Source organism: Epinephelus fuscoguttatus, linkage group LG23 (assembly GCF_011397635.1).
Source record: "Epinephelus fuscoguttatus linkage group LG23, E.fuscoguttatus.final_Chr_v1".
In the NCBI taxonomy this organism is placed as follows: Eukaryota; Metazoa; Chordata; class Actinopteri; order Perciformes; family Serranidae; genus Epinephelus; species Epinephelus fuscoguttatus.
In genome coordinates this window covers 6,732,885-6,804,973 of record NC_064774.1, presented here as the reverse complement: position 1 = coordinate 6,804,973, position 72,089 = coordinate 6,732,885, and the positions used below count along the sequence as shown (strand labels likewise).

Below are 72,089 nucleotides of genomic sequence, written 5' to 3'. Positions count from 1 at the left end.
GTGGTGTAGTTTGTTTACGGCCCGGTTGTGACGTTAAGTCATGTGACCGTAGTGTAGTTTGTTTATGGCCCGGTTGTGACGTTAAGTCATGTGACCGTGGTGTAGTTTGTTTATGGCCCGGTTGTGGCGCTGACGTTAAGTCAAGTGACCGTGGTGTAGTTTGTTTACGGCCTGGTTGTGACGTTAAGTCATGTGACCGTAGTGTAGTTTGTTTACGGCCTGGTTGTGACGTTAAGTCATGTGACCGTGGTGTAGTTTGTTTACAGCCTGGTTGTGACGTTAAGTCATGTGACCATGGTGTAGTTTGTTTACGGCCTGGTTGTGGCGTTAAGTCGTGTGACTGTGGTGTAGTTTGTTTACAGCCTGGTTGTGGCGGTGACGTTAATTCATGTGACCGTGGTGTAGTTTGTTTACAGCCTGGTTATGACGGTGACGTTAAGTCATGTGACCGTGGTGTAGTTTGTTTACGGCCTGGTTGTGAAGTTAAGTCATGTGACCGTGGTGTAGTTTGTTTACGGCCTGGTTGTGGCGGTGACGTTAAGTCATGTGACCATGGTGTAGTTTGTTTATGGCCTGGTTATGACGGTGACATTAAGTCATGTGACCGTGGTGTAGTTTGTTTACAGCCTGGTTATGACGGTGATGTTAAGTCATGTGACCGTGGTGTAGTTTGTTTACGGCCTGATTGTGGCGGTGATGTTAAGTCATGTGACCGTGGTGTAGTTTGTTTACGGCCTGGTTGTGAAGTTAAGTCATGTGACCGTGGTGTAGTCTGTTTACGGCCTGGTTGTGGCGGTGACATTAAGTCATGTGACCGTGGTGTAGTTTGTTTATGGCCCGGTTGTGGCGGTAACGTTAAGTCATGTGACCGTGGTGTAGTTTGTTTACCGCCTGGTTGTGGCGGTGACGTTAAGTCATGTGACCGTGGTGTAGTTTGTTTACGGCCTGGTTGTGGCGGTGACGTTAAGTCATGTGACCGTGGTGTAGTTTGTTTACCGCCTGGTTGTGGCGGTGACGTTAAGTCATGTGACCGTGGTGTAGTTTGTTTACCGCCTGGTTGTGGCGGTGACATTAAGTCATGTGAGCATGGTGCAGTTTGTTTATGGCCCGGTTATGACGGTGACATTAAGTCATGTGACCGTGGTGTAGTTTGTTTACAGCCTGGTTATGACGGTGATGTTAAGTCATGTGACCGTGGTGTAGTTTGTTTACAGCCTGGTTATGACGGTGAAGTTAAGTCATGTGACCGTGGTGTAGTTTGTTTACAGCCTGGTTATGACGGTGATGTTAAGTCATGTGACCGTGGTGTAGTTTATTTACGGCCTGGTTGTGACGTTAAGTCATGTGACCGTGGTGTAGTTTATTTACGGCCTGGTTGTGACGTTAAGTCATGTGACCGTGGTGTAGTCTGTTTACAGCCTGGTTATGACGGTGACATTAAGTCAAGTGACCATGGTGTGTTTGTTTACGGCCTGGTTGTGGCGGTGAAGTTAAGTCATGTGACTGTGGTGTAGTTTGTTTACAGCCTGGTTATGACGGTGACGTTAAGTCATGTGACCGTGGTGTAGTTTGTTTACAGCCTGGTTGTGGTGGTGACGTTAAGTCATGTGACCATGGTGTAGTTTGTTTACAGCCTGGTTGTGACGTTAAGTCATGTGACCGTGGTGTAGTTTGTTTACAGCCTGGTTGTGGCGGTGACGTTAAGTCATGTGACCATGGTGTAGTTTGTTTACGGCCTGGTGACGTTAAGTCACCTGATCGAGTCGATCGATCAGAGACGTGGATGTTTTAATGTGACGACGACACACTGATGTTTTCATCCTGTGTTACCTGCTGACATGACGTCTGTGATGTTCACAGGAAGTTCATCACACACTTCCTGACTGATTCATTCACTGTACAGTGTGTCAGAACCTCAAGCTTCATTTATACATGTTAAAACTTTATTAACACACACAGAGAGAACATCAGCAGCTGTATCAGTCACAGCATTAATGAGGTGTGTGTGTGTGTGTGTGTGTGTGTGTGTGTGTGTGTGTGTGTGTGTGTTGTATGAGTCATGGGTCATGTGATCAGACTCAGCAGCAGCGTCTCTGTTCAGCACTTTGTTGTTTAGTCTCTTCTTCTCTGTTTACCATCAGACGCCTGAACGCAGCAGCGTCTCTGGAAAGTCCCAACTCTTTACTTTCACTTCCTGTTCAGTCAGCAGCCAATCAGAGGCTGAGCTGCTGATGAGTCATCAGTTACCAGGAAGAGATGATTGGAGTTGACCAGCAGCAGGAACAGAGGAGGTCAGTCCATGAGGTGACCTTTGACCCCTGCAGACCTCCATCACCACAGTGTGAGAACGTTCTCAGTCACAGTCTGAGTCACCTGACCACGTCTCACCCCTCCTGGTTTATCAGCCCATGTTTAGTATCCCAGAATGCATTTCAAACCAACCTGCAGTGACGGTGAGGTCAGACTCAAACTGTCCTCATTTCCATCCTGAGAGCAGAGTGATGTCATCGTCCTGAGAGCGGAGTGATGTCATCATCCTGAGAGCAGAGTGATGTCATCGTCCTGAGAGCGGAGTGATGTCATCGTCCTGAGAGCGGAGTGATGTCATTGTCCTGAGAGCAGAGTGATGTCATCGTGTCCCTTTGATGTGTCTCGTCATGTGAAGGTCAGGTGGTGGTTTCAGAGACGTGGATGGTTCAATGTGACGACATGTTTCCTGCTGATCAACATGATAACAGATCTCATTCAGCACAAAGAGGAGAGCATCATCAGTGCCTCAGAAGGTCATTGACATTAATGTGCTCTAAACTTTTAGTCATTAGTGAAGTTAACACAACTGGTCGATAGTCCTTTATAGAAGTTTGGTGATCTTGGGCAGCGGCACCATGAGCAGGTCTTCCATGCTTCTGGGACATGATGAGTATCTGCAGACTCCTGACACAGACTTGTCAGTACAGGGCTGAGCTGCTCCCCACTCTCCTTGAGCACAGGACCCTGTATCCCATCAAACCCAGACGCCTTGTGTGGATTTATTCTTTGGAGGGTTCTACGCACTTGGTTCTCCTGTATAATGAGCGACTGGCTAATTGCTCTCTTAACGAATTCTGTTCATTAGAAAAATCAACAGTATTGAATCTGGTAAAAAAGGTTTTTAGTTTGTTTGCAAGGGACAAATCATCACTGGTATTAATGACCCCTACCATCGTGTACATGCCTCTCCAGGCTTGCCTCAGGTTTGTGTCCCTCATTTTTCTTTCTATCTTCAGTTTGTAACTGTGTCAAACTGTCAGTATGTCTTGTTTCCATGTTTGAGTCATGGGTCATGTGATCAGACTCAGCAGCAGCGTCTCTGTTCAGCACTTTGTTGTTTAGTCTCTTCTTCTCTGTTTACCATCAGACGCCTGAACGCAGCAGCGTCTCTGGAAAGTCCCAACTCTTTACTTTCACTTCCTGTTCAGTCAGCAGCCAATCAGAGGCTGAGCTGCTGATGAGTCATCAGTTACCAGGAGGAGAAGTTTGGAGTTGACCAGCAGAGACAGACAGAGAGACAGAAGGAGCTGAGACGCCTCCTACAGGTTCATCCTGGTACCTTCAGTGTGTCTCACCTGTTCAGGTGTGTGAGGCAGTCTGGAGGGAAATCACCAGAAACACAGCCATAAAAAATAACTCTGTAAACGTGGTTCAAACACACGATGATGATGATGATGATGATGATGAGGCAGAAACATCAGCACATGTTTTAATCTCCTCAGAGTTTTTCTACAAACATGAAATCAAAACAGTCAGTGTGTTTAAAGTGGTTTTAAATCAAAGTCAGTTCAAACTCTTCATGAAAACATTTTTAATCTTCCTAAAATGATCCTTGAGATTTATTCAGAGTGTCTGAAACATGTTGGAGTCAAACTGTGACCAAACTGTGGCTTCATATTGATCTGGAATCATATCGATCCTGTTTATTGATCTCCTCTGTAATCAATAACATATAATATCATGTATAGGTGACGTCATCAAACCAACACATTTTAACATGGTTCATCAGTTTATTCACAGTCAGCTCGGCCAATCAAAAACCAGCTGCTGGTTGTGTCATCTGTTGCTAGGCAGCAGGATGTTGATGTTGAAGAGCAGCAGAGAGTGATGGAGCTGCAGCGCCCCCTGCTGGATCTTCATCATCATCATCATCATCATCATCGGAGCAGAGACAGTTTGTCGGGCCGTCAGAAAAGTGTCTCTGGCTCTGAAAAGACTTGGAGCTGTTTTTAAATCAGAGCGGATCATTTCCACAGAGCTGCAGGTGTGTCAGTGTTCATGAATCTACCTGGACACGTGATGAGGTCATTGATCAAGACGTCTCATATGTTCAAAGATGGAACTGGCTCATTGATGGGACTCAACATCCCATAATAGCTCCATCAGCCTGGTGTCCACGTCGTCATGACGTCAGGATCAGTTCCAGTGTGTTTAATATGTGTGTGTTTGATGTTGAGTTTGTGCCCAGTGTGTTTGGGCTCCATCACATTACAGCTGAATACATTATATTCAAATATATGAACACTGTTAAGATACAAACATGTTTCTGTATGTTAGACACATGACCTCATCACATGACATCACATCACATGTGAACACGCTCCATCACACCTCACTCTGATCAGCTGATGGAGCACTTTGATTTTTCATGTCTTCAAATCTCTGATTCAGTTTGGGATGAAATCAGTGGCTCTGCTTTTAACTCCACTTCCTGTCTCTGAGGATCATGTTATCTGCACTCTGCTGATGATGTTTGTTGGTGCTCACTGTGACCCAGCTGCCCTCAGGCTGAACAGACTCAGAGCTGACTGAACTGACTCTGAGGGTTAGGGGTCAGCTCAGAGATCTGGATCAGGATCAGTTTGTTGAGCCTGCTCTCTGAAACAGGGACCTGGACCTGAGCAACTGGAGATTCAGCCACGAGTCAGTCAGTCCCTCAGCAACACTCTGTAGTTAACCCTTGAATAGCCATGTGGTGAGTTCACTGACCTCGTGAAAAGAAAGGGCTTCTCGTGATGGTGTTTAATGGGTGATATTAAATGTTAAACATTTCTTAAAAACACATTTAAAAATATTGTTTATTAAAAGCTTTACATGATTTAAAACTCCTGCAGTGGGAGAAAAAACATTTGTCTGCACAATTTAAAAACATAGTTTATTTAATTTGATATGAATTTAAATTCATATGGTAAATACATATTATAAACAAGTATGACCTAAAATGTTGAAATATGTACAATTATAAATGTTAAAATAACTGTTATACATGTTAAAATAACTGTTATAAATGTTAAAATAACTGTTATAAATGTTGGACAGTTGATGCAGCTAAAAGTCACTTTATTTGCATTGAGATCCTGATTAATGTTCGTACAGCTGATACAACTTATTCTACTTCCTTTGTTCGATGACATCATAGCTGACTGTCTGTGCAACAACTTCCTCTGATAACGTCGTATGTATTGTCTGAAGTTCATTGAGCCTTCCTTCAGTGTGTGATGGAGCGATGGGTTCATCATGTTCTGTTCTCATTGTGAATAAACCTGCTGTTTAGTTCTGCACCAGACTGAATGAATCACCAACCGCTGTGTCAACAACTCCAACATCCTCCTTCACAGTCAGTAAGGTACAGAAGCGCATTGCAGTCACTGGATAAAAAAAAAAGAAATTAGACACGTTATCTTGTAATTACAAGATAATGATCTTGTAATGATGAGATCAGGAAAGGTGCCACATTAGCCACTGCTTCGCTCAGAACCACATACTGCACATCCACGAAGGGGGGTCAGAACTACTGTAACCAGCTGCCACTCGGGTGGTGCCATCATATCTTTATTATAATGTGTATATATTGTAAATTACGACGAGTATTACACTAAGCAAGGACAACAGTGCGCACCGTTTATATTTTGATCTATTTCATACTTCAGATTTATATTGTTTGATGTTAATTGGTGACAGAAAGGAATGAATTTCATTCTGCAGGGAAACGTGTCCTTACTGTGCATATTGAATCTTGAACCTACCCAGATAGCACACATACATCTGTCCAACGTTGGCCTGATGTATCAAGTTTAGATCGTTAAGACGTAGCAGGGAGAGCGTTTGCTCATTGCCAAGACGTCGCTGAGACGTTGGCCTATAATCGAAAATGACCACAACATTCAAACGATCAATAAAAGAAGCTGCGCTCAGTGGGCGCTCCTTCATTAATATTCATTAATATTCATATGCTTCGTTAACTACGACCTTTATTCATTTAGGTCGGACCTTTCAAACTACAAATATTTCACCATTCAATGTGAGAAATCAATGCTAACATTCTGTTAGCATATTTCGTGTGTAAGTGTGCACAATGAAGAGACAAAGGTCAATTTGACAAACTTTATTTTCAAATTTCCACAAACAATATCTGACGGCCAGTCCGCTTCTCCTGGCAGCCTGCAAGAGACAGAAAAGATGATGAGCACATGACTTGAAGAAACAAATCCCAACTTCACCACTGTATTTTGTTTTAGCATTTCAGCTGTCTTTTAGCCAGATTGAAGGCTTTGGGTCCTGTCATGTATTGGGTTACGTAGGTCACATGGTTAGAAAAACAGGAAGTTTGGAATCACGGCAGCCCGGAGGCGTGCAATGCGGACTTGTGATGTTACTGTCAGTTTGGACAATAAAGCAAATAAAAGGAGAAGCTTCATGTCATGATTAGATTCGGAATGCCCTGTCTAATTGAGTATTAAGACGGGCACACAACAGGTCCGTCACTCTGCTTCATTTAGTGTGGAAACTGAGGTCAGGCTGGGGGGCCACGGGACCACGGGTGGCAGCTCCGGGCACTTCCACTTTAACCCAAAACGAGTGCTCACGATAACCAGATGAGCAGATAACGTCAACTAGGGAAAATAAAATGAAAACACCACAGTTGTAGCCTGTTAGCTAACATGAGCTAAACCGCTAAACTAGCTAACAGCTAACGAAAGATAACGTTAGCTGGTGGGGACCTGTGCTAAGCTATATACACCCAGTCGTGCCTCGCCACTCACCAGGAACCTCTTTTAACGCTCACAGAAGAAACAACAAAGCTATTTTCTGCCAGTTTCTTCCAGTTAGCCTACCTGAAACCAACTGTGATGAGATGCTGTGTGCTGCCAGCTCAGTTTCAAACAAACACCGCAGAGATGAAATCCCGCCTCTGCGGCGACTTCCGTATGTGGGCAGACATTCTGTGGCACTGGTCCGACCCAAAGCCGACGTAACAGAAACGTTTGATGAGCTGGGACAAAAGAGTGTTAAATTTAAAGATATCCGCCCATGTGGCCGACGCTTGTCAGACGTTATAAATTCAGGGCCGATGTGTCGTCCTCAGGCCGATGTCGGGCAGATGTATGTGTGCTATCTGGGTATGTTTTATGAAGACCCTGTGTGCGCTCAGAGCTGTGGCACAAGTTATGCACCAAAACCTGGTGGAAGAAAAATAATAATAAGACGAAAAATAAATAGGCTGTGTGTGACTTATGGCTGATGAGGTGGTGGGTGATCGATGTGCCTGACATCGATTGATTTAGTTTCAGCACCGCGGTAGTGGCCAGCTCCTGTTAAGAGTTTCTTCAGGTGTCTAATTATTTTTTTTTATCCAGTGAATGCAATGCGCCTCTGTAGTAAGGTAATTATTAATCACAGTTCTGACAGTTCAGGGTGTTTTATGAGACTGGTTTCATTAACTGGTGATGATGTCTCCCTTTTCAGGAGCCGTGCCACTCGAGGTCATCTCATGAAAATTAAGTCACGTTGTTTAATGTATTTAACAATTATTATTAATGATTATCTCCATCATACTGTCACACACACAGAATCATCCATGTGGACATCAGTTGTGTGACATTAAAACACGAGTAGAATTTATGTTATGCTCCTGTAACCTGACAGCGTGAATGAGTGAAGGTGCTGCAGAGGACAGACGACACGCTGCAGCACTCAGTGAGGCTGAACCTGTCTGCACACACAGCTGTGGGTCCAACATCTGTTCAATCAATTTTATTTATAAAGCCCAATATCACAAATCACAATTTGCCTCACAGGGCTTTACAGCATACGACATCCCTCTGTCCTTATGACCCTCACAGCTGATCAGGAAAAACTCCCCCAAAAAACCCTTTAACGGGGAAAAAACGGTAGAAACCTCAGGAAGAGCAACTGAGGAGGGATCTACCAGAAACATCAGGAGAGAGAGGAAACCCACGCTGACACAGGGAGAACATGTCAGAGCAGGTGTTGCAGCACTGACAGTCATGAAGCAGGTTGAAGCAGCAGCTGCTTTTTATTCCATCTGACAAGCAGCTACAGGTCCAGGATCAGTTACTGGGGACCAGAATCCGTCCTGGATTAAAGAGACGAGGACAGGGTCAACAACAAAGACAGACACCACGTCATTAAAACTGGTCCAAACTGGTGTGAACTGGTTTTAGACTGTGTGTAGTGTTCTGACCTCGGGCCTTCCTCTTGTAGTAGATGAATCCAGCCAGAGATAAGACCAGACCCAGGATCAGTCCTGAGGCTCCGATGGCAATCTTGTTTCTCTCAGACTCAGGCATGGACGGGTCTGAGGACAGACAGGTGAGCAGACAGACAGGTGAGCAGACAGACAGGTGAACAGACAGACAGGTAGACAGACAGACAGGTGAGCAGACAGACAGGTGAACAGACAGACAGGTAGACAGACAGACAGGTGAGCAGACAGACAGGTGAACAGACAGACAGGTGAGCAGACAGACAGGCGAACAGGTAGAGAGACAGACAGGTGAGCAGACAGGTGAACAGGTAGACAGGTGGAGAGACAGGCAGGTGAGCAGACAGACAGGTGAACAGACAGACAGGTGAGCAGGTAGAGAGACAGACAGGTGAGCAGACAGACAGGTGAACAGACAGACAGGTAGACAGACAGACAGGTGAGCAGACAGACAGGTGAACAGTCAGACAGGTGAGCAGGTATTTACCCCAGTCAGTAACCAGAGGTTCTCTCAGGCTGGCGTGTTCCACCACACAGGAGATCTTCTCTCCAGACCTGCTGACACAAAACACATCAGTGATTCTGTTACACTCTCTGAGAAAAACTGGACCAGAACCAGACTGAACCAGAATGACCTGGACCTGTAGCTACCTTGATGTGGACCTGGACCTGTAGCTGCCTTGATGTGGACCTGGACCTGTATCTACCTTGATGTGGACCTGGACCTGTAGCTACCTTGATGTGGACCTGGACCTGTATCTACCTTGATGTGGACCTGGACCTGTAGCTATCTTGATGTGGACCTGGACCTGTAGCTATCTTGATGTGGACCTGGACCTGTATCTACCTTGATGTGGACCTGGACCTGTAGCTACCTTGATGTGGACCTGGACCTGTATCTACCTTGATGTGGACCTGGACCTGTAGCTATCTTGATGTGGACCTGTAGCAGCCTTGATGTGGACCTGGACCTGTAGCTACCTTGATGTGGACCTGGACCTGTAGCTACCTTGATGTGGACCTGGACCTGTATCTACCTTGATGTGGACCTGGACCTGTAGCTACCTTGATGTGGACCTGGACCTGTAGCTACCTTGATGTGGAACTGTAGCTACCTTGATGTGGACCTGGACCTGTAGCTACCTTGATGTGGACCTGGACCTGTAGCTGCCTTGATGTGGACCTGGACCTGTATCTACCTTAATGTGGACCTGGACCTGTAGCTGCCTTGATGTGGACCTGGACCTGTATCTACCTTGATGTGGACCTGGACCTGTAGCTACCTTGATGTGGACCTGGACCTGTAGCTACCTTGATGTGGACCTGGACCTGTAGCTACCTTGATGTGGAACTGTAGCTACCTTGATGTGGACCTGGACCTGTAGCTACCTTGATGTGGACCTGGACCTGTAGCTACCTTGATGTGGACCTGGACCTGTATCTGCCTTGATGTGGACCTGGACCTGTATCTACCTTGATGTGGACCTGGACCTGTAGCTGCCTTGATGTGGACCTGGACCTGTAGCTGCCTTGATGTGGACCTGGACCTGTATCTACCTTGATGTGGACCTGGACCTGTATCTACCTTGATGTGGACCTGGACCTGTAGCTACCTTGATGTGGACCTGGACCTGTAGCTGCCTTGATGTGGACCTGGACCTGTAGCTACCTTGATGTGGACCTGGACCTGTATCTACCTTGATGTGGACCTGGACCTGTAGCTACCTTGATGTGGACCTGGACCTGTAGTTACCTTGATGTGGACCTGGACCTGTAGCTACCTTGATGTGGACCTGGACCTGTATCTACCTTGATGTGGACCTGGACCTGTAGCTGCCTTGATGTGGACCTGGACCTGTATCTACCTTGATGTGGACCTGGACCTGTAGCTATCTTGATGTGGACCTGGACCTGTAGCTATCTTGATGTGGACCTGGACCTGTAGCTGCCTTGATGTGGACCTGGACCTGTATCTACCTTGATGTGGACCTGGACCTGTAGCTGCCTTGATGTGGACCTGGACCTGTATCTACCTTGATGTGGACCTGGACCTGTATCTACCTTAATGTGGACCTGGACCTGTAGCTACCTTGATGTGGACCTGGACCTGTAGCTGCCTTGATGTGGACCTGGACCTGTAGTTACCTTGATGTGGACCTGGACCTGTAGCTGCCTTGATGTGGACCTGGACCTGTAGCTACCTTGATGTGGACCTGGACCTGTAGCTGCCTTGATGTGGACCTGGACCTGTAGCTACCTTGATGTGGACCTGTAGCTGCCTTGATGTGGACCTGGACCTGTAGCTGCCTTGATGTGGACCTGGACCTGTAGCTACCTTGATGTGGACCTGGACCTGTAGCTGCCTTGATGTGGACCTGGACCTGTAGCTACCTTGATGTGGACCTGGACCTGTAGCTGCCTTGATGTGGACCTGGACCTGTATCTACCTTAATGTGGACCTGGACCTGTAGCTACCTTGATGTGGACCTGGACCTGTAGCTGCCTTGATGTGGACCTGGACCTGTAGTTACCTTGATGTGGACCTGGACCTGTAGCTGCCTTGATGTGGACCTGGACCTGTAGCTACCTTGATGTGGACCTGGACCTGTAGCTGCCTTGATGTGGACCTGGACCTGTAGCTACCTTGATGTGGACCTGGACCTGTAGCTGCCTTGATGTGGACCTGGACCTGTAGCTGCCTTGATGTGGACCTGGACCTGTAGCTACCTTGATGTGGACCTGGACCTGTAGCTACCTTGATGTGGACCTGGACCTGTAGCTACCTTGATGTGGACCTGGACCTGTAGCTGCCTTGATGTGGACCTGGACCTGTAGCTACCTTGATGTGGACCTGGACCTGTAGCTACCTTGATGTGGACCTGGACCTGTAGCTACCTTGATGTGGACCTGGACCTGTAGCTACCTTGATGTGGACCTGGACCTGTAGCTGCCTTGATGTGGACCTGGACCTGTAGCTACCTTGATGTGGACCTGGACCTGTAGCTACCTTGATGTGGACCTGGACCTGTAGCTACCTTGATGTGGACCTGGACCTGTAGTTACCTTGATGTGGACCTGGACCTGTAGCTACCTTGATGTGGACCTGGACCTGTAGCTACCTTGATGTGGACCTGGACCTGTAGTTACCTTGATGTGGACCTGGACCTGTAGCTACCTTGATGTGGACCTGGACCTGTAGCTACCTTGATGTGGACCTGGACCTGTAGTTACCTTGATGTGGACCTGGACCTGTAGCTACCTTGATGTGGACCTGGACCTGTATCTACCTTAATGTGGACCTGGACCTGTAGCTACCCTGATGTGGACCTGGACCTGTAGCTACCTTGATGTGGATCTGGACCTGGAGCTACCTTGATGTGGACCTGGACCTGGAGCTACCTTGATGTGGATCTGGACCTGTAGCTACCTTGATGTGGACCTGGACCTGGAGCTACCTTGATGTGGACCTGGACCTGTATCTACCTTGATGTGGACCTGGACCTGTAGTTACCTTGATGTGGACCTGGACCTGTATCTACCTTGATGTGGACCTGGACCTGTATCTACCTTGATGTGGACCTGGACCTGTATCTACCTTGATGTGGACCTGGACCTGTAGCTACCTTGATGTGGACCTGGACCTGTAGCTGCCTTGATGTGGACCTGGACCTGGAGCTACCTTGATGTGGACCTGGACCTGTAGCTGCCTTGATGTGGACCTGGACCTGTATCTACCTTGATGTGGACCTGGACCTGTATCTACCTTGATGTGGACCTGGACCTGTAGCTGCCTTGATGTGGACCTGGACCTGTAACTACCTTGATGTGGACCTGGACCTGTATCTACCTTGATGTGGACCTGGACCTGGAGCTACCTTGATGTGGACCTGGACCTGTAGCTACCTTGATGTGGACCTGGACCTGGAGCTACCTTGATGTGGACCTGGACCTGTAGCTGCCTTGATGTGGACCTGGACCTGTATCTACCTTGATGTGGACCTGGACCTGTAGCTACCTTGATGTGGACCTGGACCTGGAGCTACCTTGATGTGGACCTGGACCTGTAGCTGCCTTGATGTGGACCTGGACCTGTATCTACCTTAATGTGGACCTGGACCTGTAGCTGCCTTGATGTGGACCTGGACCTGTAGCTGCCTTGATGTGGACCTGGACCTGTAGCTGCCTTGATGTGGACCTGGACCTGGACCTGGACCTGTAGCCTGTCATACAGTTCAGAGTCAGTTCACTGTTGTAGAACAAAGTGTCTCAGAAGGAGACAGGAAGTCATGTGCACAGGAACAGGAAGTCCTCAGCTGAAGTTATCTGTGTGTCAGTGTGACGTTCAGTCAGTCAGCGTCAGGACATGATGGAGGTCAGAGCTCTCTGCATCACACTGTGTGAGTCATACATCTCTCTTTATTCATCTCCTTCAGCAGATGAGTTGATCAACACATTGCTGTTGTTGTTGTTGTTGTTGTGTTTGGATCTCTGATTGTTTACCTGTTGAATTAAAGATCTGAACTTCCTACTTGATCAATCAGCATTTTAAAGGTCTCTCAGCTGCACACACTGTTTGTGTTCATGAACTAACTCAACAGGAACCAAACGAACGAGCAGTTTTAATTTAACGCTCATTTAGACGAGCTGTGAACAAACAGCAGGAGGTAAAGAACCTCGGTGTTGTCTCTGACTGCGACGTGTGTTTGAACCCCACAAATGTTACTCTGTGTGCGACGAAGACACAGGACGACTCGTTGATGGTTTTATCTCGCGCCGACTGGACCACGTGAACGCCTTGTTGTCAGACCTCTCACAGAGACCTTTGAACAAACGGCAGCAGCACGTCGACTCACAAGACCAAACGCACGAGTCCGGCTTTAGAGGCTCATTTTAGGACTCATTAAATCTCCTCACGGACCGGCTCCTGACCTGTTGGTTTCAAACCTGCGTCATATTTTAATGTGTGTGTGTGTGTGTGTGTGTGTGTGTGATTGATTCTTGTTTTATGATACGAGGCACTTTGAGTCGCGCTGACTGTACAAACTGTGTGATACAAACACAACTATCATTGGGTCTTGAACACGCGGTGCGAAGATGCGTCTGTGCCTTTTGGGAGGTTTAACGTACTGGAAAACTCATGAAACTTTGCAGACGTCTCAGAGCTGCTCAAAAGTTTGACACTTTAGAGGTCTCATGCTCGAGTGCTAAAAGTGGCTCAGTGGCGCCCCCTACAGATTAAAAAAAAAAAAACAGCCCCAAAGCTACTTTCACCTACGTGTATGAAACTTGGTGGTCACATGAAACATCCCAGGACGTACAAAAAAGCCTCTTGGAGCCATGCTCTAAACCCAACAGGAAGTCGGCCATTTTGAATTTACTGTGCAATTTTGGTGCATTTTTACCAGTTTCCAGAGGGCGTAAATTAACGAACTCCTCTGAGAGATTTCATCCGATCGTCTTCAAACCTCGGTCTGTCCCACATCAACACCTTGAAGAAGAAAACTTATTACAACCTTGAGTTTTCATCAAACCTGTGACCGTGGCAAAGATGTGCCGCCACAAAACAGGAAGTAGTTTATAACTCCAGCATTCATGGTCCAAACATCACAGGGTTGATGCCAGTCCCGCCCTGAACACATCTACATGACAATATTTAGTAATGAGCACAGCGCCACCTGCTGGAAATAACACATGTCATGTTAGGATACGACATGAACCCCAAAGTTGTGCGTGGGTGCGAGGGCCCGTTCATCGCTGCTGCAGCTTTAATTATTATGATCATCATGTTGTAGTGATTAATATGAATCCTACGTGCAGTATAAACCATGTGTTGACACAGCTCTGTCCTCTCTCGTCTCTGCAGTGATGAACGTGTTGATGCTGCAGCCAAGTCGTCCTCAGACAGCTGGTACGTAGCAGATAGTCCAGTCCGAACCCTAAAACACGGACCCTGACATGAACGCCAGCTCATCCAACGTCTGACGCCTGAACACGTTTGATCCATTAAAAGTGTGAGCTTTGGAAAGTCAAAGATTAAGTGCTCTTACTGTTGTGACGAGGTCACAGTGAGCATGTGTTGGCTTCTTGCTACTTCCTCTGCAACGTACAGGTCACGTGACTTTGTCTTTGTTGTTCTGGGACACGCTTTGCTTCCTTCTGTGATCCAGGCTCATTCATTGTGTCTCAGGTGCAGCTCTTCGTCTCGTTCCAACCAGACTGCAGCTCTTTGAATACCAGTCTGTGCGTTTTACCTGTGAGGGGCTGAACGTGTCGGCCGGATTCAGAGTGAGGAACACAGAGGAGTTCATTTCAAAATGTTCAAACGACACAGAGACGCCGACCGTGACCTGCACCATCGACTTTGCGTTCGTATCGGACAGTGGAGAGTACTGGTGTGAGGGCGGAGGGAGGAGGAGCAACTCTGTGAGCATCAGCGTCACTGGTCGGCTGACTGTGTGTCTGACTGTACGACATGTGTCACTGTAAGCACAGCACAGTGTTTCTCAACCACTGTTGGTTCCTCTGCTGACGTTCAGCCGGCTCAGTGATCCTGGAGAGTCCTGTTAGTCCTGTGACGGAGGGAGATGATGTCACTCTGCGCTGCAGGAACAAGACGACCTCCTCAAGCACAGCTGATTTCTTTAAAGATGGCCGCCTCATCAGGAGCAGCTCCACAGGAGAGATGACCATCAGCAGTGTGTCCAAGTCTGATGAAGGACTCTACAGGTGTCACATCTCTGGAGCTGGAGAGTCACCTGAGAGCCGGCTGGCTGTCACAGGTGAGTCCAGGTGTCAGGTGTGTAGTGACACAGCATGATGAGTCACTTCATTCAGACACTGACAGAACGTTGTTTCAGTCCCAGAGGTGACGTTTGACTCAGTGACACGAAGAGAGGACTCGAACACACCGTGTGCACCAGGTGACATACAGACACGCTCCTCCTCTGCCCTCTGTACGCTCCTCCTCTGCCCTCTGCGTGCTCCTCCTCTGCCCTCTGTGCGCTCCTCCTCTGCTCTCTTTACGCTCCTCCTCTGCCCTCTGTGTGCTCCTCCTCTGCCCTCTGTACGCTCCTCCTCTGCCCTCTGTATGCTCCTCCTCTGCTCTCTGTGTGCTCCTCCTCTGCCCTCTGTGCGCTCCTCCTCTGCTCTCTGTGTGCTCCTCTGACTCAGAGATGAAATGTTCCCTGCACCACTACGTGCTGCTGTGGGTGGCTGTCGCTGTGGTCCTGTTCCTGCAGCTGCTGGTGATGGGACTCCTCCACTGGGAGAAACAGCTGGGTACCAAAATCCTCCTTTAAACAAACTAAGGTTTGATGGTTCTGGTTCTGCAGGTCGTATCAGCTGTTCCTGACATGAGCTGTGTGAGGAACACGCCAAGAGGACAAAATAAATCTTGGGTCTGTGTCGACTCTCTGCCTCGCTCACATTACTCTATATGATCATGCTGCTGTCACGTTATGTTTCAGTCTCACTGGAAGCAGCGCTGCGTGACCCGAACAGGGAGCTGTTTGACAAGAAGAAGAATAAAGGTGAGACGTCACGTTGACCACATGTGTTTGAGAGCGTGTTTTACAGCTTCACATCAGCCGACCGCGTCACACGTGGTGTTTGGTTTTAGACGCTGCACACGCTGCTGATAATTTGAGCCTCGGCCTCGACACAAAACCACAGACAGAAAAAGGCGAGTCAGTGTGAAGTCCTGCACAGGAAGTGAGGAGGAAGCTTCAGCACGCTACAGTGTGATGTCACTTTAACTGACTGTGTGTCTGTTTACAGGTGAGGATGACTCTGTGCCTCAGTCTTTCCATTCCACCTTCATCATCGACGACACTTTGTGAACTCGCCAAAAAGGTTCATATGTTATTTTCATCATTCAATCATTAACTTAAACAAATGTTTTTTATTTCTATCACACAGGTGCAGCGATGATTGCTGGGTAATATATGTGTGGATGTTGTCCAGTCTCTGTCTCATCATGTGATGAGACCATGCGTGCACAGTAGCGTGCACCACTGCACACAACGAAACTGAAGGAGACATTTTTATCCCTGAACTTTAACCATGCTGAACATGGTCGCAGCCTGACCACAGAGGGTCACAAATTAAATATGTTCATATGTGACACGTGTGGTGCGTTCAGGCAACAAAGAGAGGACGACCCACACGAGAGACGAGGTCAGCAGGTACGGTGACGAGAAGGGCTGCCCACAACGTCGAGACAAAGAAGGCTTGAAAGCAAAGTCATGAAGTTCACTGACTCTAAACTCGACCATTTACTGAACATTAGCTAGCTGTGTAGCTCCTTTACACGCTAACTACGTTACCCAGAAACCCTTGTGTGTGAGAGTCCCAGTAACACACAGTGCTCACGGTCACAGCGACCTCTAGCGACTAATGTCTCTAGGCTGGTGTTTGCACTGAAGGGTCCTCGTCTACAGAGATCACTGTGATGCACCGCCATGTCTCTACAGTAGCCCAGAAGGGACAAACCAAACACCGGTTCTACATAGGGACATTTTTGCAGCAGCCACTGTAGTAAGACCAAGTGCAATGAGTTTGATTTAGAAACACTGCGTACGCACAAAACGAGGCCTGAAAGAGGCGCTCGCCACTTCACACGACAACAGTTGTGATGTATAAAAACAGACCTGAAGGGAGAAACTCTGACCCACGCTGACAGACATTTTGGAGACGGCATTGTTTCATAAATGAGGCCCCAGGTGTGTTTGTGTCGAGAGGAAGAGACCTCTGAGGGTGATTCAGCTCCTCAACAACGAACACTGAAGGAATTCTCACCAGGAGAAGGTTCAGCTGGTTGTAATCTGTACTTCACCACTAGATGTCACCAAAGTCTGACACACTCCACCTTTCAAATGTTGTCATGTGCATAAACATCTTTAACCTGTGTGTTTCCTGTGTGTCTTTCAGACCACTGAAGAAGAAGGAGCAGGAGGGACTGCTGACACCGTCATACATGTCCAGGGAACTTTAAAGACTTTAACATGAAATAACTTCAGTATGCAACATGTGTTTAGTTCAGCATTATACAGAGTGCTTTATTCTAATGTTCAATAACACATGTCCACATCAAAAGGGTTCATTACTGTTATTATTCTTCCATCTTATGCTGTGGCTCAAAGTCCTGTGAGCTGGAACAAGCAAGAAACATGAAACTTGTATGTGTAAATGCTTCCCAAGAAATATGGCCCAAAGTGGCCACATGGTGGCGCTAACATAAGTGGCCCCATCTTCTTCTTTTTTTAACGTCCACACCGATCACAGCATAAGTGTGACTGGCCTGAAATGTGGCACACACAGGCAGCTCAGTGTGCTCCACAGTAAACCCTCTTGTACCATTAGTCTGTCTAGATCTGCCACCAGTTTGATATTAAAACAAAGAGTTAAATGAACAGAACGTTTGAGTTAATCAACACAGAAACTGGTTTTCACCCTCTGAGGATGAAAATACAACTTTTTATTATGAATGAGCAAAAACTGATTAAAAGAAGTGAATAAAAACAGCAGCACATGTTTCAGTCCTTCACTTTCACCAGAGCATTTCTTTTTGTGCACAGATGTCCCAAATAAACTGACTTTTGTTGCACTGATCTCAGCCTGTGGACTTTTTGTGTGTCTGTCCAGCCTGGTTACACTGGTGCTGCATCTGCTGTCCTGTCTTTACTCTCTAAGCCCACAGGACGGCACCTTTGGGTTAAAGTTTCTGAGCTTTCAGCCCTTTGTTGAACCGAGAACGCCATCTAGTGGGCTCATAAAATAAAGGACACAGTTCATGAGGCTTCATCTGGCCATCACTCATCATGTCTTAACACATCAATGGATGAAAATCTGTTACAGTGGTGCAGTGGTTAGCACTGTCACCTCACAGCAAGAGGTTTCCTGGTCCGAACTCGAGTGTTGGGGAGCCCATCTATGTGGAGTTTAATTGTTCTCCTCGTGTCAGCGTGGGTTTCCTCCAGGTGCTCTGACATGTTCTCCCTGTGTCAGCGTGGGTTTCCTCCAGGTGCTCCGACATGTTCTCCCCGTGTCAGCGTGGGTTTCCTCCAGGTGCTCCGACATGTTCTCCCTGTGTCAGTGTGGGTTTCCTCCAGGTGCTCCGACATGTTCTCCCCGTGTCAGCGTGGGTTTCCTCCAGGTGCTCCCACATGTTCTCCCCGTGTCAGCGTGGGTTTCCTCCAGGTGCTCCGACATGTTCTCCCCGTGTCAGCGTGGGTTTCCTCCAGGTGCTCTGACATGTTCTCCCTGTGTCAGCGTGGGTTTCCTCCAGGTGCTCTGACATGTTCTCCCTGTGTCAGCGTGGGTTTCCTCCAGGTGCTCTGACATGTTCTCCCTGTGTCAGCGTGGGTTTCCTCCAGGTGCTCTGACATGTTCTCCCTGTGTCAGCGTGGGTTTCCTCCAGGTGCTCTGACATGTTCTCCCTGTGTCAGCGTGGGTTTCCTCCAGGTGCTCCAACATGTTCTCCCTGTGTCAGCGTGGGTTTCCTCCAGGTGCTCTGACATGTTCTCCCTGTGTCAGCGTGGGTTTCCTCCAGGTGCTCCCACATGTTCTCCCTGTGTCAGTGTGGGTTTCCTCCAGGTGCTCTGACATGTTCTCCCCGTGTCAGCGTGGGTTTCCTCCAGGTGCTCCAACATGTTCTCCCTGTGTCAGCGTGGGTTTCCTCCAGGTGCTCTGACATGTTCTCCCTGTGTCAGCGTGGGTTTCCTCCAGGTGCTCCAACATGTTCTCCCCGTGTCAGCGTGGGTTTCCTCCAGGTGCTCTGACATGTTCTCCCCGTGTCAGCGTGGGTTTCCTCCAGGTGCTCCCACATGTTCTCCCTGTGTCAGCGTGGGTTTCCTCCAGGTGCTCTGACATGTTCTCCTCGTGTCAGCGTGGGTTTCCTCCAGGTGCTCTGACATGTTCTCCCTGTGTCAGCGTGGTCACAGGGGCTTTACAATACAATAAGCAAAAACATCATTTAAGCTCAGTGTCAATGGAGGAGCACCAAGATCTGACCTTAAGACTCAAATGCTCTTCCACAGAGACATACCTACAACAGCAGCCATGTTGTTTCTCCACCAACCAGCTGTGGAAAAGGAAAAGTTGCCATTGACCACATCATGAGTGCAGCAACTGCCCCAACCAGCCACAGATACAAACACATGCACACACACATGAACACACATCAAACACCAGGAAGAAGCCAGTGGACCAACAGAGACACAGAGCCAGTAGAATCAGTCGTTAGCTTGACTGACACTGAGGGGACGTAGAGACAGTCAGAATGAGACAGTTAAAGGAAGTGAAGGGACGTCTGAGGACGTCATGTCCGCTCTGTTTGAGGGCAGGTCTGTCTTTCACAGTTAGCCTACGTTGTTTGTTGATCGCTGACATCACTGTTTTGTCTAAATTATAATCTGCTGATCAAAACTGATGAGAAATGATGTCATGAGGAAACTCAGGTCCTTACAGACACAAATGAAAGTGTAGTTACGTTTCATTTGAATTTTATTCCAAAAAGCTTCACCCATCAAGCTAGCTAACGTAGCTAACGTAGCTAGCTCCTCCCCTGGGCTCACACTTACCTTTGCTGTGCTCCTTCCTTGTTGCTCAGTGATGGAAATACGGAAATCCACGCGCAATCACAATGAACGACAGTTTTGAACACAAGGTTTGAAATTTGACTCCCACACACACTCAGCACACACTCCTGTGTGACATACCTCAGGCGGGGTTCGAACCCGCAGGTTGGCAGCTCTCTGCGTTGGCGGTCGGCGTCCTTCACCACTGGACCATCTCCAGTGCTGATCAACACAAGGAACCAGAGAGAGATGAAGATCAGACTGAAGCTGCACAAACTTCATCTTCATCAACCTGCAGAGAAACAAAGTTTACAGACTGAAACATGTCCTGGTGTTCTTTAACACTGTTGTACAGGTTCTTTAGGTGGTTCTAGTGTTCCTTTAGGATGTTCCAGTGTCACTGAGGAGGTCACATGGGTCCTTTGGGAGGTTGTAGAGGTTCTTTAGGTGGTTCTAGTGTTCCTTTAGGATGTTTCAGTGTCACTGAGGAGGTCACAGAGGTCCTTTGGGAGGTTGTACAGGTTCTTCAGGTGGTTCTAGTGTTCCTTTAGGATGTTCCAGTGTCACTGAGGAGGTCACAGAGGTCCTTTGGGAGGTTGTAGAGGTTCTTGTGGTGGTTCTAGTGTTCCTTTAGGATGTTCCAGTGTCACTGAGGAGGTCACAGAGGTCCTTTGGGAGGTTGTAGAGGTTCTTCGGGTGGTTCTAGTGTTCCTTTAGGATGTTCCAGTGTGACTGAGGAGGTCACAAAGGTCCTTTGGGAGGTTGTACAGGTTCTTGTGGTGGTTCTAGTGTTCCTTTAGGATGTTCCAGTGTCACTGAGGAGGTCACAAAGGTCCTTTGGGAGGTTGTAGAGGTTCTTTAGGTGGTTCTAGTGTTCCTTTAGGATGTTTCAGTGTCACTGAGGAGGTCACAAAGGTCCTTTGGGAGGTTGTAGAGGTTCTTTAGGTGGTTCTAGTGTTCCTTTAGAATGTTTCAGTGTCACTGAGGAGGTCACAGAGGTCCTTTGGGAGGTTGTAGAGGTTCTTTAGGTGGTTCTAGTGTTCCTTTAGGATGTTTCAGTGTCACTGAGGAGGTCACAAAGGTCCTTTGGGAGGTTGTAGAGGTTCTTTAGGTGGTTCTAGTGTTCCTTTAGGATGTTTCAGTGTCACTGAGGAGGTCACAAAGGTCCTTTGGGAGGTTGTAGAGGTTCTTTAGGTGGTTCTAGTGTTCCTTTAGGATGTTCCAGTGTCACTGAGGAGGTCACAAAGGTCCTTTGGGAGGTTGTAAAGGTTCTTGTGGTGGTTCTAGTGTTCCTTTAGGATGTTCCAGTGTCACTGAGGAGGTCACAAAGGTCCTTTGGGAGGTTGTAGAGGTTCTTTAGGTGGTTCTAGTGTTCCTTTAGGATGTTTCAGTGTCACTGAGGAGGTCACAAAGGTCCTTTGGGAGGTTGTAGAGGTTCTTGTGGTGGTTCTAGTGTTCCTTTAGGATGTTCCAGTGTCAGTGAGGAGGTCACAAAGGTCCTTTGGGAGGTTGTAGAGGTTCTTGTGGTGGTTCTAGTGTTCCTTTAGGATGTTCCAGTGTGACTGAGGAGGTCACAAAGGTCCTTTGGGAGGTCTCATGTGGTCCACACAGCTCAGCTGGTAGAGATGTAGCTTCACTGTCTGAAGGTTGTGGGTTCAAATCCCACTCATGCTCTGTGTATGTTCCGTGTGTCGACCCTCAGGAGAACGTGTCATCAAGATATATCTTATTGTGAAAGGTCTGGTTCTTAAAGACACTCAGAGCTGATCTCAGATCAGACTGATTCATGTCTGTTTCAACACATTCTCAGTTGAGGTGAGAAGTGTCTCTTGGCTTCAGCTGAGTCCATCAGCCTGTGGAGCTGCAGAGCCCCCAGCACTGGGGGAGGGGCCCCTCACTAAAGCAAATGCATCACAGGACATTTTAACACATGAAGACAGGGTCAGGGTTCAGACTGTTACGAGCTGAAGACGCTGGACTAGCGAGCGAGGGTAGCCATGTCTACCTAAACAAAACTGGAATCAGACACCAAGGAAGTGACTGAGTGTGCAGCATGAAGCATTGTCTGTCCGAACATGGTGCAGGCCAGCATTACAGCACCCTGGGTATCTGTCATTTTACACTGCTGAGGCAGCAACAGCTCAAATGAATCCTGAGAATCCTCTGATCCCAGCAGCATCAAACCTATCACTGTGAACTCATTGCATTAACTGTGGAAGCAATCAGGAGCACTCCTCCCTTCGTACATTTACAGCTACACATTGTGTCCCAGCTGCTGTTACTGTCCTGGTCACATGAAAGGGTCACTAATGTGCACTCCAGTGTCTTCAGGCATGTTGAGTTGGTTCCAGCTATGAACACAGTGTGTCTTCATGTGATGGTGAGGACAAGGTTTTGTAGTCAGCTGACAGCTCAGACTTCAGTCCCCCAGCCTTTAATATCATGGTCTGTGTCTCCATCTGGTGGCTGAATCCTGTCAAAGCTGCTCTGCTTCACTTCAGCAGCTTCAGACTTGGCAGTGGCAGTACTCACGTGTTATCATATGGTTTGTCAGAGGTTTGGGGCTGCACATGCATCACTGACTCTAAGACTTACACAACACATTTAAAACCACTGCAGTCCATCAGGTGAGCCAGTTTCAGGGTCCTGGTGTTGTGCACGCTGACTCACTGCCATGGCAACAACTCATTGTATTGTATGAAAAAAAACTGTTACAGAAGTCAAAGCATATTGTGTGAAGACAAATATTAGTAGAGTATGTGGGGATAATCATAGTATAGGTTTGAATGCCTTTCTTTAAAGGTGTGAATGAAAATGTTCAAGGAGCAGGCCTCAGCTGTCTCCAGCTCATTAGCTCAGGGAGACAGAAGCTGGGTTTGAGAGTTAAAGCATGAGAGTTCAAATCTCAGGTGACCTGTCAGTCTGTTTTGGAAGCTGACACCTGAAGGAAAACTATAAAAGCTGGAGGGAACACAAGCAGAGAATCACTCACCTGGTAGCTCAGGCTGTTAAAGGCCTGCTGACAGATTCAGAGGTCAGAAGTTTGATCCTTGTTCAGGGCAGGTGAGTTTTTTTCATGATTTTGGACGACATGCTATACTATGACGTTTTTTCGTGATTTTGGACGACATGCTATACTATGACTTTTTTTTGTGATTTTGGACGACATGCTATACTATGACTTTTTTTTGTGATTTTGGACGACATGCTATACTATGACTTTTTTTTTGTGATTTTGGACGACATGCTATACTATGACGTTTTTTATGATTTTGGACGACATGCTATACTATGACTTCTTTTGTGATTTTGGACGACATGCTATACTTTGACGTTTTTTTATGATTTTGGACGACATGCTATACTATGACGTTTTTTTGTGATTTTGGACGACATGCTATACTATGACGGTTTTTGTGATTTTGGACGACATGCTATACTATGACGTTTTTTGTGATTTTGGACGACATGCTATACTATGATGTTTTTGCGTGATTTTGGACGACATGCTGTACTATGACATTTTTAATGATTTTGGACGACATGCTATACTATGACGTTTTTAATGATTTTGGACGACATACTATACTATGACGTTTTTTGTGATTTTGGACGACATGCTATACTATGACGTTTTTAATGATTTTGGACGACATACTATACTATGACGTTTTTTGTGATTTTGGACGACATGCTATACTATGATGTTTTTGACCAGTTTGTGACGACATGCTATACTATGACTTTTTTGTGATTTTGGGCGACATGCTTTACTATTACTTTTTTAATGATTTTGGACGACATGCTATACTATGACGTTTTTTATGATTTTGGATGACATGCTATACTATGACGTTTTTTGTGATTTTGGACGACATGCTATACTATGACGTTTTTTATGATTTTGGACGACATGCTATACTATGACGTTTTTTTTTGTTGTGGACGACATGCTATACTATGACGGTTTTTGTGATTTTGGACGACATGCTATACTATGACGTTTCTTTCATGATTTTGGACGACATGCTATACTATGACGTTTTTTGTGATTTTGGACGACATGCTATACTATGACGTTTTTTATGATTTTGGACGACATGCTATACTATGACTTTTTTTGTGATTATGGACGACATGCTATACTATGACGTTTTTTTATGATTTTGGATGACATGCTATACTATGACTTTTTTTGTGATTTTGGACGACATGCTATACTATGACGTTTTTTGTGATTTTGGACGACATGCTATACTATGACGTTTTTTGTGATTTTCGACGACATGCTATACTATGACTTTTTTTGTGATTTTGGACGACATGCTATACTATTACGTTTTTTTGTGATTTTGGACGACATGCTATACTATGACATTTTTTTTGTGATTTTGGACGACATGCTATACTTTGACTTTTTTTTGTGATTTTGGACGACATGCTATACTATGACTTTTTTTTGTGATTTTGGATGACATGCTATACTATGACGTTTTTTTGTGATTTTGGACGACATGCTATACTATGACGTTTTTTTGTGATTTTGGACGACATGCTATACTATGACTTTTTTTGTGATTTTGGACGACATGCTATACTATGACTTTTTTTTGTGATTTTGGACGACATGCTATACTTTGACTTTTTTTTCATGGTTTTGGAAGACATGCTATACTTTGACTTTTTGTGATTTTGGCATGCTATACTTTGACTTTTTTCATTTTGGGCGACATGCTATACTATGACGTTTTTTGTGATTTTGGACGACATGCTATACTATGACGTTTTTTATGATTTTGGACGACATGCTATACTATGACTTCTTTTGTGATTTTGGACGACATGCTATACTATGACTTCTTTTGTGATTTTGGACGACATGCTATACTTTGACGTTTTTTTATGATTTTGGACGACATGCTATACTATGACGTTTTTTTGTGATTTTGGACGACATGCTATACTCTGACTTTTCTTTCAGTATTTTGGACGACATGCTATACTATGAAGGTTTTTGTGATTTTGGACGACATGCTATACTATGACGTTTCTTTCATGATTTTGGACGACATGCTATACTATGACGTTTTTTGTGATTTTGGACGACATGCTATACTATGACATTTTTTTTGTGATTTTGGACGACATGCTATACTTTGACTTTTTTTTGTGATTTTGGACGACATGCTATACTATGACGTTTTTTTCATGGTTTTGGACGACATACTATACTATGACTTTTTTTTGTGATTTTGGACGACATGCTATACTATGACGTTTTTTCATGATTTTGGACGACATGCTATACTATGACTTTTTTTTGTGATTTTGGACGACATGCTATACTATGACGTTTTTTTGTGATTTTGGACGACATGCTATACTATGACTTTTTTTTTGTGATTTTGGACGACATGCTATACTATGACATTTTTTTTGTGATTTTGGACGACATGCTATACTTTGACTTTTTTTTGTGATTTTGGACGACATGCTATACTATGACTTTTTTTTGTGATTTTGGACGACATGCTATACTATGACGTTTTTTTGTGATTTTGGACGACATGCTATACTATGACTTTTTTTGTGATTTTGGACGACATGCTATACTATGACTTTTTTTTGTGATTTTGGACGACATGCTATACTTTGACGTTTTTTTATGATTTTGGACGACATGCTATACTTTGACTTTTTTTTGTGATTTTGGACGACATGCTATACTATGACTTTTTTTTGTGATTTTGGACGACATGCTATACTATGACGTTTTTTGTGATTTTGGACGACATGCTATACTATGACTTCTTTTGTGATTTTGGACGACATGCTATACTTTGACGTTTTTTTATGATTTTGGACGACATGCTATACTATGACGTTTTTTTCATGATTTTGGACGACATGCTATACTATGACGTTTTTTTCATGATTTTGGACGACATGCTATACTATGAATTTTTTTTTCATGATTTCAGACGACAAGCTATACTATGACGTTTTTTCATGATTTTGGACGACATGCTATACTATGAATTTTTTTTTCATGATTTTGGACGACATGCTATACTATGACTTTTTTTGTGATTTTGGACGACATGCTATACTATGACTTTTTTTGTGATTTTGGACGACATGCTATACTATGACGTTTTTTCATGATTTTGGACGACATGCTATACTATGACTTTTTTTGTGATTTTGGACGACATGCTATACTATGACATTTTTAATGATTTTGGACGACATGCTATACTATGACGTTTTTTGTGATTTTGGACGACATGCTATACTATGACTTTTTTTCATAATTTTGGACGACATGCTATACTATGACTTTTTTCATGATTTTGGACGACATGCTATACTATGACGTTTTTCATGATTTTGGACGACATGCTATACTATGATGTTTCTACTTGATTTTGGACGACATGCTATACTATGACTTTTTTCATGATTTTGGACGACATGCTATACTATGACTTTTTTTCTTGATTTTGGACGACATGCTATACTTTGACTTTTTTTTGTGATTTTGGACGACATGCTATACTATGACTTTTTTTTGTGATTTTGGACGACATGCTATACTATGACGTTTTTTTGTGATTATGGACGACATGCTATACTATGACTTTTTTTTGTGATTTTGGACGACATGCTATACTATGACGTTTTTTTGTGATTATGGATGACATGCTATACTGTGATTTTTTTTCATGATTTTTGATGACATGCTATACTATGACGTTTTTTCATGATTTTGGACGACATGCTATACTATGACGTTTTTTTGTGATTATGGATGACATGCTATACTGTGATTTTTTTTCATGATTTTTGATGACATGCTATACTATGACGTTTTTTCATGATTTTGGACGACATGCTATACTATGACTTTTTTGTGATTTTGGACGACATGCTATACTATGACGTTTTTTCATGATTTTGGACGACATGCTATACTATGACTTTTTTTATGATTTTGGACGACATGCTATACTATGACTTTTTTTGTGATTTTGGACGACATGCTATACTGTGACTTTTTTTGTGATTTTGGACGACATGCTATACTGTGACTTTTTTTGTGATTTTGGACGACATGCTATACTATGACGTTTTTTTATGATTTTGGATGACATGCTATACTATGACTTTTTTTGTGATTTTGGACGACATGCTATACTATGACGTTTTTTGTGATTTTGGATGACATGCTATACTATGACGTTTTTTGTGATTTTGGACGACATGCTATACTATGACGTTTTTTGTGATTTTGGACCACATGCTATACTATGACGTTTTTTGTGATTTTGGACCACATGCTATACTATGACTTCTTTTGTGATTTTGGACGACATGCTATATACTATGACGTTTTTTCGTGATTTTTGACGACATGCTATACTATGACGTTTTTTCGTGATTTTGGACGACATGCTATACTATGACTTTTTTGTGATTTTGGATGACATGCTATACTATGACTTTTTTTCATGATTTTGGACGACATGCTATACTATGATTTTTTTCATGGTTTTGGGACACATACTATACTATGACTTTATTTATGATTTTGGATGACATGCTATACTATGACTTTTTTTCATGATTTTGGACGACATGCTATACTCTTAAATTTTTATGGTTTTGGGCGACATGCTATAATATGATTTTTTTTCATGGTTTTGGACGACATGCTATACTATGACGTTTTTTCATGATTTTGGACGACATGCTATACTATGACTTTTTTCATGATTTTGGACGACATGCTATACTATGACTTTTTTTCATGGTTTTGGACGACATGCTATACTATGACGTTTTTTATGATTTTGGATGACATGCTATACTATGACTTTTTTTGTGATTTTGGACGACATGCTATACTATGACGTTTTTTGTGATTTTGGATGACATGCTATACTATGACGTTTTTTGTGATTTTGGACGACATGCTATACTATGACGTTTTTTGTGATTTTGGACCACATGCTATACTATGACTTCTTTTGTGATTTTGGACGACATGCTATATACTATGACGTTTTTTCGTGATTTTTGACGACATGCTATACTATGACGTTTTTTCGTGATTTTTGACGACATGCTATACTATGACGTTTTTTCATGATTTTGGACGACATGCTATACTATGACCTTTTTTTGTGATTATGGACGACATGCTATACTTTGACTTTTTTTTGTGATTTTGGACGACATACTATACTATGACGTTTTTTCATTATTTTTGACGATATACTATACTATGACGTTTTTATGATATTTGGACGACATGCTATACTATGACGTTTTTTATGATATTTGGACGACATACTATACTATGACGTTTTTTCAAGATTTTTGACGATATACTATACTATGACGTTTTTATGATATTTGGATGACATGCTATACTATGACGTTTTTTTATGATTTTGGACGACATGCTATACTATGACTTTTTTTTGTGATTTTGGACAACATGCTATACTATGACTTTTTTTTGTGATTTTGGACGACATGCTATACTTTGACTTTTTTTTGTGATTTTGGACGACATGCTATACTATGACTTTTTTTTTGTGATTTTGGACGACATGCTATACTATGACGTTTTTTCGTGATTTTGGACGACATGCTATACTATGACATTTTTTCATGATTTTGGACAACATGCTATACTATGACTTTTTTTCATAATTTTGGACGACATGCTATACTATGACGTTTTTTCATGATTTTGGACAACATGCTATACTATGACTACTTTGTCATGAATTTTGACGACATGCGATACTATGACTTTTTTTTATGATTTTGGACGACATGCTATACTATGACTTTTTTTATGATTTTGGACGACATGCTATACTATGACTTTTTTTATGATTTTGGACGACATGCTATACTATGACTTTTTTTATGATTTTGGACGACATGCTATACTATGACTTTTTTATGATTTTGGACGATATGCTATACTATGACTTTTTTTCATAATTTTGAACGACATGCTATACTATGACTTTTTTTTCCAATTATTTTGGACGACATACTATACTACGACGTTTTTCCATGATTTTAGACGACATGCTGTACTATGACTACTTTGTGATGAATTTTGACGACATGCGATACTATGACGCTTTTTCATGATGTTGGGCGACATGCTATACTGTGACTTTTTTTTATGATTTTGGACGACATGCTGTACTATGACTTTTTTTATGATTTTGGACGACATGCTATACTATGACTTTTTTTCATAATTTTGGACGACATGCTATACTATAACTTTTTCATGATTTTGGACCACATGCTACAGTATGACTTTTTTTTTTATGATTTTGGACGACATGCTATACTATGACTTTTTTCATGATTTTGGACGACATGCTATACTATGACTTTTTTTGTGATTTTGGACGACATGCTATACTATGACGTTTTTTATGATTTTGGATGACATGCTATACTATGACTTTTTTTGTGATTTTGGACGACATGCTATACTATGACTGATTTTGGACGACATGCTATACTATGACGTTTTTCTAAGATTTTGGACGACATGCTATACTATGACGTTTTTCATGATTTTCGACATGCTATACTATGACTTTTTTTTTGATTTTGGACGACATACTATACTATGACTTTTTTCAATGATTTTGGACGACATGCTATACTATGACTTTTTTTCATGATTTTGAACGACATACTATACTATGACTTTTTTATATGATTTTGGACAACAAGCTATACTATGACTTTTTTTCATGATTTTGGACGACATGCTATACTATGACTTTTTTTCACGATTTTGGACGACATACTATACATTGACTTGTTTTGATAATTTTGGACGACATGCTATACTATGACGTTTTTTCATGATGTTGGACGACATGCTATACTATGACGTTTTTTCATGATGTTGGACGACATGCTATACTGTGATTTTTTTTCATGATTTTGGACGACATGCTATACTATGACGTTTTTTCGGGATTTTGGACGACATGCTATACTATGACGTTTTTTTGTGATTATGGATGACATGCTATACTATGACGTTTTTTTATGATTTTGGACGACATGCTATACTGTGATTTTTTTTCATGATTTTTGATGACATGCTATACTATGACGTTTTTTCGTGATTTTGGATGACATGCTATACTATGACGTTTTTTTATGATTTTGGACGACATGCTATACTATGACTTTTTTTTGTGATTTTGGACAACATGCTATACTCTGACCTTTTTTTGATGGTTTTGGGCGACATGCTATACTATGACTTTTTTTACATGATTTTGGACGACATGCTATACTATGACTTTTTTTCATGATTTTGGACGACATGCTATACTATGACGTTTTTTCGTGATTTTGGACGACATGCTATACTTTGACTTTTTTTCATGATTTTGGACGACATGCTATACTATGACGTTTTTTTGTGATTATGGACGACATGCTATACTATGACGTTTTTTATGATTTTGGACAACATGCTATACTATGACGTTTTTTCATGATTTTGGACGACATGCTACACTATGACTTTTTTTTATGATTTTGGACGACATGCTATACTATGACGTTTTTTTATGATTTTGGACGACATGCTATACTATGACTTTGTTTTATGATTTTGGACGACATGCTATACTATGACGTTTTTTGTGATTTTGTACGACATGCTATACTATGACGTTTTTTATGATTTTGGACGACATGCTATACTATGACTTTTTTTTTATGATTTTGGACGACATGCTATACCATGACGTTTTTTATGATTTTGGACGACATGCTATACTATGACGTTTTTTATGATTTTGGACGACATGCTATACTATGACTTTTTTGTGATTTTGGACGACATGCTATACTATGACTTTTTTTGTGATTTTGGACGACATGCTATACTGTGACTTTTTTTGTGATTTTGGACGACATGCTATACTATGACTTTTTTCATGATTTTGGGCGACATGCTATATGACTTTTTTTATGATTTTGGACGACATGCTATACTATGACTTTTTTCATGATTTTGGACGACATGCTATACTATGACTTTTTTTCATGTTTTTGGACGATATACTATACTACGACGTTTTCTCGTGATTTTGGACGACATGCTATACTATGACTTTTTTTCCTGATTTTGGGCGACATGCTATACTATGCCTTTTTTTTCATGATGTTGGACGACATGCTATACTATGACTTTTTTGATGATTGTGGACGACATGCTACACCATGACTTTTTTTCATGATTTTGGACGACATGCTATACTATGACGTTTTTTGTGATTTTCGACGACATGCTATACTATGACTTTTTTTGTGATTTTGGACCACATGCTATACTATGACTTCTTTTGTGATTTTGGACGACATGCTATATACTATGACGTTTTTTCGTGATTTTTGACGACATGCTATACTATGACGTTTTTTCGTGATTTTTGACGACATGCTATACTATGACGTTTTTTCATGATTTTGGACGACATGCTATACTATGACCTTTTTTTGTGATTTTGGACGACATGCTATACTTTGACTTTTTTTTGTGATTTTGGACGACATGCTATACTATGACGTTATTTCGTGATTTTGGACGACATGCTATACTATGACGTTTTTTCGTGATTATGGATGACATGCTATACTGTGATTTTTTTTCATGATTTTGGACGACATGCTATACTATGACGTTTTTTTATGATTTTGGACGACATGGTATACTGTGATTTTTTTTCATGATTTTTGATGACATGCTATACTATGACTTTTTTTGTGATTTTGGACGACATGCTATACTATGACGTTTTTTGTGATTTTGGACGACATGCTATACTATGACGTTTTTTATGATTTTGGACGACATGCTATACTATGACTTCTTTTGTGATTTTGGACGACATGCTATACTTTGACGTTTTTTTATGATTTTGGACGACATGCTATACTTTGACGTTTTTTTATGATTTTGGACGACATGCTATACTATGACGTTTTTTTGTGATTTTGGACGACATGCTATACTATGACGTTTCTTTCATGATTTTGGACGACATGCTATACTATGACGGTTTTTGTGATTTTGGACGACATGCTATACTATGACGTTTCTTTCATGATTTTGGACGACATGCTATACTATGACGGTTTTTGTGATTTTGGACGACATGCTATACTATGACGGTTTTTGTGATTTTGGACAACATGCTATACTATGACGTTTTTTTGTGATTTTGGACGACATGCTATACTATGACGTTTCTTTCATGATTTTGGACGACATGCTATACTATGACGTTTTTTGTGATTTTGGACGACATGCTATACTATGACGTTTTTTGTGATTTTGGACGACATGCTATACTATGACTTCTTTTGTGATTTTGGACGACATGCTATACTTTGACTTTTTTTATGATTTTGGACGACATGCTATACTTTGACGTTTTTTTATGATTTTGGACGACATGCTATACTATGACGTTTTTTTGTGATTTTGGACGACATGCTATACTATGACCTTTTTTTGTGATTTTGGACGACATGCTATACTATGACGTTTCTTTCATGATTTTGGACGACATGCTATACTATGACGGTTTTTGTGATTTTGGACGACATGCTATACTATGACGGTTTTTGTGATTTTGGACAACATGCTATACTATAACTTTTTTTTGTGATTTTGGACGACACGCTATACTATGACTTTCTTTCATGATTTTGGACGACATGCTATACTATGACTTTTTTTCGTGATTTTTGACGACATGCTATACTATGACTTTCTTTCGTGATTTTGGACGACACGCTATACTATGACTTTTTTTCGTGATTTTGGACGACACGCTATACTTTGGACGTTTTTATGATTTTGGACGACATGCTATACTTTGACGTTTTTTTATGATTTTGGACGACATGCTATACTATGACGTTTTTTTGTGATTTTGGACGACATGCTATACTATGACGTTTCTTTCATGATTTTGGACGACATGCTATACTATGACGTTTTTTGTGATTTTGGACGACATGCTATACTATGACGTTTCTTTCATGATTTTGGACGACATGCTATACTATGACGGTTTTTGTGATTTTGGACGACATGCTATACTATGACGGTTTTTGTGATTTTGGACGACATGCTATACTATGACGTTTTTTTGTGATTTTGGACGACATGCTATACTATGACGTTTCTTTCATGATTTTGGACGACATGCTATACTATGACGTTTTTTGTGATTTTGGACGACATGCTATACTATGACGTTTTTTCATGATTTTGGACGACATGCTATACTATGACGTTTTTTATGATTTTGGACCACATGCTATACTATGACGTTTTTTGTGATTTTGGACCACATGCTATACTATGACTTCTTTTGTGATTTTGGACGACATGCTATACTTTGACGTTTTTTTATGATTTTGGACGACATGCTATACTATGACGTTTTTTTGTGATTTTGGACGACATGCTATACTATGACGTTTCTTTCATGATTTTGGACGACATGCTATACTATGACTTTTTTTTGTGATTTTGGACGACATGCTATACTATGACGTTTTTTTGTGATTTTGGACGACATGCTATACTATGACGTTTCTTTCATGATTTTGGACGACATGCTATACTATGACGTTTTTTATGATTTTGGACGACATGCTATACTATGACTTTTTTTGTGATTATGGACGACATGCTATACTATGACGTTTTTTTATGATTTTGGATGACATGCTATACTATGACTTTTTTTTTGTGATTTTGGACGACATGCTATACTATGACATTTTTATGATGTATTTATGATGTCACTGGTCCATAAGCCACATAGGCCTGCTCCTTGAACATTTTCATTCACACCTTTAAAGAAAGGCATTCAAACCTATACTATGATTATCCCCACATACTCTACTAATATTTGTCTTCACACAATATGCTTTGACTTCTGTAACAGTTTTTTTTCATACAATACAATGAGTTGTTGCCATGGCAGTGAGTCAGCGTGCACAACACCAGGACCCTGAAACTGGCTCACCTGATGGACTGCAGTGGTTTTAAATGTGTTGTGTAAGTCTTAGAGTCAGTGATGCATGTGCAGCCCCAAACCTCTGACAAACCATATGATAACATGTGAGTACTGCCACTGCCAAGCCTGAAGCTGCTGAAGTGAAGCAGAGCAGCTTTGACAGGATTCAGCCACCAGATGGAGACACAGACCATGATATTAAAGGCTGGGGGACTGAAGTCTGAGCTGTCAGCTGACTACAAAACCTTGTCCTCACCATCACATGAAGACACACTGTGTTCATAGCTGGAACCAACTCAACATGCCTGAAGACACTGGAGTGCACATTACTGACCCTTTCATGTGACCAGGACAGTAACAGCAGCTGGGACACAATGTGTAGCTGTAAATGTACGAAGGGAGGAGTGCTCCTGATTGCTTCCACAGTTAATGCAATGAGTTCACAGTGATAGGTTTGATGCTGCTGGGATCAGAGGATTCTCAGGATTCATTTGAGCTGTTGCTGCTTCAGCAGTGTAAAATGACAGATACCCAGGGTGCTGTAATGCTGGCCTGCACCATGTTCGGACAGACAATGCTTCATGCTGCACACTCAGTCACTTCCTTGGTGTCTGATTCCAGTTTTGTTTAGGTAGACATGGCTACCCTCGCTCGCTAGTCCAGCGTCTTCAGCTCGTAACAGTCTGAACCCTGACCCTGTCTTCATGTGTTAAAATGTCCTGTGATGCATTTGCTTTAGTGAGGCCCCTCCCCAGTGCTGGGGGCTCTGCAGCTCCACAGGCTGATGGACTCAGCTGAAGCCAAGAGACACTTCTCACCTCAACTGAGAATGTGTTGAAACAGACATGAATCAGTCTGATCTGAGATCAGCTCTGAGTGTCTTTAAGAACCAGACCTTTCACAATAAGATATATCTTGATGACACGTTCTCCTGAGGGTCGACACACGGAACATACACAGAGCAAGAGTGGGATTTGAACCCACAACCTTCAGACAGTGAAGCTACATCTCTACCAGCTGAGCTATGTGGACCACATGAGACCTCCCAAAGGACCTTTGTGACCTCCTCACTGACACTGGAACGTCCTAAAGGAACACTAGAACCACCACAAGAACCTCTACAACCTCCCAAAGGACCTTTGTGACCTCCTCAGTCACACTGAAACATCCTAAAGGAACACTAGAACCACCTAAAGAACCTCTACAACCTCCCAAAGGACCTTTGTGACCTCCTCAGTCACACTGAAACATCCTAAAGGAACACTAGAACCACCACAAGAACCTCTACAACCTCCCAAAGGACCTTTGTGACCTCCTCAGTCACACTGAAACATCCTAAAGGAACACTAGAACCACCACAAGAACCTCTACAACCTCCCAAAGGACCTTTGTGACCTCCTCAGTCACACTGAAACATCCTAAAGGAACACTAGAACCACCTAAAGAACCTCTACAACCTCCCAAAGGACCTTTGTGACCTCCTCAGTGACACTGGAACATCCTAAAGGAACACTAGAACCACCACAAGAACCTCTACAACCTCCCAAAGGACCTTTGTGACCTCCTCAGTCACACCGGAACATCCTAAAGGAACACTAGAACCACCTGAAGAACCTCTACAACCTCCCAAAGGACCCATGTAACCTCCTCAGTGACACTGGAACATTCTAAAGGAACACTAGAACCACCTGAAGAACCTCTACAACCTCCCAAAGGACCTCTGTGACCTCCTCAGTGACACTGGAACATTCTAAAGGAACACTAGAACCACCTAAAGAACCTCTACAACCTCCCAAAGGACCTTTGTGACCTCCTCAGTCACACTGAAACATCCTAAAGGAACACTAGAATCACCTGAAGAACCTCTACAACCTCCCAAAGGACCTTTGTGACCTCCTCAGTGACACTGGAACATTCTAAAGGAACACTAGAACCACCTAAAGAACCTCTACAACCTCCCAAAGGACCTTTGTGACCTCCTCAGTGACACGGAAACATCCTAAAGGAACACTAGAACCACCTGAAGAACCTCTACAACCTCCCAAAGGACCTCTGTGACCTCCTCAGTCACATCAAAACATCCTAAAGGAACACTAGAACCACCACAAGAACCTCTACAACCTCCCAAAGGACCTTTGTGACCTCCTCAGTCACACCGGAACATCCTAAAGGAACACTAGAACCACCTGAAGAACCTCTACAACCTCCCAAAGGACCTCTGTGACCTCCTCAGTGACACTGAAACATCCTAAAGGAACACTAGAACCACCTGAAGAACCTCTACAACCTCCCAAAGGACCTTTGTAACCTCCTCAGTCACATCAAAACATCCTAAAGGAACACTAGAACCACCACAAGAACCTCTACAACCTCCCAAAGGACCTTTGTGACCTCCTCAGTCACACCGGAACATCCTAAAGGAACACTAGAACCACCTGAAGAACCTCTACAACCTCCCAAAGGACCTCTGTGACCTCCTCAGTCAGACTGGAACATCCTAAAGGAACACTAGAACCACCTAAAGAACCTCTACAACCTCCCAAAGGACATCTGTAACCTCCTCATTGACACTGGAACATCCTAAAGGAACACTAGAACCACCACAAGAACCTCTACAACCTCCCAAAGGACCTCTGTGACCTCCTCAGTGACACCGAAACATCCTAAAGGAACACTAGAACCACCACAAGAACCTCTACAACCTCCCAAAGGACCTTTGTGACCTCCTCAGTCACACCGGAACATCCTAAAGGAACACTAGAACCACCTGAAGAACCTCTACAACCTCCCAAAGGACCTCTGTGACCTCCTCAGTGACACTGAAACATCCTAAAGGAACACTAGAACCACCTGAAGAACCTCTACAACCTCCCAAAGGACCTTTGTGACCTCCTCAGTCACATCAAAACATCCTAAAGGAACACTAGAACCACCACAAGAACCTCTACAACCTCCCAAAGGACCTCTGTGACCTCCTCAGTCACACCGGAACATCCTAAAGGAACACTAGAACCACCTGAAGAACCTCTACAACCTCCCAAAGGACCTCTGTGACCTCCTCAGTCAGACTGGAACATCCTAAAGGAACACTAGAACCACCTAAAGAACCTCTACAACCTCCCAAAGGACATCTGTAACCTCCTCATTGACACTGGAACATCCTAAAGGAACACTAGAACCACCACAAGAACCTCTACAACCTCCCAAAGGACCTCTGTGACCTCCTCAGTGACACCGAAACATCCTAAAGGAACACTAGAACCACCAAAGAACCTCTACAACCTCCCAAAGGACCCATGTAACCTCCTCAGTGACACTGGAACATTCTAAAGGAACACTAGAACCACCTGAAGAACCTCTACAACCTCCCAAAGGACCTCTGTGACCTCCTCAGTGACACTGGAACATCCTAAAGGAACACTAGAACCACCTGAAGAACCTCTACAACCTCCCAAAGGACCTTTGTGACCTCCTCAGTGACACTGGAACATTCTAAAGGAACACTAGAACCACCTAAAGAACCTCTACAACCTCCCAAAGGACCTCTGTGACCTCCTCAGTCAGACTGGAACATCCTAAAGGAACACTAGAACCACCTAAAGAACCTCTACAACCTCCCAAAGGACATCTGTAACCTCCTCATTGACACTGGAACATCCTAAAGGAACACTAGAACCACCACAAGAACCTCTACAACCTCCCAAAGGACCTCTGTGACCTCCTCAGTGACACCGAAACATCCTAAAGGAACACTAGAACCACCAAAGAACCTCTACAACCTCCCAAAGGACCCATGTAACCTCCTCAGTGACACTGGAACATTCTAAAGGAACACTAGAACCACCTGAAGAACCTCTACAACCTCCCAAAGGACCTCTGTGACCTCCTCAGTGACACTGGAACATCCTAAAGGAACACTAGAACCACCTGAAGAACCTCTACAACCTCCCAAAGGACCTTTGTGACCTCCTCAGTGACACTGGAACATTCTAAAGGAACACTAGAACCACCTAAAGAACTTCTACAACCTCCCAAAGGACCTTTGTGACCTCCTCAGTGACACCGAAACATCCTAAAGGAACACTAGAACCCCCTGAAGAACCTCTACAACCTCCCAAAGGACCTTTGTGACCTCCTCAGTCACATCAAAACATCCTAAAGGAACACTAGAACCACCACAAGAACCTTCCAAAGGACCTCTGTGACCTCCTCAGTCACACCGAAACATCCTAAAAGAACACTAGAACCACCTGAAGAACCTCTACAACCTCCCAAAGGACCTTTGTGACCTCCTCAGTCACACCGGAACATCCTAAAGGAACACTAGAACCACCTGAAGAACCTCTACAACCTCCCAAAGGACCTCTGTGACCTCCTCAGTGACACTGAAACATCCTTAAGGAACACTAGAACCACCTGAAGAACTTCTACAACCTCCCAAAGGACCTCTGTGACCTCCTCAGTCACACCGAAACATCCTAAAGGAACACTAGAACCACCTGAAGAACCTCTACAACCTCCCAAAGGACCTCTGTGACCTCCTCAGTGACACCGGAACATCCTAAAGGAACACTAGAACCACCTAAAGAACCTCTACAACCTCCCAAAGGACCTCTGTAACCTCCTCAGTGACACCGAAACATCCTGAAGGAACACTAGAACCACCTAAAGAACCTCTACAACCTCCCAAAGGACCTCTGTGACCTCCTCAGTCACACTGAAACATCCTAAAGGAACACTAGAACCACCTAAAGAACCTCTACAACCTCCCAAAGGACCTCTGTGACCTCCTCAGTCACACTGAAACATCCTAAAGGAACACTAGAACCACCTGAAGAACCTGTACAACCTCCCAAAGGACCTCTGTGACCTCCTCAGTCACACTGGAACATCCTAAAGGAACACTAGAACCACCTAAAGAACCTCTACAACCTCCCAAAGGACCTCTGTGACCTCCTCAGTGACACTGGAACATCCTAAAGGAACACTAGAACCACCTAAAGAACCTCTACAACCTCCCAAAGGACCTCTGTGACCTCCTCAGTCACACTGAAACATCCTAAAGGAACACTAGAACCACCTAAAGAACCTCTACAACCTCCCAAAGGACCTCTGTGACCTCCTCAGTGACACTGGAACATCCTAAAGGAACACTAGAACCACCTAAAGAACCTCTACAACCTCCCAAAGGACCTCTGTGACCTCCTCAGTGACACTGGAACATCCTAAAGGAACACTAGAACCACCTAAAGAACCTCTACAACCTCCCAAAGGACCTCTGTGACCTCCTCAGTGACACTGGAACATCCTAAAGGAACACTAGAACCACCTAAAAAAAGAACACCAGGACATGTTTCAGTCTGTAAACTTTGTTTCTCTGCAGGTTGATGAAGATGAAGTTTGTGCAGCTTCAGTCTGATCTTCATCTCTCTCTGGTTCCTTGTGTTGATCAGCACTGGAGATGGTCCAGTGGTGAAGGACGCCGACCGCCAACGCAGAGAGCTGCCAACCTGCGGGTTCGAACCCCGCCTGAGGTATGTCACACAGGAGTGTGTGCTGAGTGTGTGTGGGAGTCAAATTTCAAACCTTGCGTTCAAATTCGTCGTTCGTTGCGATTGCGCGTTGATTTCTGAATTTCCATCACTGAGCAACAAGGAAGGAGCACAGCACAGGTAAGTGTGAGCCCAGGGGAGGAGCTAGCTATGTTAGCTAGCTTGATGGGTGAAGCTTTTTGGAATAAAAGAGCAGGAGTGGGATTTGACCTCATGTAGCACTTTTATTTTTTTATCAAACTGTACATTTCCTGTGAAAACAGAAGTGTATTTTGAAAACAGACAATGCATGTAACAGGCTGAAGTTGACACGGCGTCCCAGAACGTCAACAACCAACACACCCAGGGTACCTTGGACGTCATATGTGGACGTGGAAAGTCCATGACCAAACGTGGACATGTGACGAGGTCACAGTGAGGATGATGTGTACAGACACACTGTGTTAAGGTGGTCCTCATAGGGTGGCTTCACCTGCACACACTGCCCACACCATGGTGACACAGAGCTGGTTGAAAATCAACAGAGTATGTCTTTAAAATAAAACATTTCATACAGTCACTATGTCCATTCTTTAACTCAACATGTCTCTGAAACAACAAAGCGTAAGACATCCTCGGCTCTAGTTCTCAGACCAGCAGGTTATAAAGCCCACAGAGACAGTTTCTGTAACGATGCTCAGTTGTAATGTCACACTGAGCTGGACTGCAGAGCAGGTTACCATCATGTGTGATGAGTCTATGGACTCCAGGGATGCTGCACCTGTAGAGTCCTTCATTAGACGTAGAAACACCTTGGATGGTCAGGTTTCCTGCAGAGCTGCTGTTAAAGTGTTCATGTGACATATTCAGACGAGTTTCATCATCAAACAACTAAACAGCAGGAAATACTCTATATTGATGTCACATAGGCCCATCGCCATAGTGACAGTGACACCTGCATGGAACTTAAGTCTCGGATGACGGTGAATTTTTGGATAGTGTTTTCAATGTTTCTAGATTTCCCGTCATAAAACCCCAGATTGTTGTGCACATCCCACACCACTGACATTTTACTGCCTTACAGTCGCTTTTGTTACCGTTTCATCTCATCTCACATGAAGCACCTCCTTCATTCTTGGCTCTGATGATGACACTCGTAATAAACACATGAATGCGCTCGTGGCTGAGAGGAAAACACAGAGTGGACTCGTTAATAATGAGAGATATCCTGGGGAGGAAGAACTGGCTCCAGAGTTCAGGCTTCAGATCTCTGCAGGTTGCAGTTTAATCAGGTCGGCGTTTGTTTTATCTCCAAGGTGAGAAGAAAACGGGTCCAGAGTTCAGTTTAGTAACTGTTACAACGTGCACCACAAGGACACACACACCATGGTTATTGTATGGATATTGTGCACAATGAGTCTCATCAACAGTTACAGTATAAATAAGTGTTTAATGTCCAGAACAGACATACTGATGAACATTTACACAGATACAGGATGAGTGAAGGAAACATCACAGTCACAGCCTCTGGTTTAGTCTGTGAATAAAGCACAGGAACATTTACACAGGTTTAACAAAGGATCAAGATATACTGAGACGTTTAAATTCACACTCATGTATAAAAGTTTGAATGTGTGTGGAGACAAAAATACAAACTGAGCATTTTAATATGTGAAACTGGACCTTTGTGATCAATGAACCACAGAGACAGCTGCATCAGTTTCACATTCATTCATTTGTCATAATTTATCTTCCTGTTTTAAAAGATGATCGCTTAACTACAAGCAACAAGTTGTCATCTCAAGTCATCACGTATCGCTGCTTTGTCAGTGCAGCTTTTAGCGTGCCTGTATTTGACACCTTTGGGCTGCTACATATACGTGACCACACTGACCCAGAGGGCTGAGCTAGCACAGCCTCTGATGCTAACGCTAGCAGCCAGCCTGGACCAGGTGTTCAGACTGAGTCAGTCTACCTGTGACCGACTCACGGACTCCCTCACAGAATGGACTGCAGACAGTTTGGGTGGTCGAGGACAGGGGGACAACTGTGTCCAACATCCAGCAGCTTCACTACGACACGTCTGACAACATTCAATTGAAGGATCATTTTTAAAACACTTTTAATTAATTCAGATGAATTAATCACAGAGGAGGTCGTTAATTAGATTTTCTTTAATCACTTGACGGCCCTATTAATTATGAATCAACACACATCTTTACCGTCTTTGTGATGTATGAATATAAACAGCCCACCTGATGCACTGACATGTATGAAGTTTAAACACATGAGTGTGCATGGAAACACAACCATTACTCTGCAATCATGAAATATTTCAGTCAGATGATAAGCTCACATGTACAAGTGACTGTGGATGTTTGATTTACTGTCTTTATACAGACGTGCAGAGTCTCTTCTGTCCTTCAGTCAGATGTCTCTTCTCTCACTGACACATAAACAGTGTGTCTGTGCAATGACACATCATTTTAACTTTCATTTAACCTCCAGTGAGTGAAGCCTTCTCTGTAACAGTACGGAGCAAAGACACAGTGTGGACCAGTCCTGCCTCATCGCCTGTGGAGCTCAATCAGTCCTCTGAGAGTGGGCTGGTGCTCACAGACGGAGCTGGTGTCACAGTGGAGCTGGATGCTGCTGGTCCTGTTATGAACACATATTAAATCATGTCAGATGGAAAAACATTTTGGACCTGATCACTGGAATGTATCTTTAAATAGTGTCTAAAAAATAAAGTGTTGTTAACAACAAATCCAGCAAAGGCGGGGCCTTCTGTGGTGGTCACGACAACATGTTTACAGTTGGTAAACAATGGAGGAGTTTTTCAGTGATTTTAGAAACTGGACGTCCCTGTAAGGTGGGCAGCAGGGGCGATGGAGGGGTCCAGCAACAGCGGACTTTCACCCACGAGGCCAGTGTTTGCTTCCTGTATGAATGCAGAGCCAGACCTATTCACGTGTGTTTGTTGCACATTGACATCAACGTAAACATGCAGTGTTGTTTTGTTTATTTATTTTGAAAAAGACTGCATGCATGTAACGCGCTGAAACTGTACATTTCCTGTGAAAACTGAAGTTTATTTTGAAAAGACACGATGACTGTAACCGGCAGGATAAACACCCACATGAAAGTCCACTTACCAGGCGGCGATATGTGATGAGTGTGGAGTGAGAATGTGTCGTTTTATACTGGATTTAATTGGTTGTCTTACCCATGCTCAAAGCGTAGTAAACAGGTGTAGTCGAGGGTTCACCCTGATCTGATGGAGACAGACAGTGTGAGTGACTGAAAGGCAGTAAACACATCAAACATTTATTTCATAGATTAGATATGTTATTCTACAATGCTGCTTCTCCATTGGAGATATATTTAGCTGCTCTCACACCTGGAGTTTGGTTCATTTGGTCGAGATCAGAGGGGAAAAATGAGCCATTGATGAAGAGCAGATGAATTAAATTTTTGGTTTAGCTGTTGACAGAATCACAGGTCTGCTGTCATAACATCCTGTGGTTGGTTCGTTTTCTTTCACACAACAAACGAAACCGCACCAGAGTCCATTCGGAAGCAGACTTGGTCCCACCTTTTTGAGCAGTCTCAGCTTGGTTGTTTGGTCACCAGAGATGGATCAATAGTGTTGTTTCTTAAATAGCGATGATGTGAAGGTGATGAAGGAGACTCCGATGACACCGTCTTGCTTGCATAAAGAAAAGGTTTATTACAAGAAGTACAGCATCTATCAAGCATCTAGAATGCTTGGAGAGGGTTCGAAGCCAATGTGAACTACTCTGAAAAACAGCCCCAAATTACCCCCCTTATATAGACTCGCTGTTTCTGTGAAATGTGAGACAAAGTCAAACAGACAACAGAGAGTCACCCTAGTTGGACTTCACCAAACCTACACCTTGGGCCATAAATATCTTCTTGACCCTGACCATATACAGTACAGGCCAAAAGTTTGGACACACCTTCTCATTCAATGCGTTTTCTTTATTTTCATGACTATTTACATTGTAGATTCTCACTGAAGGCATCAAAACTATGAATGAACACATGTGGAGTTATGTACTTAACAAAAAAAGGTGAAATAACTGAAAACATGTTTTATATTCTAGTTTCTTCAAAATAGCCACCCTTTGCTCTGATTACTGCTTTGCACACTCTTGGCATTCTCTCCATGAGCTTCAAGAGGTAGTCACCTGAAATGGTTTCCACTTCACAGGTGTGTCTTATCAGGGTTAATTAGTGGAATTTCTTGCTTTATCAATGGGGTTGGGACCATCAGTTGTGTTGTGCAGAAGTCAGGTTAATACACAGCCGACAGCCCTATTGGACAACTGTTAAAATTCATATTATGGCAAGAACCAATCAGCTAACTAAAGAAAAACAGTAGCCATCATTACTTTAAGAAATGAAGGTCAGTCAGTCCGGAAAAATTGCAAAAACTTTAAATGTGTCCCCAAGTGAAAGTCTTAAAAACCATCAGCGCTACAGTGAAACTGGCACACATGAGGACCGACCCAGGAAAGGAACCAAGAGTCACCTCTGCTTCTGAGGATAAGTTCATCCAGTCACTGCCAGCCTCAAGAAATCGCATAAGTTAACAGCTCAGATCAGAGAGCAGATGGAATGCCACAGAGTTCTAGCAGCAGACCCATCTCTAGAACAACTGTTAAGAGGAGACTGCGAATCAGGCCTTCATGGTCAAATAGCTGCTAGGAAACCACTGCTAAGGAGAGGCAACAAGCAGAAGAGATTTGTTTGGGCCAAGAAACACAAGGAATGGACATTAGACCAGTGGAAATCTGTGCTTTGGTCTGATGAGTCCAAATTTGAGATCTTTGGTTCCAACCGCCGTGTCTTTGTGAGGCAGAAAAGGTGAGCGGATGGATTCCACATGCCTGGTTCCCACTGTGAAGCATGGAGGAGGAGGTGTGATGGTGTGGGGTGTTTTGCTGGTGACACTGTTGGGGATTTATTCAAAATTGAAGGCACACTGAACCAGCATGGCTACCACAGCATCCTGCAGCGACATGCCATCCCATCTGGTTTGCGTTTAGTTGGACGATCATTTATTTTTCAACAGGACAATGACCCCAAACACACCTCCAGGCTGCGTAAGGGCTATTTGACCAAGAAGGAGAGTGATGGAGTGCTGCGGCAGATGACCTGGCCTCCACAGTCACCGGACCTGAACCCAATCGAGATGGTTTGGGGTGAGCTGGACCGCAGAGTGAAGGCAAAGGGGCCAACAAGTGCTAAACACCTCTGGGAACTCCTTCAAGACTGTTGGAAAACCATTTCAGGTGACTACCTCTTGAAGCTCATGGAGAGAATGCCAAGAGTGTGCAAAGCAGTAATCAGAGCAAAGGGTGGCTATTTTGAAGAAACTAGAATATAAAACATGTTTTCAGTTATTTCACCTTTTTTGTTAAGTACATAACTCCACATGTGTTCATTCATAGTTTTGATGCCTTCAGTGAGAATCTACAATGTAAATAGTCATGAAAATAAAGAAAACGCATTGAATGAGAAGGTGTGTCCAAACTTTTGGCCTGTACTGTATGTTTTTGACCCTGGGCCCCTAACTGGTCATCTGTTCCAAAACTTCAGAGTAAATGATAATACACTACAATAGCTTTCACATCAGCGCAAACAGACCTGAGTTTGTTTTAACCAAACCAAACAAGTTACACGTGAAAGCACCGTTTGTCACTGCTTTGATATGAGGGGTACCCCAGGGCTCAGTACTGGGCCCTCTTTTTTCCCCTGCATATATTTTCCCTGAGACATAACATTCACTGTTTTTTTAATAATCTTTATGCAGATGATACCCAACTTATTATTTGTGTTAAAAACATACTGATGTTGTCCAGAATTTATAGATGGGAATCCTTGTAATAATGTCGGTCACTGTTATTTGTTTTATTGACCTTGTCGTTACAGGTGTCACAATCAAAGAGTGCTTTGGTCACATTTCAGCATGAACACATTTCTCCTGTTGGACTGAGTCAAATGTTTGATTTAACTTTTAAAATTAATATTAATTGTAAGTATTTAGTAGTAAATATTTTCTCAGGCTGACAAAGACTGCTAATACCTTATTCCATAGTTTTACGATGTACACCTGACAGTGTTGTATGTTTGTGTGCAACACATGAAAGGTTGATCAGGGCTTCATGTTGACATTTCTTTAGAGTCTCCAAATGAGAATAAACTGGGGACTGTAAAGTGTGTATTGTCACGTATTCTTCATGGAGGGTGGCTGCTTGACTCTGATGCAGCTTCCCCCCGACTGTCCAACCACAGGAGCTGCTACACAATGAACTGAGAGACCAGTGTACCTGTTTCTGTCTGTAGGTTTCTTCTGTGGTTTTTGTCTGAGATGCTATAAAAGAAATTTAAATGAGTGCCTGAAGCTCCTGAAGCTGACAGGCTGAGATAGTTTCAGATCATGTCAGTTTATTAACTCAGTGTTTGCAGAACTCTCTGCTTGTGCTGCAAACACTAACCTGCAGGGTGATGAACTTCAAATGAAATCATTCAGCAGTGTTATCTGATTAAATGTGTGACAGCTATCAGTCAGTGTTAGTCAGTGTGAAATTAATTACCTTCTGCCTTTCCATGGTTTGTGATGACAGTATATACTGGCTGACATCGATCAGCTGCTCTGGTCTCTGCAGGCACTGAAACATAATGATTAAAAACTATCATTATTATTTTAACAGGAACACCAGTTTATTACTGTTATGTTGGTATCACTGTTTTTGTCTGCCAGTTACTAACAAGAATTGCAGTGTAAACATGACATACTTTGTACTTTACGACTGTGACATGAAACTGAGCATCAGTGTGTTGGTCAGAATTCTTCAACAGCAAAATCTAGATGATCCTTATAAAAATGTTTGGTCATGACATGTTTATGTTTGTTGTCATTTTCATGAGACGTATGTGGAGCACGTTTGGCCTTATGATCCAGTTTGAGCTGAGCTGCACTCAACTGTTGCAGTCAGTTCTGGTATCACCTGGAGGCTGAAAGATTCAACCCAGTCTCACTGCGAAGTTGTTGAAGTTTGGCACCTGTTTGGTCACTTCTGGTGTCAGACACCGACAAAAGAAGCCATCCTTTAAAGTCGATGTGATACACTGTTATCGTTTAACGGTGCCGTTGGGCATCAGAGGAAATGTGACGGGACAACAACAAAAGTTAAGGTGGCAGAAGTCCAGGTAGGGTGGCTGATGGATGGGTCAAACAACCACCGACTTTCACCCAGGAGGCCGGTGTTCACTTCCTGTAAGACTGTAAAGCCAAACCCTGTTCTTTTGTCCTGAACTCAACCACGTGTGTGTGTGTCGGCTAAACGTAACCACGTGTGTGTGTGTGTTGGCTAAACGTAACCAAAGAGACTGTATGCAAACTGAGGTTCTTACCTGCTCGTACAACAGAGAGCACTGGGGAGGAGGGAGGAGAGGGAGGAGAGGGAGGAGGGAGGAGAGGGAGGAGATGGAGGAGAGGGAGGAGATGGAGGAGAATGAGGAGAGGGAGGAGATGGAGGAGATGGAGGAGAGGGAGGAGGATGAGGAGATGGAGGAGATGGAGGAGATGGAGGAGATGGAGGAGAATGAGGAGAGGGAGGAGAGGGAGGAGATGGAGGAGAGGGAGGAGAGGGAGGAGATGGAGGAGATGGAGGAGAGGGAGGAGGATGAGGAGATGGAGGAGATGGAGGAGATGGAAGAGAGGGAGGAGATGGAGGAGAGGGAGGAGAGGGAGGAGATGGAGGAGATGGAGGAGAGGGAGGAGAATGAGGAGATGGAGGAGATGGAGGAGATGGAGGAGATGGAGGAGAAGGAGGAGATGGAGGAGACGGAGGAGACGGAGGAGACGGAGGAGAGGGAGGAGATGGAGGAGAGGGAGGAGAGGGAGGAGATGGAGGAGAGGGAGGAGATGGAGGAGATGGAGGAGAAGGAGGAGATGGAGGAGACGGAGGAGACGGAGGAGATGGAGGAGAGGGAGGAGATGGAGGAGATGGAGGAGAGTGAGGAGCATCTGCCTGAACTGAACACACCAAAACAAAGAAACAGGACAAAAGTCTATCAGGCACAAATAATCAGAGTTTATCAAGCAATAACAAAACACCAGCAGGAGTGCTGCTGTGATTGGTTGGTCCTCGTCACATGACATGTGGTGCACGCTACGTTCCATAAAGTTACAAAGAGTGCGCCTGCTGTGCGTCTACATTGAATCCTTTGAGGGTGCATCATGCAGCATGTGTGCAGCTGCCTTAAAGTCCCAGTGCTGTTACACTGTACATCAGCACTGACTGAATGACCCCTGACCAATCAGATCGCTCGGTCTGAACTAACTGTTGTATTAATGCTCCTTGACTTTGATTTTACAAGTTTCTGAAATCTAACTCATGAAGGGATGTAAAGGTGAGTCTAGTCAGGTGTATTCTGAATCTAAATGATTCACACCTCTGAGCTTCATGTAGAGGAGTCCCAGCATCAACAGCAGCAGCAGCAGGGCCACAAGTAAAAGAGTGACAGTCATCCACAGCAGGGAGGAGACACGAGGGGAGTAACTGACAGGAGGACGAGTCTCTTCTTGGTATGCTGGACAGATAACAACATAAAGCGTGTGCTGTGAGGATGACACATGGAAATACATGCGTGAAGGAACGCAGGATGAGAATGAAGGATAAAAGATACAACTCAACTCTGTAAAGTCTCCTGACAAAACATTTTACACAACATAAAAGAAGTGAGCCTCGACTCAGAGAAGGTTCACACCTGTGGAAACATGAATGTCTCACCTGTGACAGCCAGCCGGCTCTCAGGTGACTCTCCAGCTCCAGAGATGTGACACCTGTAGAGTCCTTCATCAGACTTGGACACACTGCTGATGGTCATCTCTCCTGTGGAGCTGCTCCTGATGAGGCGGCCATCTTTATAGAAATCAGCTGGGAAGTTGGACGCCATCTTGTTTCTGCAGCGCAGAGTGACATCATCTCCCTCCGTCACAGGACGAGCAGGACTCTCCAGGATCACTGAGCCAGCTGATCGACAGGTGACAGGTCACGTGTAACTGATTGATCATATTGCAGGAGAATATGCTTCTGATCTGTAACGTCGACAGGAAGTGACCGCCATGAGACGGCGTATCATCTCTAGTCAACAACTCTCTGTGCTTCTGATCTGTAACGCTGATGTTGAAATATGGAGGAGAAGTTGATCATGTTAGTGCAGAGCTGTCAGAGCGTCACATCTGTCCCACAGGCAGACAGGAAGTAGATCAGCTCTGACCTCATGTTTCCCAGGTGGTTAAAGATGCAGCATGTGCACTATGTGTCCTCCAGACGTTGAACATGTCTTTCATCACAGAGGAGTGTTTTAAGTTGGATCAGTACTAAAGTGAACATTCCTCCAGCTACCGTTTGATTTCCATTTCCTGTATTTTCATTGGAGAGAGATTAATGTCTAAATGAACCCTGTTTGAGCTTTAAGTTTCCTTTCCTCTTTGCTGGGGTCAGAGGGGGTTAAAGGATAACTTCGCTATTTCCCCATGTGTATGTGTGCGTATGATTCATGGGTTCAACTCGTTCTAAAACTGGTTCAGTATTGAGGGAGGTGGATGCAGCCGGCAGCCGCGAAACGAGCTAAAATGGTAATGGGGCAAATGCGTCCCGTATGAGTTTGCTCATTAAAAGTGCTTTTTTCGCCACTGTAGATAGCATACTGTAGCGACCCTGGGGCAGTGGTGAGTGTGAATGAGTGGAGTCAGCTGTCAGTCAGTGTTGGAGCAGAGAGGAGGAGGGCGGCCACGCTGGGTACTGTAAAGGCCCGGACATACTCAGGTGTACTGTAAGCAGAGCGGACTCCACGAGGAATGTCCGCAGTCATTCGGGCTTTCATAGTCGAGCGCACTTCCGCGTTGTAGTTTCCTGTAAAAATGTCCGTGAAAAATCCTCGCGATGTGAAAAATACATGCCGAGCAGTCACTGGCGCGTGGAGCGGAGTCCACGTGGTCGTAAAATCTGAGCTTTGCATGCACAGGGCTTGTGGACGTCTGCTTTGAGTCTGCACGGACCTTCGCAGAGTCTGTTCCGCATACGTTCCGCCTGAGTATGTTTAGTGAGTATGTGTGTATGAAGTGTGTGTGTTACGCTAGAAGAGTCAGAGATTGGGACGGAGTCGTTTACGTGCTACCCCCTGGAGTGTTACCGGAGTTTTTGGAGTGCTCAAATAAACGGGCCTTTTTCCCGAACGCAAGAACAGGATGTCGCGCAACACCCCGTACAGCTTTCATAGGCTGCCTTTGTCGGACGGCGAGATGCTGAAGTTGTGGCTAGTTGTGCTACAAATGGATGCTAACACTCCTGTCCAGACACTGCGCCTTGCAGACCATCGGGTCTGCAGTGCTCACTTCTCCCAAGATGACTACTGCCAGCCGAAGAAGAGAAGACATCCAATCCCGAAACACCTCTTCCTCAAGAAGACGGCTGTCCCACGAGTAGAGAGAGCTACAGACACAGTGGAGCAAAGCTCGTGACGTCACACAGCCCAGAGGTAAGGGAAACGCTTAGTATGCTATTTACAGAGATAACACTGGCGATCTGAACCGGTCAGTGGCGAAAAAAAGCACTTTTAATGAGCAAACTTATACAGGACGCATTTGCCCCCATTACCGCTTTAGCTCGTTTTGCGGCTCTCGGCTGCATCCACCTCCCTCAATACTGAACCAGTTTTAGAACGAGTTGTACCTGTAGTTCCCTGCTACAAATGATACTTTTTTGTTCCTTTAAACATGTGATCAGTTAACAAATATGCAGTATAATTTGTAGTATTGTTTGTCAAGTTACTGCTGTTGTGAAATAAGTTTAATTAATATGGAGAAGTTCATAATCGTACTTTATTTGGGAAGGTACTAAAATGTCCCATGTTCTGAACGGTCTGTGAATGCCTCATGAAGTTTCCTCTGTTTAATTGAATAACCAGGTGTCAATCTCTTATTAGCCAATCCGTGCCTGTCAAAGTTGGACGTCAACTACCTACCGGATTCTGAGAAGGGGGTGGGACTAAAAAAAGAGGAGACGAGGCTCAGGCTAGTAACGGCAGAAAACGAGGAAAGGAATAACGACGCAACGAAGGAGCTAGTTGTAAGCTATTTGAAAGTGTTTAATGTTACTGTTGTAACGGAAACTTAGAACCGGGGGGGTTTTATTGTGTGTTACCTGGTACAACATGTAATAGTGAGCCATGTTCGGAGCTGTTTCAGCCGGAAATTATACTTAATGTCCACAACGCCATTTTCTGTTGTGTGTTAATGCCAGTTAGCCTCGTCCTCGCTAGCTGGGAGAAGGAGGAGACTGTGTGTGTGAGGGAGAATATTTTGCGCCGGGTTTTCTGAGTGAGTATGGACATTTTGTGAACTGGTGACAATATGAACAGTGTATGGGAATGAATAGTGAGTTTATTAGTGTTGTGAATTTCTGCATAGTGTGCCTCAAGCCTACATGCCTGCCGCCTGCCTGCTGCCACGCGTGCTACTGCTGCTGAAGAGGGTGCTTGGGACTCCGCTGCGCCAGAGGACCTGGTGTCGCACATGGACGTGTCTTCAGGACTGCTTTCTCCATCTCATCACCTTTCTTCACTGAACCGACGGTTTGAGGAAACTGCTGCTAACCGTTTCTGAATCTCCAAGGATTAGTGAGTACTGAGAAACACTTTTCATGAGGATTCAAATGAGCTCCAACATGCGCGCCAACGACATGGTACCATAACTGAGTTTTACAAAAACCCGGGTTTTATTATTTTATTTTATTAAAGGACTTAAAGGGTCACCAGGTCATTTTAAAAGGGTGATTGTTTTGTTTTTCTGTCAGTAAACCTTTTATGTTGTTGCAATGTATATTCGCAGTCGAAATGTTTATTCATGTTTGAATGTGGTATTAGTAGGGCTATGGTGTGTTAAAGGTATGCATGGGAGGCTGTAAGCTCACATAGACAGTATAGCTATAAAATCAGCTAACCAGGCCTCTCTGCATCCTAGGCAGGGTTGTATGCTCTAGTTACAGTAGATATATCCCAAATTATTTAGTAGACTCCCTCCAATTCACCTCCCATGCTTAAGGTGTTAAAGGGGTTTGCCGTGACACTTCTGTAGCAAATGAGAGTTGAGTGGGAGGGCTACATACCCATGAATCATACGCACACATACACATGGGGAAATAGAGCCCAGGTTGAAAAATACCACAGTTATCCTTTAAAGCAGCCCCTTCATGTTGCTGGTTCTCCTTTAACCAAGTTAAAATCATCACTGTTTGATTTTAACTTATAATATTTACAGGACAGACAGTTGGCACTGAGCTGAGTCAAAGGAAATCACACTTCTTTTGTTTTGAGTCGATGTTGAGTCTCACCTGTGACAGCCAGCCGGCTCTCAGGTGACTCTCCAGCTCCAGAGATGTGACACCTGTAGAGTCCTTCATCAGACTTGACACACTGCTGATGGTCATGTTTCCTGTGGAGCTGCTCCTGATGAGGCGGCCATCTTTAAAGAAATCAGCTGTGTTTGAGGAGGTCGTCTTGTTCCTGCAGCGCAGAGTGACATCATCTCCCTCCGTCACAGGACTAACAGGACTCTCCAGGATCACTGAGCCGGCTGAACGTCAGGTGACAGGTCAAAAGGTCAAAATGAAAGTAATGTGATTTTTACCTTTTTTACACTAAATGCTAAATAAATATTAAGTATGAAGCACGTTTACTTTCATTGTGTTTAAATAATGAATCAATAATATTCAGACAGCTATGAAGGAGGATTAGGGCCACGTAGAGGAAAAAATCTTCTCGAACATGAAGTCAAAATATTAGGACGTTGTTCTCATAGATCTTTGACTTCAAATCTACAATTGTCTTCCTCAACGTGACCCTCGTCCTCCTGCCCCAGTGATTAGGTTCATATTGACCAACTGTATTTCATGTCTTGTCCCAACATGTGGCAGTGTTCATGTGTGAAACAATAAGTTAAGGATATCTAAAGTACTCATATTTCACAACATCAGTCATTAAGATTTTAAGTAGGTACCGCTCACTACGATGCTGACAGTGCTGCTTTCCTTTCCTCCAGCTTCACACCAGTATTCTCCGCTGTCTGTTGAGAAGGCCGTCGTGATGGTGCAGGGTCCTTTGGTCTCCCAGTTTGTGTTACAGAAGGTTCTGATGTCCTTGATCCTCCTCATCACCCTCCACTGAGTCGAGTCATGAGGAAAGCCCTCGCAGTTTACAAACACTGACTCGTATTCAAAGACCTGCAGTCTGGATGGGATGATGCGAAGAACAGATGCGTCTGAGACAGAGAAGAAGGGAGGGATCAGTAACTGTTCTTTATTTACTATTCTAGTAAAATGACAGAACAACGAGGGAGAGATGTTAAAGACACTGAATGAAAAACTCTTTCTAATCGTTTAAACTAACTGGATCTGACAAATATTGACGAGGTGAACATCTACAGTCTGATATAACGGCACCATGAGAGACCAATAATCACCACTTCATGGTAACTTACCAGCACTGTGAGTACAGCTGTCTTTAACCTGTGCAGGCTGCTGCTGCAGCAGCAGCAGCAGCAGCAGCAGCAGCAGCAGGAGGCGTGTCACTGGAAACACAAACGTTATTTCAGAGACAAAAGCTTTTTCATGTGTGTTTGAAACAAGATGCAGCACACAGACTCAGTACTCACTCAGCGTGATGCAGACAGCTGTGACCTCCATGTTGACTTGCTGCTGACTGCATTACAGTTCACCTACAGTTCAACATGGCTGAGCACTTCCTCTTCCTGTGCAGCTTATTTCTGGTGACTGAGTCTTTGTGTGAGACAGAGCTGAGCTCACCTTCTGTTGGTGTTTGTTTGAAACAGCCAGTGTGTCTCAGATCACCTCCTTCATCCTGTAAGTGCACTAAGGGCCGGATCTACTAAAGGTGTGCGTGTATAAAAACATGTGCAAACTCATTGCACACGCAGAAAAATGTGATGTACTAACAGTGCGCAGTAAGAGTTGCGTCTTTCAAAGGTGCAGAATAGCACGTCTGCATCCAGTCAGTACGTTTGCTGCAGTGAATATGCAATATGGGGCGTTTACACACAACTGTGCGTGTGCTGGAGGAGAACATGTAAATATATTAACTTAGCACACGCAGCGTGATTTATCAAACCTGAAAGCAGTTTTGCAAACAGAAACTGCGTCTGTATTTAACACGTGTCAGAGGCAGGTGCAAACGGTTTGTATGTGTAATTGTGCACACATGGCTGCGGTTATTGTTGCAAGAAGGAGACATGGAAACGATGAAAGAAGATGCAGAGAACACATTTTACACCCTCGTGTGCTGGAGCAGAATGCCATGCCGGAGGAGGATGCCAACCTTGCCCGCCGTGCGCACCTCTCCTCCCTCTGTGGTCCCTGTCTGATGGTCAGAGGCATCTCATCGACTGTGCCCCCACCTGGTTTATCTGCAGACGTTTGATTATACGCCAGTTTTTCTGTTCTTCTTCTTCTGATGCCTTGATATCTTCTTTTCACTTCATCCACTGTTCGCATCGTTTTACTTTTTCACAGGTTTCTTCCCATGTAGTGTTCCTCTGAGACACTCAGCTTTCTTTGCTGTTGATTGGCCTCGTCTACCAACACCTCTAACTCCATAGGGTCGAATTTCACTTTGCGCTTTCTCTCCAAACTCGCCGTGCTGCAAACCATAAAACACGCAAAACCCTCATTTAAATATGGTGTCTCCAACACGTCAGCACCTCTTGACATTGACGCAGTCACTCTTAGTAAATCACCCGTAAACCGCGGTTCAGCCTCACACAAAATTCTAGATTGCGCAGGCAAATCAGTTCACTTAGTAGATCCGGCCCTCAGTGTGTTCACACTGCACAGTACAGGAACATGCAGTGTGCTACTGACACACTGAAAACGGTCCAAAAGTTGAGTGTGGAGTGACGGACACATCTCAGCCTCAACGATCGCCATCTTTGTGACGTAGCAAACAACAAGGAGCCTGTTAGCTCGACATGTTTTTGCACCAAGTACCAAAACTGTTGTTGAATAGAAGTCGTCAATGATGTTTGTGGGTCTGTGATGATTCGGTGCCACCAACCATAATGTGAGTGGTCCTCGTTATAGCTGCACATTTCAATCAGCACTGACGCTGTGGTGCAAGTTTGGTTTATGTGTGGGTGGAGGTAGAGGTCAAATGTTGGTGATAATGATCCACCGTCTGTTTGTGATCCATCTTTTGAGAAGAAGAAGAAGAAGAAGAAGAAGAAGAAGAAGAGGTGAAGGTGAGTGCAAGAAGGCAGTGCACGATTTGAGACAACACCACCCTGCTGAAATGAGTGCACCACACAAGCAGTACACAGTGTTCATAGTGTGAAGTGAACGTACAGGAGTGTGTGATCTGAGACACGCTCCTGCTTCCATGTGAAAGCTGACATCTTGTCTCTGTTAGCATGTTGCTGTGTGGATGACTTTAGCATTTAACTCAAAAACCAAAACACAATCTGACCTGGAGCCTTCCATGCAGCTGAAGACGCAGCATGTGTGCGGCCTCTACGTTTCTGCAGCTCAGCAGTGAGCTCAGGTTTTCACACAGTCACATCACAGATGATAATTACAGAGCTCATGATGTGATGTGACTCCTGTCCTAACTGTGCACTGTGATGACATGAATGGCTTAATACATCCATGGGAGGCTTCAGGTGAGTGTGTCAGCATCTGTTAGACCCTGCAGCTGTGAACTCAGCGTGTCTGCTTCGAGTCAAATGGACGTACTGTAAAATAATCTTTGAAGTAAACCACAGCGAGCAGCGTCTTTAGACGTGAGAACAGGCAGAGCAGAGAACCATGTGGTTCATTTCACTCACACTGACATGTTTACAGGGGCTTATATGAATCTGTTGTCTCTGTCGCCATGGAGACAGACTGAGTGTTAATGTCTCACCTGTGACCGTCAGCCAGCTCTCTGCTGACTCCTCAGTTTGAGACACGTTGCACTTGTAGAGTCCTTCGTTAGATTTAAAAACACTGTGGAGCGTCAGGTTTCCTGTAGTGTTTCTCCTGATGAGGCGGCCATCTTTATAGAAATCAGCTGTGAGGTTGGAGGTCGTCTCCTTTCCACAGCGCAGAGTCACAGCGTCTCCACCATCACAGGGAGGGCAGGGCTCTCCAGGATCACAGGACCAGCTGAGATGGAAACAAACATCATCACAATGTCGTGCACTCTCAGAATGTCACTATCAGACCTGAAACACACCAGTGATGGTGATGTTGACGGCGTTGCTTCTCTTCTCTCCAGCCTCACACCAGTACGCTCCACTGTCTGACGAATAGGCAGGTGTGATGGTGCAGGGTCCGGTCGACATCTCGAAGTGAGAAGCACATATTGTGACACCTGCCTTCATCTTCCTCATCACTCTCCATCCATGCAGCCCATGCAGCCCCTCACAGGTGAGAGCAACGGACTCGTCCTCGTAGTGCTGCTGTGTGTTTGGATCAACACGAGGAAACACTGCGTCCATGGCAGAGACACAAAGGACGAGACACACTCAATGAAAAAGATCTTTGAACATGAAAAACATGTTCAAGTCCAAACAAAGGATTTTAGAACAACGTTAGAACACTGCATGTTGAGACACTGCTGCCACAGAACAGGAAGACATGCCACAGCTGCTGCTTCCCAGCCCGTCTGCCAACACACACACACCGGACTAACGGGCGGCCGGTGGCGTCAAAAGTAACCATGACTTCCCCAGGATAGTAATGGGAATGGCTGCTCTGTTGTTCAGGGTGGTTGCCTGGTTGTTCCTATTTGTGAGGGCGCTTTGGATGGCAGAGTGCCGCACGGTTGCCAGTATGTGATCGTGGTAATACTGGGGGGAGTGGCCACTGTTGTGACAGGTCATGTTGTCTGACAACCTGTTGTCCTGGAAACAAGTGTGCATCACTCAGACAGAAGCATGTGACTATGATCATGCAACATGGCGTCATCAGACCTAGGTCAGGTTTCAGCAACACGTTCCCATCTCAAGTCACACATTGACACTTTCTTGCCGCCCTCATGTCTACATATTATGCACAGGTGTCCTTCTGCACCTGCTACTGACGTTCCGCACGTTCTGGTGTTACAAATGCCGCACTGCCACCAAAAACACGTGGTTAGGTTTCTGCATTCACATGGAAACAGCCACCAGGCTGCAGGGTGAAAGTCCAGGGTTTGTTGGACACGTCCACCCCCCATCAGAGTCAGCTGATCAGAGGCAGAGGAAGGTCATGACCTCCATGACTCGGAGGTGAGTAGGATGACCGTCCCGCAGTTTGGATGATCATATCTTTACAACATGTGTCACTGAGGTTTCTCTCTCTGGATGAATCTCTAAGGACAGAGTCAGTACTCACCTTCTTTCTGGGAGGAGCAAAGGTGAATCTGAGCAACAGTCAGCAGAGACACATTTATCACTAGAGACACAGAAGAAGTGAGTCGACACACAGCAGCAAACACATGATTTGTGTATTTAGGTTCACGTCAGACTGTACTCCATGTTATCACATACTGTAACATGTGAGCAGCAGCTTCATGTCTCGAGCCTGTCTCATGTCCAGGAAGTTAAAACACATTGGTTTGAGTCACAGGAGAGTAAACACCACATGCTTTAACTTTCCATATTCAACCAAACTGCTGTTTGTTCCTTAACTTTAACTGGACTTGTTAAAGTGCTTTCATTTACCTAAACAACCACAAATACATGAGACGGAGACGGAGACGGAGACGTGGGGCAGCTCATGCAGCTGAGAGCGTGCTGACAGATAGATGACTCCAGAGCAGAGAAACAAGGGAGGAACTGCGTCTCTTCACTTTGTCTCATGTTGTGAATTTCACAGCGTACAGAACGAGCTGTGTTGATCACAGAGCATTTACAGACGATTGATTTGATTGATTGATTTGAGCTTTGGTAGGGACCATGCTCGCACCCACAGCACTACTTTGTGTGCATACTGTTAGCTGAGCTACAGATCACATGATCCTGATGACTGTGTCTTTAATCAGCTTCCTGAACTGACGCATTTGGCCTACAGATGATTTCATCACGCTCTAATCTCACCTGTAACCCTGATGCATCATCTAGCCTATGTGATGTGAACGTAGTGACGTTGGACTAGTTATCCTGCAGTCACAGACATCAGTTGAATTGTATAAACAAACCAGACGTCTGTGGGCGAGTGAAGCTCGTCAACAGTTATTTCTAACGCTACACACCAAAACTGATTTATTACTAGCTGAAGGCAAGTGTTATGACAACATGACAGCATCTTATCTCTGCCTCAGCAAACGTTACGAGACCTATTAGCTAACAGCTAGCTACAGTAGCTAGTGCTAGCTCTCTGACTAGCTGCACCACCGGCTAGCAACGTGAAAGTTTACGTAGGCATTTAGGACGCAAACTAAACTATTAGCATTGATACAACTCTGCACAGAAAAATAACAGTCGTTATTCCCTATTTTCAATAACTTCAGTCTTACTCGCTGCATAATCAAAATCCTCGCTGTTGCCGATCGATTGTGTTTTGACTCTGAACTGCGGAGCTCTCGTCTCGCGACACTGACAGCCTGTGAGTGACGCCAAGCGAGGGAGGAAAAGCAGGCTGTTGATTGGACAGCTTGCTGAACGCAGCTGTCAACCAGGCAAGATAAGGTTTCGCAAGTTGTGAATGGTAATTCTAAAACGCAGTAGGCTACAGTTTTCACTCAGCATTATTTTGGTAGGGACAATTTGTGTTTCTGTGGCTTTGGTGTGGACTCGTCCTTAGCGTCCATACCTAAAACTACACCTATGACCTCAGAGATAGGGGGAGGAGTCAGACATCTGGAGGGAGCTCGGAGTAGAGCCGCTGCTCCTTCATGTTGAGGTGGTTCAACATCTGATCAGGATCCTCCTGGTCCAGCTGGTAGGAGGCCCTGGGGCAGAGCTAGAACACACTGGAGGGATTATAGATCTCATCTGGCTTGGGGCCGTTTGGTGGCCGTTTTGGTAAGCAACCAGAACCAGGGCGAGAGAGACAGGATCCGGAATTCAATGGATGCACCTTTCCATCAAAATAAAAGCACCATGTTAATAAAAATGCAGTGAAACTTTTTAATTTAAAGAATATAATTTACAAGAAAAGCCCCAAGCCATTAAGTTAACCTTTTTCTTTTATTGTATTTAATTGTATTACAAGTTATTATTTCAGCTGTCTGTTTTATTTAATAGGCACTTGATCCTAGTTTTGTTCATTATACCTGTAGTTTGTAAATGCATTTTTTCAATAAAGTTTGGGGCGGTGGGGGCGGAAGAGAGAGGAAAACTGTGTGATGCTCGCCATGTAGCATGCTCTATCAACCAAGTTTCTTGAAGAACCTCTTCTAAAGCACTGTTGCGCGTCCATGTTTAAATGATTAAAATGCATCGATCGTGGCGACAGTCTTCACTCTTCTTTGTTTTCCAATTCAACTTTCCAACGTGCAGAAACCGGAGACAGAAATCGATGGTGCGCCAGAATGTAAAGTTTTACTTTGGTGAATTTGGTGAATTCTGGATCCGCTCTCTAGACTGGAACCAGAATCCAGACAAAATTCAGAGTGAATGGAAACCAGGCTCTTCGCCGTACGTGAAGAGCCTGGTGACGCGAGGCTAGATGTCATGTGGTCTGGGAACACCTCAGGGTCCTCCAGGAGGAGAAAGAGGGAGGCCTGTAGTACTTTGCTCATCCTGCTGCCTCTGAGACCCGGCCTCGGATGACAGGATGAAAATGGATTGATGTTCATAATGTACATATTTAAACGTAAACAATGACTCAACATTTTCTCTCGTCACCTGAGAGGCCTTCACAGCCTGTTGCTCAGATACCTGAGCCAGACGTAAGGCAGGTGTATCCATGAGACAAAAGAAGACGTTTACAGAAGGAAACCATCGATTTAAACCAACAGCTTTTTCATCCACAGCAGTTTATCTTTCACAACGTAAATGATTCACTTCATACGAACCTCACACACACACACACACACACACACACACACACACACACACACACACACTCTCCTCTGCTGAGCACCCAGCAGTCATTACAGCCTGAATATCCATCTTTTCAGGTGCAGATGTGTCACACAGTGTTTCAGCGCTCAGTCTTCTCTGTGTAATATGAAGGACAACAACATCCTCCACCGTCAATATCCAGATCTTTGTCTTGCGGCGCACAGGAAGATAAAGTTAAAGATAGATTTCTGACAGAGCTGGAGGAGGTACAGAGACACAGAGGAGAGAAAGGCTGAAGACAAAGTGTGGTGGACGTGTTCGGACTCATGAGCTAAAGCTTGTTAGAAGTCAAACACAGAGATGTGGTGAAAGCTGCAGCAGCTCCATAAGCAGCGTCTGAGACGTGTGAACACACAGAACAATGTGGTTTAACTGTGTCACTGCCTTTTAATAAAACAAACTCTGAGCTGAGTGAGTCGAAGCTCTCTGACGACGTCACCTCGTCTCTTTAAAATGCTGCTTTATTGAAAACCAACAATGAGACGTTTTCAGATTGTATCTTCTCTTCAGTGATGAAGCTTCACGATGTTCAGACAACAGAAGAATTTCATTCTGTCTTTGAAACTACACACCTGTTTGACTCTCTTATTAACGACAACGTTCTGTGTTAGTTTTACTCACTGAATCATTGGAGTCAGTGATGTCGAGTTATTACGCTGCAGGCGTCATGTACACACACACACACACACACACACACACACACACACACACACACACACTGTCTGATAACAGTGGTGTAAAGGTTGAGCAGATAAGCAGGTCTGATACAGCAGGTCGGCCTCAAGTTCACATTCATGAATCAAAAGCTTGTCAAAGAGAAACCAGACAGAAACGTCCAGATGTCGCACAGGTGACACAGAGGGAGGAGTCTCACAGTCAGGTAGGACATCACGCAGGTCAGGCCAGGTGCAGGTGGGGGCGGAGCAAAAGGCTGGAGAGCGAAGGCGTTAGCAGAGCAAACACTGTGGCAGTGAAAGTGTGGACATGGTAAATATACTGCAGGGCTGAGTAGAGGAAACGAGGACATGTGGCTGTGACTGAAGCTCACTGCTCTCTGAGGTGGATTCACAGGTACGTGGGATCGAACACACGTCATGAATGATTGTAGTTTTTACATGGAGCATTTTTAAGAAGGATTTTGGGTCATTTTACAACAAAAGCTGCTCTGTTGAACTTCTCTCCGTCACATCTGCTGTGCTCACTCTTCATGTTAACTGTGAGAGAAACGTAATGGTGCATGTTGTTAAATGACACAGGTGAAACTATCAACCTTATCTGGACCGCCATCTTTACTGGCAGGTGGCACTGTGGGTGTTCCTGCAGCTGCCCCTCAGGATCGAACCACTGATACAATCAGAACATGTCATGCAGATGATTGTGTCACTGACAGCATGACTCGTTGTATTAACACCTGCCTGTGTTCACGTTGACTCAGACTAAGTATTAAGACATGAGCTGTTATTGACTGCTGCTTCACATGAGGCTGCTTCTGTTTGTGTGCTGTTGTTTCAGATGGTTTCATCCTGTAAAGATCTTCTTCTTGTGTCGTCGTTGGCTGCTTTCATTTTTCTGGGTCTGTGTCTGGTGCGTACACGTGGAGACGTGATCATCAGTGAGTCTCAGATTAACTTAATCCTATTCTCTCTTCTGTTTTAATCTTTGATGTTGGAAGGAATTAATTCAGATTGTTTTCACCAAATGGTCTTTAATGGTAAAACTCATCATGCCGTCATCTTGTCTCAGTGGAGCAGAACAAAGGTTAAATACAATAAAAATCACAGTGACCTCTCTTAAATATATCTCCAGGGAAACATGCAGGTCTGCTGTAGAAACAGTTTTCAGGTCAGGACAGAAATGATCCTGTTGTCTTGTGTTTTCTTGTATCAGATCATTTCATCATGTTCCCGTCAAGATCTTCTGCTGCGACCGTCAGCACCATCACCATCACCATCACCATGGCAGTGACTGTCTTTGCTACGTGGATTTGGAAATGTCGGGAGATCAGTGAGTCGACTCATCTGTCCCTGTAGGCTGTTGATGTGAGGGGACGCTCTGCTCAGTCGGTGTCCTGTCTGTCTCCAGGACCGTACAGAGACACATGAGACGAGTCTGTATAATATTTGATATGATGCAGCAGAGTGTCCTGCACTGTGTCTCCTCACTGCAACTTAAACATACAACATGTAAAACCTGAATAAAAACTACCGAGACTACTGACACAGCAGGACTGGATCAAATATAATCCTTCACATTATGATTATTATTATTATTATTATTGGGTGAATTCAGTTTGAACATCGTCTACATGTATGTTATTAGAGTTAGCGTGGCACATCCCACACACATGCAACAGGTTCAGTCACAGTAAGGTAAATACTAGTGTTGTAGTCAAGACCGAGACCGAGACATTACCGAGACATTTAGAGGCAGAGACCGAGACATTTAGAGACATTTAGAAGTCAAGACATTTAGAGGTCGAGACCGAGACATTTAGAGACATTTAGAGGTCGAGACCGAGACATTACCGAGACCGAGACATTTAGAGGCCGAGACATTTAGAGACATTTAGAGGTCAAGGCATTTAGAGGTCGAGACCGAGACATTACCGAGACCGAGACATTTAGAGACCCAGACCGAGACATTTAGAGACATTTAGAGGTCAAGACATTTAGAGGTCGAGACCGAGACCGAGACATTTAGAGGCCGAGACCGAGACATTTAGAGACATTTAGAAGTGGAGACATTTAGAGGTCGAGACCGAGACATTACCGAGACCGAGACATTTAGAGGCCGAGACCGAGACATTTAGAGACATTTAGAAGTCGAGACATTTAGAGGTCGAGACCGAGACATTTAGAGACATTTAGAGGTCGAGACCGAGACATTACCGAGACCGAGACATTTAGAGGCCGAGACATTTAGAGACATTTAGAGGTCAAGACATTTAGAGGTCGAGACCGAGACATTACCGAGACCGAGACATTTAGAGACCGAGACCGAGACATTTAGAGACATTTAGAGGTCGAGACATTTAGAGGTCGAGACCGAGACATTTAGAGACATTTAGAGGTCAAGACATTTAGAGGTCGAGACCGAGACCGAGACATTTAGAGGCCGAGACCGAGACATTTAGAGACATTTAGAAGTGGAGACATTTAGAGGTCGAGACCGAGACATTTAGAGACATTTAGAGGTCGAGACCGAGACAAGACCGAGACATTTAGAGACAGAGACATTTCAGAGATCATATATATCAAAGGAAAATCATAAGAAAACATGAAAATGTGAGTTTTTATTATTTAAATCAATAAAACAACAAAAACAATACCTGCTCTGTTGTTGCAGAGCACAATGAAACAACTCTCAGCAAACTTGTTGATTCACTTTGTGACAAAGTTCACCATATCAAACCTGACCTGACCTGACGAGTCACAATAACCCTTTCATTTCACAGAGAGGGAACGAAAAACAGTAAAGAACAAGAAATTAACCTTTGTATTGTCCTCCGGGGTCCCCATCTGTTCTGACTCTTCCTTCTCTCCTTCCTTCCTCCTTCTCTCCTTCCTTCCTCCCTCCCTCCTTCCCTTTTTCTTTCCTCCCTTCCGTCCTTCCTTCTTTCCTTCCTTCCTCCCTTTCTCTTTTTTCCTTCCTTCTTCTCCTCCCTCCCTGTCTTTCTTCCCTTCCTTTCTCCTGTCCTTCCTCCCTTCCTTCCTTTCTTCCTCCATCCCTCCCTCCCTCCTTCCTTCCTCTTTTCCTTCCTCCCTCCCTCCTTCTCTCTTTCTTTCCTCCCTCCTTCCCTTCCTTCCTTCCTCCATCCCTCCCTCCTCCCTTCCTTCTGTCCTTCCTTCCTCCCTCCCTCCTTCTCTCTTTCTTTCCTCCCTCCTCCCTCCCTGTCTTTCCTCCCTTCCTTCCTCCTTCCCTTCCTCCATCCCTCCCTCCCTCCTTCCTTCCTGTTTTCCTTCCTCCCTCCTCCTGTCTTTCTTTCCTCCCTTCCGTCCTTCCTCCTTTCCTTCCTCCATCCCTCCCTCCCTCCTTCCTTCCTGTTTTCCTTCCTCCCTCCCTCCTCCTGTCTTTCTTTCCTCCCTTCCGTCCTTCCTCCTTTCCTTCCTTCCTCTCTTTCTCTTTTCCTTCCTTCTTCTCCTCCCTCCGTCTTTCCTCCCTACCTTCCTTCCTCCTTCCCTTCCTCCATCCCTCCCTCCCTCCTTCCTTCCTGTTTTCCGTCCTCCCTCCGTCCTTCTCTCTTTCTTTCCTCCATCCTCCTTCCCTTCCTTCCTTCCTTCCTTCCTTCCTTCCTTCCTGTTTTCCTTCCTCCCTCCCTCCTCCTGTCTTTCTTTCCTCCCTTCCGTCCTTCCTCCTTTCCTTCCTTCCTCTCTTTCTCTTTTCCTTCCTTCTTCTCCTCCCTCCCTGTCTTTCCTCCCTCCCTCCTTCCTTCCTGTTTTCCTTCCTCCCTTCCTCCTTCTCTCTTTCTTTCCCCCCTCCTTCCTTCCTTCCTTCTTTCCTTCCTTCCTCCCTCTCTCTCTTTTCCTTCCTGATGGTGCTTCCTCTCGAGGTGACGAGGAAGAGTCTGACGTCGTCCCAGTGGTTTCAGAGAGCTGCAGAATTTGCACACTGCCGAGTGTTTTCGCTGAGTGTTACAAATGAACTCTTTGTGTTGTGTGAAACCAAACTTAATAATTGTTGGCAGACATCTTTCAGGACGAGGAGTTCACGCAGCATCTCCTCCTGCCGTCTCCATCCTCTGTGTGCAGGAGGCGTGTCAGTCCCTCACACTGACAGCGGGCAGGCAGCAGCTGCAGCCGGGAAATCTTTATGCTGCCAATGATTTGAAGTTATCAGCTGTTTCTGAGATGGTCTTTTTCACTCTTATCAGTAAAGCACGGACAAAAAGCATCAGTGGTGGTCTCGACCCGTCTCGTTCAAAAAACCTGAGTCCGCCCAGTCCGAGACCGAGACAAGACCGAGTTAAAATGCCCTTGATTCCGAGACGAGACCAAGACCCTCAAAAAAGGCCGATCTCGAGTACAACAACACTAGTAAATACACCCCAGAAGCTGCATCACATTCAAAATAGAAATCTTTATTTATTACAAAAATAATTCCACGAGTAAAATCAGTTTCCAGTTCATCAGCTGAGTGCAAGACGAGTTTATAATCTTCGCTTTTGGTGATCAAAATAGTCGAGGAGTGCAAAACCAACAAAGACACAAAAGAAAACACCAAGTCAGCAGCAAACAGCACAATTAACCCCGTCTGACAGTTCATGCAACAAAACAAAAGCTATAAATCAGACAGTGAATAAACCCGGCAGCCTCCTGTCTGAACCCGTCTGAACCTGCTCAGGAAGCTCGGCAACACAACATGATGCACAGCCTGCAACATAATGTAACCAGACATATTTTATTTAAATACAAAAACATGATGAGGGGACTGGGAACCAACAGTGGCCCCCAGCAGGTGCCCTTTACCACCCTGATCAGCAGATCCAGGCTGCACCAGCTCTCCCACTGCGTCACATCCACTTGCCACGTTAGTTTCCCCTCACACTCTGCCGGAGCCTCTTTGCTGAACCTTCTTGTTTGTTGGCTCAACGTTTACCTGGCTGTTAAACCCACAGAGTTTATAATAACATGACCTGCAGCAGGTTTGTGGATCAAATCCAAATTAAAGTCTGGCTCAGAGTTTATCCACAGAAGCTCCCTGAGGTTTGACATTCTCTGCTGGGTCAGAGGTCACAGTGTCTTCTCACACACCTTCAGACTGAAGTGAAAACTGTTGGTTCTGTTCTGTTCCAGTAAAGACTGGATCATGTTTAGGAACCTGAAACACACAGTCGAGTCCCCAGCTTTAACTCACCTGACACGTCCCCTCTGTACAAGTCTGTGACATCACACAAGTCACGTGACCAACAGGAAGTAGCAGCATTTGAGTTTCCTGAAGGCCAGGGGAGGACAGAAAGTCAGTTCCCTGTCTGAATGTGATCTCTCAGCTATTATGTTGCAGACACAGAGCTGAAGAAAAGCTTAGTTACAACATGCAGACGGTTTCACAGATTGAGCGTCAGAGTGTCCCTGAAACATCTGCAGACACTTTGGACTGACAGGGATTAACCCTCAGTTCAGATACAGTGACGCAGAGAATAGTGTTTGTGTTAATGACAGAAGCTCAGCAGGCTGCTGAAGATGTAAAACCTTTGCTGAATTAGAGCACATGTTTGTTTTTAATCTGACGTTCTCTCTCGTTGTTCCTCTGGAGAAGAAAAGAAAATGAGAGCTCTGGATGAAAACAAGGCAGCCCTCGAGCAAAGACTCGTCATGTCAGAGAGGAGCCTTCAGGATGTGGTCCAGAGCATTGCTAACGTCATGGACTTTGGGTTCTCCAGCATCATGAGGATACTGGAGAACCAGAGGGAGCAGTTCAGACTGGATCTGGAAGACGTGCAGACGGAGATGGAGAAGATCAGGGAGAAGCTTCAGGTCCTGGAGAGGAACATAGCAGAGTGTGAAGAAAGACAGGAAATCCGCAGCACTGAGGAATATTTGAGAGACAAGCAGAGGCTGTTAAGAGTCCAGTGGCAGCTGGAGAGGAGGAAGGAAGAGCTGGAGCAGCTGCAGCTGAACACAGAGAGGGTGCTGCAGAGTAGAGAGGCAGAAGGTCTGAAGCTGCTGACAGAGAGAACAATGACATTAAAGACTGACATGAAGCAGCTACATGAACGACTGCAGCAGGTAGAGACAGAGAGGGAAGAGCTGCAGCGCTCCTGGTGTCTCATCTCATAAAGTTCACTGTGGTCACGTGTGGTGGGTTCAGGGTGTGTTCACACCTGCACAAACCAACCGAACAGGACAGGACAGGTGTGAACGCACCCTTAAAGTGCACCAGAAAGTGGCCCAACAGAAAGAGGCCTCAGTCCTCTTCTATATAATGCATACTGACATAGTTTGGTTTCACTCTGACAAACTGCTCCTCGTGCTGCGTCCTTGTCAGCGTTACAGATCAACATGGTTTTGTCTGTTTGTTAAAGCGTCCCAGGTCAACATCATGTGATCTAGACGGCTGAACTCAAAGGCAAAGAGCAAAGTGAACCTGGAGCACTTTGTGTTCACAGTGCACAGTTAGTGAACCTCATGGTGGACTTGAAGTGAACCGAACTCAAGAGGGGTCTGAGATCTCTCAGAGCGTTCACATATGTGCAAAAAATGTTGAGTCACCGCTCTGAGTCTGTTCAGACGGCTGAAAAGGACCAAATGTGATTATTAATTATTAAGTGATTATCTGAAAGATTGAATATTAATTAGCAACAATCAAAGCTGAGAGTTTGATAATGAAAAACTGCTGACTGTGTGCTCTCTGCTGATGAACCACTCTTTATTATCTGACTCCACCAGGTGGCGCTCTTGGTTGAAGGACTGACAGTGACGTGTGCTTTCAGTCCTTTGTTGATCAGACGGCGCCATCCAGTGGCTTCATTTGGCCATCACATGTGCTAACAGTCCACCAACTGTCACCTGATCTTGGTTCAAATATTGCTTCATCCTGATTGGTGCTCACAAGTACCTGACATCACCTTTTTCAAACTGAGCCCCGCCCACTTTACACCAGTGACAGGAGCACAGTTTGGCCTCAGGTTTCAGCACTGAGTCATGAATGTGATCATCATTACATTCATGTGACTAAAACATCATGTTAAAGTCTCATCTTTTAAACTGTTCTTCACACATTGATTTCATGTTGTTGTGTCAGTTTTGTGCTGTGTGGTGTTTTATACCATGTGAATTTATTGATCTTCACCGTCCCTTCTTGAACTACACTCAGCTAACAGAGGAAACAGAATGTGTTGATGATAAATAATAATCACCAACACTGCTGTGATTCTGGCAGAAAAAGTTCATTTCAGACTCAAACACTGACGGTCAGAAAGTACTGTATTATTTTCATCATCACTTTCTGTTCTCTGTCAACACTCTTGTGTCCCCGGTCGTCCCCTCCACGGTCACGTGACTGACACATGTAACACCTGGTTCACTTTGTCAGACAGACACTGTTCGGCTCAGGCAACAACACCACTTGGTTAGGTTAGAAAAAACAAACATGTTTGGGATTAAAGTCAGTTGAATACGTGATGCAGGTGTGTCACATAACTGACATAAATATGTGACATAACATCACAGCAGCAGTGGGCGCCGGGGTGACAGTCTGTCTCATCACTGATTCTGTCCAAGAGTGCATCACTACGCCATGACAGGTCACTTTAAGGCCCATTTATGCTCAACGTTAAATACGGATCCAGATACAGACGGAGCCTTCTGTCCGTGCTCTGCGTTCATTTCGTCCGTATTTCTGCACGTTTCCATAAAGCTTATGGATACGGGCCAAACAGCGCAGTACCACCGGGAACCGTGGGGGCAGTGTTGCTGTCACTACCTGATACGTAGCTCTAGTGAGACACGAAGAAGAAATAACAATGGCTCGAAACTTGCTGCCAAAGCTTGCTGGCTGATAGTGATGGCCAAATGAAGCCTCATGAACCACTTTATCTATTTTCCGACTCCACCAGATGGCGCTCTTGGTTTAAAGCTAAAGGCTGAAGGACTGACAGTGAAGTGTGCTTTCAAACCTGTGTTGAACAGACAGCGCCATCCAGTGGCTTCAGAGAATAAAGACAGTGGTTCATGAGGCTTCATTTGGCCATCACTACTGGCTGATTTCTGTAGCTAGAAGCGCAGGGTGACAGCTAGTCGCTCTGCCTCATGCTGGATGGGGGGGCCACCCGGCGAAGCAAGTTATCGAATGCCCCGGTGGACATCCCAAAGTTCTGGAAATGACGCTCGTCGTCAGTTTCTCTCATCGGCAGCACTAGAGAAAAGAATTCTCCGTCCTCCAGTCGCGATGTATTTAACGGCCTCACCAACCACCGCCTCCTACAACGCTGCCTCTGTTTTTGTCTTTTATGCAAGAGGTACATCATCAATATCTCCTCCACAGTCGCCATGTTTGTTTTTGAGTTTGTTGTTGTCATAATCGTTTGACTCTGGGCTGCCCCCTGGTGGATATATTGGTTAACATCCATGCCAACGTAAACGACGCATGGAAGTGTGTGGGCAGTGACGGTGACATCGTTTGAAACGGACGTATACATTTTCATACGTAAAGGGAGCATAAATGGGCCTTTAGGCGTCGCTGTCTGATGCTGACATCACTGTGAAGGCGGTGGTGTTTGACGACGTGAACAGGCTGATGTGAGACGTATTGTTGGAGCAGATCTGTGCACACAGAGTACATGTGCTCTGATCAAGGTCTGGACTCACTGATGCTTCCAGCACCGTGGTTATTCTTCTCCGGGTCGAGCAGTGGTTGTCCTCAACTTCTTAGACTTACACTGTCATGGTTGTATTTTTGATTCTGACTTTTTTTGAGCTGTAATTTTGATTTATTGTTCTGTTTCTCTGCATGTTTGGTGTCTGATTGTTGTCACTTGTGCAGCAGCAGCAGCTCAGCACCGAGGCTCATGTGACTATCATGTGACTATCATGTGATTAAAAGTTTCCACAGGTAAAAGTAGTTTAAAGTCTCTTGTGTTACAAACTCTACGTATTAACGTATTGAGATCTTTGATGCTCATTTGTGTCACGAAGCCTGAGGGCCAAAGATGCTCGCACATACAGCACACTGTGTTCCTTTGACTGCAACATGGCGAACAGTGGCTGAAGAGTCGGTCTGTGTTGACATGATTTATCATCATGACAGCTGCAGACTGTCACATACACTGGCATACTGGCAGGATAATAAATGAACAAATGTACTGCTAACTATCTTTTCTTTGTGGTTTAAGGATTTGAGCTGTTATTGACTGGTTGATGACATATTTGATCACGTTAACTGTTAAGATGACTTGGATCATGTCGTCTGTTTATGAGATCATTCTCAGAACTCCAGGATGTTTTCACTGCTTCTTAAATCTGTAGTTTTCCAGCACAGTGTTGTGATTTTCCTCGTACATGCTAACCAACACGCTCTCATCCCAAGGCGTCACATTTCAGCACTTCATCACTGAGTGTGTTTACATGGACAGTTTAATTCCCTTTTCATTCTGAAGGAAAGTTCATTCCTATTAACAGTGATCTTGTAAACACCTAATTCAGAATGAAAATGGCCAATGAGATTGAAAATTCAATCCGATGTAAGGGGCTGGAATATTCCGTTTCTAATTCCCAGTGAAAGAATTTCTCTCACTTGTATACACTCATTCCTCTTTGAGTTCATTCTAGTCTTTCTGCACATGCTCGTTTCCTTGCCCTTCTGGTGCCATGACATATATAGCACCTGACTTATTGCACTTCCATTCACCACAGCACGGTCTTCTATCGGGGAACGCTCATTATTCCGACATCCCATTGTTCCGAAATCTTATTTTTAATTGTTACAACATAAGTGTTTCATGGTTGTTATGTTTAGACACAATAACTACTTGGTTAAGGTTTGTGTAGCACTTACTCCAAATTAGAAATAGAATTAGGCTAGAAGTTATAACTCAGGTAAGTATTAACAATATGGACTAGTGTCAGAAGATAAGAGTTCGCTCATGGAGTTTGAGGACCAGTACAATAAACACGAAACAAGGTCAAAGTATAGGCAAATAAAGTGTATTAATAATTAGTAAAGTGGTAAGATATTTACATATGTACAAATGTCATGACATTCAGTTGATCAGTATGGCAAAGATCATGAGCAGTTGAGCAACATCCAAAGTTCAAATGACAAAACCATCAACAACCAAATAATCCCACCCCAGAGTTCAGTTCATTCTCCAATAAATACCAAAAATGTCAGTCCATATGAGAGTTCATTAAAATGTTTGTTGAAGGAGGGGTACAAGGATTCACAACCTTCTTGAGAGCTCAACAGAATGTGGGTTGAGTGTGTGCAATGGGGCATAGGCTCTGCATCTCCTACCACACTGGTGGGAGAAGAAGATGATTCGTCTCACAAAGTCTGGGTAGCTCGCCATCAATTGAACATTTCCAATCCAAAGGGAGGGGAAAAAAAAACCCCGGCCTGTGAGAGCAACAGGACCAGCAAATTAGCTCAAAAGTGTACACAAATTAATACAATTTAGCACAAAATATCCCAAAAAGTTACAAAAGTTCATCAGTACATTTCATTAATCACAGTGCACAGTATATCAAAAGGTTTCAAAACCATTGTACCTTCTTTACATTGAAGTAAAACATATACATACTGTATTGTCACAGAAACCATCCATTTATTTCAATACAATTCAATTCAATACAATAGTACAAGCTAGTACTAGCATAAAGCTTCATAGAAACGAATGGAAAGCGCTAGTAAGATGCTAATGCTAAGTCGCGCATTAAAATGAATGGGCCGCAGCTAGCGCTAGCTTAGCATAGCAACAAATATTTACTCACCAATCAAGGTGACAAATCAGAGCGTGTCACTCGTTTCAACCGGCTCCGTTTCGGTCCGTAGAAAATCTACAAAGGTTTGACATAAATGTAAGGCGATGCAAACACAGAAAAATAGCTGTTAAAAGACCTTGTTAAAGTTAATGACCTGCTGCAGCCCGACGCAACACTTCCCCACTGCCTTTTCGACTGACTGTTCCGCCATGATTAAATCACGTGACTCCCATGAATGACGTGACCTACGAGTTCTCGCGAGAATATACCGCGAGAACTCGAAGCAGTCGCGGTGTGACAAATAAAAGTAGTTTTACAGGGGTTACATTTGGAAAAGATCATGGTTTGGGTTAAAATGATAACTTTCAACATCATTTCTACTTCCTCAAAACAGGGTGACCGTTGTCGTCATGGCAACAGTAAACAACACGACAACACGGTCTCTTGCTGCTTGCTTTTTCAACTTTTTGCATTGCAACATTGAGATTTCGGAACAACGGGACTTTGGAACAGTGGGTTTAATATGGTCGGACCAATGGGATGTTGAAACATTGAGATTTCGGAACAATGGGTAATTTCTGGAATAATGGGATGTAGGTATTATGACATAGTACGGTCTTCTATCTCCCTTCTCCTCCTCAACAGACGAAGCATTAGCAGAACAAGGTTGTTGTCGTACTGCTGCTTCAAGAATATAAGCAAAACAAGCCCCAAAAAGGCACTAAGAACGGCGTCGTCAAGCATCTTGTTATCCGGAGCGAGGACTACAGTGTTTTCTTCC

The 72,089-nt window shown here is 44.3% G+C and overlaps 2 protein-coding genes and 1 long non-coding RNA gene across 8 annotated transcripts; 1 reads left to right on the top strand and 2 right to left on the bottom strand.

Moving 5' to 3' along the window:
- Nucleotides 1-9,173: 9,173 nt before the first annotated feature.
- Nucleotides 9,174-12,012, bottom strand: LOC125884239 (uncharacterized). 4 transcript variants are annotated; one of them, XR_007448674.1, is made up of 5 exons: nt 11,908-12,012; nt 11,030-11,823; nt 10,448-10,503; nt 10,252-10,391; nt 9,174-9,373 (listed from the first exon to the last, which is right to left on the bottom strand). It is a non-coding gene; the product is annotated as an uncharacterized LOC125884239 (long non-coding RNA). The 4 variants fall into 4 exon arrangements; XR_007448671.1 differs by lacking the exon at nt 9,174-9,373 and having other exon boundaries at nt 10,094-10,391; XR_007448672.1 differs by lacking the exons at nt 9,174-9,373; nt 10,448-10,503 and having other exon boundaries at nt 10,094-10,307.
- Nucleotides 12,013-42,082: 30,070 nt separating this feature from the next.
- Nucleotides 42,083-57,940, bottom strand: LOC125884292 (uncharacterized). Its single transcript, XM_049569188.1, has 12 exons — nt 57,921-57,940; nt 57,217-57,244; nt 56,534-56,744; nt 56,125-56,329; nt 55,763-56,004; nt 53,331-53,492; nt 52,851-53,111; nt 48,580-48,822; nt 48,242-48,379; nt 46,378-46,452; nt 42,981-43,028; nt 42,083-42,412 (listed from the first exon to the last, which is right to left on the bottom strand). The coding sequence occupies exons 1-12, from the start codon at nt 57,938-57,940 to the stop codon at nt 42,342-42,344; spliced, it is 1,704 nt and encodes a 567-aa protein (XP_049425145.1). The 3' UTR covers nt 42,083-42,341.
- Nucleotides 50,687-69,506, top strand: LOC125884236 (chromosome partition protein Smc-like). Of its 3 annotated transcripts, XM_049569110.1 has the most exons (6): nt 50,687-50,922; nt 51,097-51,173; nt 51,264-51,472; nt 61,404-61,503; nt 61,779-61,895; nt 66,147-69,506. In XM_049569110.1, the coding sequence occupies exons 4-6, from the start codon at nt 61,404-61,406 to the stop codon at nt 66,665-66,667; spliced, it is 738 nt and encodes a 245-aa protein (XP_049425067.1). In that variant the 5' UTR covers nt 50,687-50,922; nt 51,097-51,173; nt 51,264-51,472; the 3' UTR covers nt 66,668-69,506. The 3 variants fall into 3 exon arrangements, with proteins under 3 accessions (XP_049425067.1, XP_049425068.1, XP_049425069.1); XM_049569111.1 differs by having other exon boundaries at nt 50,687-51,173; XM_049569112.1 differs by lacking the exons at nt 50,687-50,922; nt 51,097-51,173; nt 51,264-51,472 and adding an exon at nt 60,789-60,962.
- Nucleotides 69,507-72,089: the final 2,583 nt, after the last annotated feature.

What these genes read in the sequence shown, in the direction of transcription:
- LOC125884292 (XM_049569188.1), bottom strand. Translation starts at nt 57,940, where the DNA reads ATGATGCATCAGGGTTACAG. An exon ending in TTTGACGCCACCGGCCGCCC is followed by an intron (nt 56,330 to 56,533) that starts GTTAGTCCGGTG and finishes CCATGGACGCAG; the next exon opens with TGTTTCCTCGTGTTGATCCA. An exon ending in TGTCAGCATCGTAGTGAGCG is followed by an intron (nt 48,823 to 52,850) that starts GTACCTACTTAA and finishes CCTGTCGATCAG; the next exon opens with CTGGCTCAGTGATCCTGGAG.
- LOC125884236 (XM_049569110.1), top strand. Translation starts at nt 61,404, where the DNA reads ATGGTTTCATCCTGTAAAGATCTTCTTCTTGTGTCGTCGTTGGCTGCT. An exon ending in ACGTGGAGACGTGATCATCA is followed by an intron (nt 61,504 to 61,778) that starts GTGAGTCTCAGA and finishes TTCTTGTATCAG; the next exon opens with ATCATTTCATCATGTTCCCG. An exon ending in TTGGAAATGTCGGGAGATCA is followed by an intron (nt 61,896 to 66,146) that starts GTGAGTCGACTC and finishes CCTCTGGAGAAG; the next exon opens with AAAAGAAAATGAGAGCTCTG.